This window comes from Erigeron canadensis, chromosome 4 (genome assembly GCF_010389155.1).
Source record: "Erigeron canadensis isolate Cc75 chromosome 4, C_canadensis_v1, whole genome shotgun sequence".
NCBI classification, from domain to species: domain Eukaryota; kingdom Viridiplantae; phylum Streptophyta; class Magnoliopsida; order Asterales; family Asteraceae; genus Erigeron; species Erigeron canadensis.
This window is the reverse complement of record NC_057764.1, coordinates 25,612,777-25,682,814: the sequence shown is the minus strand read 5'-3', so window position 1 is coordinate 25,682,814 and position 70,038 is coordinate 25,612,777. Positions and strand designations below refer to the sequence as shown.

General features: G+C 34.8%; 5 protein-coding genes and 1 non-coding gene across 6 annotated transcripts; 4 read left to right on the top strand and 2 right to left on the bottom strand.

Annotated features, from left to right (window-relative positions):
- The first annotated feature begins 14,039 nt into the window (after window positions 1–14,039).
- LOC122597237 lies at window positions 14,040–14,435 on the top strand. The gene has a single exon (XM_043769855.1). The coding sequence runs from the start codon at window positions 14,040–14,042 to the stop codon at window positions 14,433–14,435; it is 396 nt and encodes a 131-aa protein (XP_043625790.1).
- A 16,124-nt stretch (window positions 14,436–30,559) lies between these two features.
- Window positions 30,560–31,210, top strand: LOC122597236 (glutathione S-transferase T3-like). Its single transcript, XM_043769854.1, has one exon. It carries the CDS (start codon window positions 30,560–30,562, stop codon window positions 31,208–31,210), a length of 651 nt encoding a protein of 216 aa, XP_043625789.1.
- A 5,752-nt stretch (window positions 31,211–36,962) lies between these two features.
- LOC122595776 (ubiquitin-conjugating enzyme E2-23 kDa-like) lies at window positions 36,963–42,100 on the top strand. The gene is made up of 6 exons (XM_043768213.1): window positions 36,963–37,113; window positions 37,267–37,346; window positions 38,298–38,412; window positions 38,527–38,579; window positions 38,973–39,101; window positions 41,759–42,100. The coding sequence occupies exons 1-6, from the start codon at window positions 37,070–37,072 to the stop codon at window positions 41,890–41,892; spliced, it is 555 nt and encodes a 184-aa protein (XP_043624148.1). The 5' UTR covers window positions 36,963–37,069; the 3' UTR covers window positions 41,893–42,100.
- A 4,032-nt stretch (window positions 42,101–46,132) lies between these two features.
- On the bottom strand, window positions 46,133–58,045 carry LOC122598128 (ATP-dependent helicase BRM-like). Its single transcript, XM_043770727.1, has 14 exons — window positions 57,762–58,045; window positions 55,461–56,729; window positions 53,796–55,034; window positions 53,300–53,412; window positions 52,997–53,084; window positions 52,781–52,867; window positions 52,592–52,684; window positions 52,438–52,521; window positions 52,155–52,358; window positions 51,753–51,995; window positions 49,412–50,962; window positions 48,025–48,519; window positions 47,076–47,321; window positions 46,133–46,850 (listed from the first exon to the last, which is right to left on the bottom strand). The coding sequence occupies exons 1-14, from the start codon at window positions 57,918–57,920 to the stop codon at window positions 46,284–46,286; spliced, it is 6,438 nt and encodes a 2,145-aa protein (XP_043626662.1). The 5' UTR covers window positions 57,921–58,045; the 3' UTR covers window positions 46,133–46,283.
- Window positions 58,046–62,433: 4,388 nt separating this feature from the next.
- On the bottom strand, window positions 62,434–62,522 carry TRNAY-GUA. The gene is given in 2 exon segments: window positions 62,434–62,469; window positions 62,486–62,522. It is a non-coding gene; the product is annotated as a tRNA-Tyr (tRNA).
- Window positions 62,523–66,999: 4,477 nt separating this feature from the next.
- LOC122596805 lies at window positions 67,000–69,544 on the top strand. Its single transcript, XM_043769450.1, has 3 exons — window positions 67,000–67,389; window positions 68,240–68,368; window positions 69,234–69,544. Exons 1-3 carry the CDS (start codon window positions 67,087–67,089, stop codon window positions 69,411–69,413), a joined length of 612 nt encoding a protein of 203 aa, XP_043625385.1. The 5' UTR covers window positions 67,000–67,086; the 3' UTR covers window positions 69,414–69,544.
- Window positions 69,545–70,038: the final 494 nt, after the last annotated feature.

Genomic DNA, 70,038 nt, shown 5'->3' with positions numbered 1-70,038 from the left:
TGTTAGGTCCAGTTTTAACTAAACTGGAGCTCTCCAGTGACATCTGGAGAGCATGAGGAATTGTCCGAAATATTAGAAGTCCAGTTGCATTGTACAGGTTTAGCAACTGATGACTTCCTCCAGTTGAGATCAGACGACTAGAATCTGAAGACCTTCCAGTTGAAGTCAAAGACAACAAATGGAAGATAGAGATTGGCAATGGCAGCGAAGCCCAGTTGACAATCTACCAGATCAATCAACTGGAGAATCCTCCAGTGTAAATGCTCTTACAAAGCTTTACACTGATTACGAGGAGGACCTTTTTACTCTACATCCTTTTAACCGGACAATGATATTGTCTTTGGATAAAGATACAAAGATGTAGAGTGGTTGAATAAAGTAACCTTTTGTCTTACTTTATTTAACACACACAAAGGATTATTTAAACAATACTTTTGTGTGCTGTCAACCATATTTGTACATCGAAGTTGAGATCCCCATGCTCAATCTTCGACTATAAATAGAGGTCCTTGCACAAGCTGTTTCAATAACTTTGCAAATACATATATTCTGCAATATTGGTGAACTTGTGCAATATTCTCTCAATCGCAAAAAGAAACATTTCACAACTCTAAGTGTTTCGATTGTTTAGGAGAATTTCCAAGTTTAGATCAATTGTAATTCATGGGTTGTTAGGATATTTACATTCTTGTATTATCTTGGTTCCGCAACAACCTTGTATTTTATTTAAACAAGTAATAAATAAAATACACTTGAAAATTACATATTGTCTCACCAGTTTATATACTCGTCATTTATATTATTGCATGTATTAATATTCTGTCACTTTAATACTTAATTCCAGTTAACCTGGTACACGATCAAACTAAACTGGTCACATCCAGATTAATTGATCGTGTTGCAAAGTTCACTCACCATCGACATAGAGGTGTCTTCAGCACCCATCTAGTGATAGTTGGGACTAAAAGTGGTATCAGAGCAGGCAGGTTGAATTGTTTCAATTCTATAACCTAGGTCTGCTTCGATGGCTGCTGAAGGTGAGAATGGTTCTGGTCCAAATGAATCTAATCCTAATATTGCTACTCCTTTAAATACTAACCCTCCTCCTCCTCCTCCTACTCCTGGAGCTAACCACGTTCATGTACATTACTCCAACTCTCCTGTTCCCAAATTCGATGGGAATGGTGAGACATTTGGTACATGGAAGGCTAGAATGCTCTTGCATTTTGGTGGGATAGAGAGGTATATGTTGAAAATCCTTAAGGATGGGCCATATACACCCATGTCCAGTGGTGTTAGCCCTCTTCTCGACCCCACTGGGAGAAGAGGCACCAGGGAAAAATCTGAGGAACATTGGTCAGATGAGGATCGCAGATTGGTTGATCTTGATACCAAACTGAAAAACATGATTCTTTCTGCTATACCTGAGGAACTAATTCCTACTCTTGTGCTATTTCCAAGTGCAAAATCTATGTGGGATGAATTAGTTCTCCAGTTTGAAGGAGGAAATGACACCATTGTCACTAGAAAGGTTGCTCTCAACAAGAAGTATGAATCCTTCTTTGCTCTTCCCAATGAAAGTTTAACTGGTACTTATACCAGATTTACTGGCCTAATTAATCAACTTAGAGGCTTGGGAGTGGAGAAGGATAAGGATATTCTTCTTGAAAAATTCTGTGATGTTTTGCCATCCAAATGGGCACACATGGTTCTTGTCTTAAGACAAGGAAAGACCTTGCATAGCCATACTCTTGCCTCTCTTTATGGAGCCTTCAGATTTACTGAAGATAATGATGCAGCAAGATTACTCGCTGAACAAGATGCTTTAAACCATGCTCAGAGTTCCAAGGCTGCCAACTTTTCTGGGCAACCTTGTGCTGCTTTAATATCTACTGAGAATGTCCAGTCACATTCTATGAAGGAAATGTTAAACAACTTTTTGAACTCTGGTCTAACCACTAATCTCAGTGATGGTTGTGAGGAAACTGACGATGATGATCTGGTTGCCATGATTGCTAAAACCTTTAATAGGTTTAAGCATAAATCTAATCGATTTAATGGGTCCAATAATGCTTCCAATTCAATCTCAATGGATAAGGCTAATCTTACCTGCTATAAATGTGGTAAGAAAGGCCATTTCATGAAGGAATGCAGATCTAGTCAGATGAACTACCAAACTGGTCCTATTGTCCCAAACTTTGTTAAAACTGATGATTATAAGGCCAAATACAAGAAACTTAAGGCCCAGATTGCTCTCATGTCTCTTGAACAAAATAATGAGAAAGAAAAGAACAAGTGCATGATGGCTCAAACTGAAGGGAAATGGGAACTCTCTGATGATTCATCTGATGATGAAGAAGAGATTAGAGATATGTGTTTCATGGCATTGGAGAGTCAACAACCAGTGGTGAAGGATGATGTTGTATCTGGAAGATGGGTTGATATCATTTTAAAGAAGGTAAGGGATTATGATATCGAAATTGATTCAGAACTGAAATTGGATATTGCTGAATCATTGAATGATGACTTGTTATTTGTTGAAACCATGAGAACTGACTGTGAAAGATATTTAGAAACAGTTTTGGTTGAATTAAACAACATGAAAAGTCAAGTAAATGATTTGCAAAGTGTCCAGTTGGCTCTTAAAGAGTCAGATTTGAAAAACGAGGCATTGGAAAGAGATAACCAAAAACTGAAATTTGATCTTGAAAAAGAACATATGGTTATTAATTCTTGGGTTCAAGCATCTGGTAAAAATTATGACGCTTTTTCTAAAACCATTGATGCTCAAAAAACTGCCTGGAAATCTGGTGATCTTCAGATGGCAGCTGTTTTACCCACAATTCACCAATTGCCAGAATCTGTTAAAATTGAAACACCTTATGATTCCTCTGGCACAATCAAATCTGAATCCACTAAGACCAACCCTGTTGAGGTCAAAACTGGAGCCAAGAAGGCTAAAGCTCCAGTTAAAAAGGAATATGGTGACAATCCTTTACCTCATAAGTCAAGTGAGTCCTCAACTCTAAAGACTAAAACCCCCGCTGAGCCAAAGTCCAAAGGCCAGCAGCCTGAAGAAAAAAACATTTTGGTAAGAATGGAAAATCAAATCCAAAATTTGTCAAGGCAGGTACAAAGTTGTACTGCCAGAATTAAGAATTTGGAAGGAGGTGCATCCTCTTCTGTTGAAAAACAAATTGTCAAAACTCCTCCTCAAAAACAAAAGATAAAACAATCTGCTCAGAAAGGAGCATACATCGAAAAGAAAAAGGAGGTCAATGTTCCACTGAAACCAATTGTTTTTATTCCAGAAACTGGAGAGAACCCTCCAGTTTCCTCATCCAGTTCAACACCTAGTCAAGCACATGGGACTTCTCAGAAGAAGTCCAGTGGACCCATCAAGAAAAGATGGGTTCACAAAAATAACTGATCACTAACTTGGGTGTGCAGGGCGATCGAAACAAAAATATTTGGTATCTGGACAGCGCAGCTGGCCGGACTATGACCGGATGTAAGCCCCTGCTGGAAGAGTTCACTGCATGTGATGGACCTGCAGTGACATTTGGTAATGATGGAAGTGGGAAAACTGAAGGATATGGTGTTGTTGACAATGGGCAGATTCAATTCACTAAGGTTGCATTTGTAAATGGTTTGAAATATAACCTGATAAGTGTCAGTCAACTTTGTGATGATGGATATAGGGTACTGTTCGACATTGCTCAAGGCACTGTTTTTAACAAGGATTGGAAGGTAGTAATGATTGCACCAAGAAAAGGGAATGTGTACATCATGAACATGGAGCCTACTCCAAAAGAGCATTGTTTCTATGTCAAGGCTGATGAGGACACCAACTGGCTGTGGCATAAACGGTTATCCCATCTTAACTTCAAAAACATTAACAAGTTGTCAAGAAAGCAACTAGTTGATGGGATACCTTTGTTTTCCTTTAAAAGGGAGAAGCCATGTCCAGGGTGTGAAATGGGCAAAAAGAAAAGAGCCAGTTTCAAGACCAAACAGAATTTCAGCATCACTGAACCTCTTCACATGCTTCATATGGACCTTTTTGGTCCAGTGAATGTTCAAACTAAAGCTGGTAAAAGGTACACTTTGGTTGTGGTCGATGAATACACCAGATTTTGTTGGGTGATATTTATCAGATCAAAGAGTGATGCATCTGGTGAAATTATCTCTCTCATCAAGCGAATTGAGCTCAAGTTTACCAAGAAAGTTTGTCAGTTGCGAAGTGATAACGGTACAGAATTCATGAATAAAGAATTGGAGACATTTTGCACTGACACTGGCGTTTCTCAAAACTTCTCGTCAGCTCGTTCTCCAGAACAAAATGGTGTGGTTGAAAGGAAGAATCGCACATTGATTGAAGCTGCCAGAAGTATGTTATCTGAATCTGGTCTTCCCACCTGTTTTTGGGCTGAAGCTGTAGCAACTGCGTGTCACACCCAAAACCGGTCAGTTTATGTCAAGAGACATAGGAAGACTGCCTATGAAGTCCTCAGGAATCGTAAGCCAAATGTTGGATATTTCCATGTATTTGGCTGTCCAGTTTACATTTTAAACGATTCCAGTCAGTTGGGAAAATTTGATGCAAAAGCTGACGAAGGTGTCTTTGTGGGGTATTCAAATATTAGAAAAGCCTATAGAGTTTATAATTATAGACTCCAAAAGGTACATGAGACAATTCATGTCACGTTCGATGAATCAAATGAAGCAATCAACAAAAGACCAACCCTTGATTTATCTTCAGTTGTCCCAGTTGATTTTGGTGTATCTGATCAGGTTCATCAATCAGTTAGTACACCAGAAAATGTTTCCAAACACCAAGTCTTGGAACCAGTTAAGGTAAAGAAGAACTTCTGTGACACCTCATTCTATCCTTCTATCAGTTTTAACCTACCTGAAAAACTGGTAATTGGATCTGATGTGCGTGCCACAACAACATCAGAACCAGTTCAAGCTTCTCCAGTTCTTCAAGAGATACCTTTGTTTGAAGATAATCATGTTAACTCTTCAGTTGACAATAATGATGAAGTTGAAGTAGTTTGGACTGATTCTCCTCCTGTTGCTGCAACAGTTGGAGATCGTCAGGTGTCTTGCACTGATGTTGTATTACACCAACCTAGTCAATACACTAAATGGACTGCTGCTCATCCCATTGAGCAGATTATTGGCAATCCAGATAGTGGGGTTCAGACTAGAAGAGCCACAAGTGATCAATGCTTGAACGTCACCTTCTTATCACTAATTGAACCGAAGAAGATTGACGAGGCTATGGCAGATCCAAGCTGGGTTGAAGCTATGCAAGAAGAACTCAACCAGTTCGAAAGGAACAATGTTTGGGAGCTTGTTCCTTGTCCTCCAGGGTTAAAGAGAGAACCCATTGGAACGAGGTGGGTCTACCGGAACAAGATGGATGAAGATGGCAACGTTGTCAGAAACAAAGCTAGATTAGTTGCCAAGGGTTATTGTCAAGCAGAAGGTGTTGATTTCGATGAAACTTTTGCTCCAGTTGCAAGACTTGAAGCCATCAGAATTTTCTTGGCTTATGCTGCTCACTTACAATTCAAGGTTTTCCAGATGGATGTAAAAAGTGCGTTTCTGAATGGCACATTGGAAGAAGAAGTGTATGTTACGCAGACTCCAGGCTTCATAAATGAAAAGCATCCACATTGGGTATATAGACTGAACAAAGCTTTATATGGTCTTCGACAAGCCCCAAGAGCCTGGTATGATACTCTAACTAAACATCTTCTCAAAAATGGTTTTCAAAGAGGTGCAATAGATAATACCTTGTTCATCTTGAAAGAAAAAGGTGATATCTTGCTGGTACAAATTTATGTTGATGATATTATATTTGGGTCAACTGATGATGGAATGTGTAAAAGGTTTTCAAAAATTATGTCTCAAGAATATGAGATGAGTTTAATGGGTGAATTAACATTTTTCTTAGGTTTACAAATTAAACAAACCATGGATGGTATTTTTATTAACCAAGAAAAATATGTCAGAGATTTGTTGAGAAAATACAAATTTGATTCAATCCCATCAAAAACCACACCTATTTCAGCTCCATTAAATTTGGACTCTGACCCAAATGGAAAACCAGTGGACCAAAAAGAATATCGTGGAATGGTTGGTTCACTGATGTATCTAACTGCCAGTCGACCAGATATAATGTTTGCAACATGTTTATGTGCCAGATTTCAGGCAAATCCAAAAGAATCACACTTGCATGCTGTTAAACGCATTTTCAGGTACCTGAAAGGGTGCCCTAGCCTTGGTCTTTGGTATCCCAAAGGCTCAGGGTTAGATCTAATGGGTTATTCAGATTCAGATCATGCAGGTTGTAAGATTGATAGAAAATCCACAACTGGTGGATGTCATTTCCTAGGGGGAAAACTGGTGAGTTGGACAAGTAAGAAGCAGACTTCAGTCTCAATGTCTACTGCTGAGGCAGAATACATTTCTGCGGCCAGTTGCTGTGCCCAGATTCTCTGGATCAAAAACCAGTTACTTGATTATGGCATGAAATTTACAAGAACCCCAATCTTTTGTGACAACACCAGTGCTATTGCTATATCTCACAACCCAGTGATGCACTCAAAGACAAAGCATATTGATATCAGGTATCACTTCATTCGTGATCATGTTATGAAAGGAGATATTGAAATACATTTCATCCCCACTGATAAACAGTTAGCTGATGTTTTTACAAAACCTCTTGATGAAAAGACTTTTAAACATCTCATCAGTGAACTGGGTATGTTAAATCCTCATTAAACTGAAGAGGCCCTTCAGTTGAGGATGGTCCAGGTGATCCTTGATTGGTTGGAGATTGAACGCCTTGATGTACTCAAAGACTAGTCATTGATCAAATGGATCACATTTTTAGGGGGAAAAAGACTCAAAATATTTTTCAAATAAATTATTGAAAAATGCAACTGAAGGTCATCAGTTGAAACTGGCATCTAAATTTTCTTTTGGTTGCTAGTTTGGTCTTGTCTCAAAATGGTGGTCAGCCAGATTTCATAACGTTGTGTTTTACTTGGTGGATACTTGTGACACGTGATGTTACTCGAGTACTAACCTCGCACTCACGAACGTCACCTGACATGTCTTACGTGTCAAGACTTTTGCTGAAATGTACTGCACTTTTTATGGGTATTGGTGAAGTTAGTGGGTAAGTGGGAATACCAGCCGTCGTAGCATTAAATGCTTGATGGGAAGTATTAAATATTTTTGAATTCTCAAAATTTTGGAAAATAACTTTTTACAAATTATTTCAAACTTTTGGAGACTAAAATATCTTTTCGTATATATTTTGGCAATATTTTTACTGCCTATATATACCCCCCACCAATATATCCGTCTCATTTACTTCTCTCAAAATTCCTTCATTTACTCTTTCAATCATTCACAATTCGAGATCCTTTTCTCTCTTTCTTCTTTAAGTCCAAAACCCTAAATCTAAATTCACAAATGGCTCCTAAATCTTCTTCTTCTTCATCTCGTTCTCGTGATGTGAATCTACTCACTGCTGAGTACATTCCATCACAAAATGTTATTCGTGCCACTGGTGCTCCCATAAGCTCTAAGCTTATTAAACTAAATCCAAATAATCCAATGGCATCTCTTCAAGGGCTCCAGGCCGCTGACTCTCTTATCGGGAGAATCCAATCCTTTCTTCGGATTTCTCCCCTCAGCGATGCCTTCTCTTTGAATCCACACAAGCTATTCCATGATTACTTGTGTGAGTTCTGGTACACTGCCTCTCTTTCTGAGGACTGCTCATCCATCTCCTTTTCTCTAAAGGATGGGTCAGTCCCGTGTACCATCACCACTGGAACGTTGAGGGAAGCCCTTAACCTCAACTACTGGAGACATAATGAAACTCCAGTGGTGATTTCCTCCAATATCAATTTCCGCCAGGTCTTCCTTGATATGGGAAATAAGGAGATGGTGGAGGGGGATGTGTTGAAGACCAAGGGGTCCATTACAATGAAGGGGCTTTCACCATCCTGGAAGTTCTTTATGGTCCACTTGGTGGAAAGTTTGGGAGGGAGTTCTGGTGGATTGGACCAGATAAACTCCTTCCAGGCAGAAATGGCGTACTGCCTTTGGAATGGGCTGAGGGTGGATTTTGCAGGCATTTTGTTCAGAAGCCTGGTATTCAAGTTGAAGGGTAACAGGGGTCCTTGTGTTCCCTTTTCAAGGTTTCTGTCCCTTTGTTTTATTCAGATTCTGGGCAGAGACGAGTACAACAACACGCAATCCTCGTTCTCTGTGCCAGAACTGTTGAGGAATCTGGACAACCTGGTGTCCACTTCTGATGAAGTCCAGATGTCCCCGAGAATGATTTTTGCATTCTCTAAAACTGATGCACCACAATCTGGTGAATCAGAAAGGCAACTGGGCGGGCCTCAAAATAATGAGGGACCCACCGGTTCGTCTACTGAAGTAGTAACTGTGGCAGAAGCAGGAGTCCAGGCAGTTCCTAAAGCAAGAAGATCCTCTAAAAGCAGGAGATCAAGATCTGGACTTGCTGCACCTGACCAGTCACAATCTGTGATAGTGGTCTCTGAAGCCGCTGCCGATGATATTGCAACTGAGGATAGAGCAGTTGTGGTTGAGGCACCAGTCACCTCTGTCCAGGGAGAAGATGCTTCGGCAACGGATCCTCAAACTGATGATACCATTGAGGCAACTCAAACTGGTCATCAGGAGTCTGAACAACTTGTTCAGCCACCCCCAACATTTATGGATCTTGGCATAAATGAGGGTGTGTTTCAGCTTGAGTCTTCGGACTCATCTGAGACAGAATCTGACCAGGAGATGGCTGATGCGACTATACTTGATCAGCTCCCTTCTCTCCTTGGTCAACCCCAAGAACCACATGTTTCAGTTTCCCCAACTCATGTACAAAGCTTAGAAATACCTCCAATATTCACCTCTCGCCAATCACCTTCTTCTATGGGTGTGCCTAGAAATAGACACATCCTAACCCCACCGTCGCCGTCGTTCACACCTGAGCATTCTCAGCATGAACGACACATTGAATCTCTTCCTTTCATTTCTACAACCCCTCCTCTTCTATCTACTGATGCTACTGCAACTGGAGAACCAGATATTGTCATACCTCGTCCAGTTGCACCTGTAGCTTTTTCAGCTGGTCCAGTGACACCTTCTCCTCCGTCATTGGACAGCCAGTTCGTGTCTTTTCAAACCGATCTCTCGAACCTTCTTGCGAGGGTGGAAGAGATTCAAAAGACACTGGAGAAGAACACCAAGTCCCTCTCCAGGTACCACAAGGATCATCTGCAAAATATTAAAGTGGTTGACCTGGGGATTAACAAGTTCTCTGCTAATGAGGACTTGGTGTTTGGCAAGCTGAACGAGTTAGTGGAATCCTCCAATCAATTGGCAATATCTTTAAGGGAGGCATTCGCACTGACTCAATCTGGAGTCACATCCTCAATATCCAACCTGCTGAACAATACTGTCAGATCTTCAGAGGTTGATATTAAGAATCTGGAAAGGCAGGTGCAAGAGCTGTGTAGCAAACCTGGCCTAGATGTGACAGAGCTTGGGAGTCGGTTGGCCTCTTCAGTGGGTCTCAAGATCGAAGAAACTTTGGCTGCCAGTGAGAGTAACTTGATAGAAAAGGTGATATCTGAGATCACCAAGATTGCAGTGCCCCAGGTCGATCTCACTCCAATTACATCTGAGATTGATCGGTTGAGGTGCAGTCTGGATACGCTGGCTAGCAAAGTGTCTGAACATTCAACTGCCATATCTGATCTGACCACTGAAGTTGGCAAAGGAAGGGCGGTTGAGCCTGACAGTGCTCAGGAAGTCCCTGCAACTGGGCTCTCTTCAGATGATCTCTCCATTCTCAAACAAATTTTAAAGAGTCAAGAGCAGACAAGTGGAAATGTAATGACTCAGTCTCAAGAGATAAATCATCTTTGGAGGACAGTTCGCATGCTTTGTGGAGTCTTCAAAGAGTGTAAGACAATGCAATCATGGCAGCCTCTAGATCGCCTGCCCTCTAGTCATGCTGATTTTGAAGCCATCAGGCAGGGACTAGATGCTGCCAAGGGGGAAAGGTCGGTACATGCCCCTCACACTCTTGTGAAGACTTCAAGTAAAGGGAAGGAGATTGTGATGGCTACCAGTACTGAGGCTGGTGAGCAAGGGTTTGAGGTGTTTGATGATGTGGTGGTAGGGAGTGTTGACAAGGGAAAGGCCATTGCTGATGAATCTTTGGAACCAGCCACCGATGCACCAATGTTGGAAACTGGCAATGTCGATTTGTTGCCTCCAGTTACTGAAAGCGAGAGCCAGAAATTAGCAAGAGTGGGATACCTGGTCAAGGAAAGGAAGAAACAAATGAAGGCAAACCAGTTTGAATCAAGAAAAAATCTTCCAACCCCTCTTGTTGATATCACTGATGCTCAACTCCTTGGCTTGACACTTGTTGAATACAAGAAGATCAAAGAAGATCCAAGAATAGTCAATGCACTGAAGGAGATGCTTGAAGTGGAACTGGACAAACACTACCAGGATGATGAGGCTGAACTGGATGCAAAGTGTTTGAATGTATCGGTGGAAAAGGCCAGAGAGATCAGATCTGAAGGGATTCTCAAGAGAACTGAGCAGGTCAAGAAGGCGGTCACCAAAGTGTTGAATCCACCCAAGTCCAAAGGAAGAAAACAAAAGGCCTTACCAAGAGATGCAAATCTGAGGACTTGGGTAGAACCATCTGAACCCACAACAGATGATATTCGAGCTGCTACACAAAAGCTGAGCACGAGCAAAATCAAACTGACAAATGAATCTGAAGCTCGCACATATTTGTCAGATGTACAGCGTCGAAGGCACAATAGAGGCAGGATTACTGATGTTAAGGTTTCAATTAAGCCTGGTGCCAAGCATTTTGTTGTTGAGGTACAATACTTTGGTGGACCTAAAAGGACTACTGAGAACCCGGATGTCAATCAGTATGGTCATTCCGAGCATGTTGAGATGTTGAGGCTGTTGGAGGGGAGGCAGAGGAAGAATAAAGTTGAAAGAGGCTGGGAGTATGTATTGCAAAATCTCATCAAGTTCAAGGAAAACATTGAAGAAAGATTAGGCCTTGATCCTGAGGATACTCAGCCGATTTCATCAGTCTCAAAGAGAAGGAAAACTGGCGAAGGGCCATCTGTTTAAGTTTTCCTTCTAACTATTATCTGCTTGTAATTTTGTGTACTCTCTTGTAATTTATTTGAAATTGTATGTATATACAAGTTGCCAGATTGTAACCTACAAGTAAGATATCTGATAAGATCTACAAACACTTAAAACAAAATCCAAGACATTTGATGATCTATAAAAATGTCTTGGAAACTTAATAGGTTTTATCAAATTCAAGTATTTCAAACTTAAACTTGTATAGAAACAAGTTTGAAAATACTTGACAATATTTCAGGACAATTAGGGGGAATTTGTTAGGTCCAGTTTTAACTAAACTGGAGCTCTCCAGTGACATCTGGAGAGCATGAGGAATTGTCCGAAATATTAGAAGTCCAGTTGCATTGTACAGGTTTAGCAACTGATGACTTCCTCCAGTTGAGATCAGACGACTAGAATCTGAAGACCTTCCAGTTGAAGTCAAAGACAACAAATGGAAGATAGAGATTGGCAATGGCAGCGAAGCCCAGTTGACAATCTACCAGATCAATCAACTGGAGAATCCTCCAGTGTAAATGCTCTTACAAAGCTTTACACTGATTACGAGGAGGACCTTTTTACTCTACATCCTTTTAACCGGACAATGATATTGTCTTTGGATAAAGATACAAAGATGTAGAGTGGTTGAATAAAGTAACCTTTTGTCTTACTTTATTTAACACACACAAAGGATTATTTAAACAATACTTTTGTGTGCTGTCAACCATATTTGTACATCGAAGTTGAGATCCCCATGCTCAATCTTCGACTATAAATAGAGGTCCTTGCACAAGCTGTTTCAATAACTTTGCAAATACATATATTCTGCAATATTGGTGAACTTGTGCAATATTCTCTCAATCGCAAAAAGAAACATTTCACAACTCTAAGTGTTTCGATTGTTTAGGAGAATTTCCAAGTTTAGATCAATTGTAATTCATGGGTTGTTAGGATATTTACATTCTTGTATTATCTTGGTTCCGCAACAACCTTGTATTTTATTTAAACAAGTAATAAATAAAATACACTTGAAAATTACATATTGTCTCACCAGTTTATATATTCGTCATTTATATTATTGCATGTATTAATATTCTGTCACTTTAATACTTAATTCCAGTTAACCTGGTACACGATCAAACTAAACTGGTCACATCCAGATTAATCGATTGTGTTGCAAAGTTCACTCACCATCGACATAGAGGTGTCTTCAGCACCCATCTAGTGATAGTTGGGACTAAAAGGGCCAGACAAGCAATCAAGGGACAGATACTCGCAGACTTCATAACAGAAATAAGGGAAACAGGAGACACAACAACCCACTCCACGTCATTTGTAGTAACCAGAGAAGTGGATTCCAAAACTTGGGAGTTATATACAAATGGGGCATCAAGCTCAGAAGGTTACGGGGCAGGAATAAGGTTGGTCAGCCCAGACAACCAAGAATACACGTATGCCTTGAAATTCGAATTTGATACAACAAACAACGAAGCAGGGTACGAAGCATTGATTGCAGGAGAACCTGGCTAAAAGCAAGAAAAACAGAAGCATCAAGGCTTTTGTAGATTCCCATCTAGTAGCTAACCAGGTGAAAGGAGAGTATGAAGTCAAAGGAGAAGCGATAAAGTTATACTTGGGCAAAACAAAGGAATTAATTGAGCAATTTGGAAGTTTCAACATTGAGCACATACGAAGAAACCAAAATAAAAAAGCCGATGCCCTTAGCAAATTGGCTTCCTTAACATTCGCACATCTGGGGAAAAAGTATTAATAGAAGTCCTCAAAAAAAGATCTATACACGAAAAGAAAGTATAAGACCTAGTAAAGGAGGAGGGACAAAATTGGATGACTCCGATAATAGAATACCTAGTCAGCGGGATACTCCCAGAGGACGAAAATGAAGCAAGAAAAATCAGAATAAAAGCACCACAATACAAGCTGATGGAAGGCAATCTCTACAAGAAAGCATTTTTAAGCCCATGGCTCCGCTGTGTAGGACCTAAGCAAGCAGAGACAATTATCTTCGAAGTTCATGAAGGAACATGCAGGACCAAAATCAGTAGCAACAAAGGCATTATGCCTAGGATATTTCTTACCAACCATGCACAGAGTCGCAACCAAATTACTACAAAATTGTAAGGCATGTCAGCTGCACGCAAGCGTCCCCAGGTTACCAAAACATGACATGACATCAGTAACATCTGCGTGGCCTTTTCAGAAATGGGGAATTGCCAATAAAGGCTGGCAAATTGTGTCTTAACAGGTTCGCTGCGCACAAAATTCTCAGCTTTCAAACATGAAAACGACTCGTTTAACACTTACCTTTGATGATTTGAGTGTGACAGTTATTCGTTTTATGTATCAAAAAAGTTACATGTTGAACTTTAATATATTAAAAACAATTATTTTTAAAAATAGAAAAAAATGCATAGTACAATTTTTTGCTTAACAGTTACTTTAACAGGTCTTAATAGGTACCCAATTGCCAGCCTTTTGACATAGTAGGGCCACTACCCAAGGCGCCAGGAAAGGTAAAATTTCTAATCGTAGCGATTAATTATTTCACCAAATGGGCAGAAGCAAAACCAATGGCTACTATTGATGGAAAGGCAATCGAAAACTTTGTCTGGGAATACATAATATACCGATTTTAGCTACCACAACTAATCGTCTCGAACAACAGAAAGCAATTTGCAGAAGGTACCTTCCATGAAATGTGCAAAAGGCTGAACGTAAAACAATCCTTCACGTTTGTCTATCACCCCAAAGGCAACGGGCAAGTTGAAACATTTAACAAGCAAATCGTAAAGGAAATGGATAAGAGGCTAGGGCGCACACACAATGGCTGGGTAGACGAGTTACCATTGGTACTCTGGGCACACCGCACAACGCCCAAGCAAAGCAATGGTAAAACTCCATTTTCCCTTGCATTTGGATCAGAAGCTGTCCTACCAGCAGAAATACAGGTCTCCACATGCCGAATGGCAAACATTACGGAGGAGGACAACGACACAGAAATGCGTCTCAAACTTGATCTTCTAGAAGAAAGACGAGAAATTGCGTCAATAAGGGAGGCCACATATAAACAGAGAATTGAGAAATATTACAACAAAAGAGTCCACCCAGACAGCTTTAAGGCCGGTGACTTTGTCCTCAGGCTAAATAGCGCTAATCAAGTGGAGTATCAAGGAAAGATGGGGCTAACTTAGGAAGGACCATACAAGATTGATACAGTCATTGGAAACGGTGCCTACAAGCTCTCCACCACAGACGACAAACCCATGAGCAGAACATGGAACGCGACAAATCTGCATAAGTTCTATTGCTAGAGTAAATATATATATATATATATATATATAGATAGATAGATAAAGAAACAAAGTCAATTTTCATTCTTTTATGAACAAATACATAAACGTTCTTTTACAATCAAAGTCCACTACTTGAATAAACATGCATGTTACAAGTTAAAAACAACAAATCGGTAGGGACGCCTACCTAAATAAAACAAAAGAGAAAAAATGGGTCCCAAACCCTCTATCACATATAACTTAAGAACGGCCAAAAAAGTCGTCACTATGTGCTGGATAAAGAATCCGAGCACAAGTTATACACATCGAAATCTACACGGGCAACTAGGTCAACAAGAGATTTATCGGGATGAGGATTCATCTTGGTCAGATGATGAACGAACGGGATGACGTTAGTCAACACCTTCCTATATTTAGCTTGAAAAGAAGATAACTCTGACTGCAATACCTGCAGACGATTCTCCCTCTCCAACATCCCTTCACGATCGATCTGCAATTGAAGATCTTTCATATCCAGTGTACGCTTCAATTACTGAAGACCAACCGATTTATCATCCTCAGCAACTGGAACTGACACCTGGTTCACATTACAAAAGCGTTGCCTTAAAAGCTTCAGATCTGACTCCAAACGAAGAATCTTTATCATATCAACAGCTAGCACTGATCTTAATTTTTTGACCGATGGTTTTTATCCGGCCATGTTTACAAAAAACGATCCTCTTTTTCCGATAACCCCACTTCATCATAATACGGATAGATCACAATGAAAAGGTAGCTGCCCACAGGGTAAATAAACCAACAAAAGGGAATATGATAAGATCCACCGTTCAATTTATATCGAGATGCGCACCGCACTATCATCAATTCAAGAAATAGGTCCTCAAAGATTGGTAGTTATGCATAATCACCCCCTCTGAGACTGCGGACATGGACAGCTACACACCCAGGAATGCAGGGTAATTTTTGAGCAAGACACTAATAACATGATCTTGGCATATCATATTATTAGTCTGCGGGCTTGATGCCGTACCCGCCACCACATAGGATAATCTCAACCTAGAGTAACACGTAAGGAGGCTACGGAATAGGACATCACCCAGAGCTTCGCGTAGACAACATGTAGCCTGGGTTAAAAAGGATAAGCACAAAGGAGATATCACCATATCATTTCCTTAAATAGTAGAAATCGTTACTAAAGACAGAACACGCATAGAGAGACTTCTTCTCCACAAAAATTACTATAAAACGGGGGAAAACCCTAAAGTTAGGATCATGTTCACAATAGTGAAAAACTCAAAAAATACCAAAAGCATACTTCGATCGGCGTACACGGGAGAAATACTCCTACCAACTGGGAATCGCCAACAAATCACATAACCCAATCGTCTGTACAAACTATTTGTTTGAACATGACACATTCATCCGTTGCCTCTCTGGACCCACTCGGCCGTGTCCCTCAACTTCTTTGTGAAGAAGTTTTAGCAAGACGTAGACCTCTATATACTCGCTCACGATAGCGTCTAACTTTTTGGATCTCTGGGACGCACCCAGGACTCCATAGAGAAAAAGATAAATGTTTATCTACTTGTGTGATTGATTGTACACCAAACCGCGTTGTGTGTTTTGTAAATAAAGGGGATGATTTAGGGATGTGATGGAAAATGTTTTAGGTTTTGTTGGCGATTCCCCAAATGTAAGGCAATGCCTCTTTACGCAAATTGTGATTGTTTTAGGGTTTTCGGCTGTTTTAGGGCAATCCCTCACATATTCTCAACAAAAAAAAAAACTTACGGCAAAAAAAAACACCTATGATCGACTACCAAACAGATTTTTTTTATTATATACTTTGTTCATATTTAGTCATTATTATTATTTAACATTAAATTCTTATGTTATTGTTATCATTATCTTTTTTAATTTAGTTTGTTGGCCGTTATAGGTTCATTATGACTTCTTCTTCAACAACAAAAAATAAGACCACATTAGTTCATTTTGAGATCTTAAACAACACATGTTAACCATCATCTACGACTTCATGTTGTGCATGTATGGACTGTTTCAGAGTGGAACAACCCGAAGAAAATCAAAACGTTCGAGATAGTCTTTGTTGATGACTTGGTATGTATTTTTCAAATTATATACCGTACACTTTTTGTTTCTCTTTTTTTAAAAAAAAAAACTAAAGATGAAAAAAAAAGTGGTAAACTGGAATCAATATTTATATGGAGTTAATTTTCATATGTTTATTCTTTAGCCTTCGTATTGATTAAGTTGTGATATTAGTCATATTGATGATTGCTCGAATCATACTGTTAATTACTGTGTAAATTTTTAATTCGTCTATAATCAAAAGTTATCATCAAGAATCAATTTACTAAGAATATATATAAAGATTTATTAAGCAGAAACTTACCCATCAAGAATTAGTATTTGATCTTCGTACGTAATGCAACTTTTTTTATTTTTTTTAATTATTAATATATGTTTATGTTTTGATAATGAGTATGATTCCGATATGTATGATAGGTCTTCCTAGAAAGATTAGTTTATTACACATTACTTCTTCAACCTTCTACCTTATTTGATCGTTTTATGTTTTATATTTAGGTATTTTAATTTTACTCGATATCTATTTAATATACTTGAATTAAAATTTTTTAGCTTTAATTAATATATTTCTAGACTACCAATCCATTGGACCCTTTAGCCTAATCTTCCATCCTTATTAATCATCTAATTTTTTAATATTAATCTAAGTTAATTTACACTTTTTGGTTTTTCATCACTAATTTACACTTTAACCCCAATCTAAAATAATTAATTTACACTTTTTGATTTTCCATCACCAATTTACTTAAAAATAATTAATTTACACTTTTTGATTTTCCATCACCAATTTACTTAAAAATAATTAACTTACACTTTTTGATTTTCCATTACCAATTTACACTTTAACCCAATTTAAAAAATAATTAATTATATTTTTAATTTTTTCTATTACCAATCTACATAGGAATCGGATTTGGTAATGATATTTATTTATCTTTGTAGTGCTTCGTATTGCGTGTCCTTCGTATAATGAATTGGATTGGTACACCATTAGTGATGATGTATCAAACATCTTTAAGTCGCTTAGAAAACGAAAACATGAAAATCTAACTATATGTTTGTCTTCAATAGCTCCTAAAAACTACATGCTTTTTCGAAGGAAACTTGAGATAATGATTAATTTGTGTCATCCACAAGAATCATAAATGTAACTTGATAATCACAAAGCTTTTTATAATAATATAAGTGATTTCTTTTATCAACCATTGTTTTTCGAACGGTCACATGAGATAACAACATTAGGAACCCTGTCAATTCCATTCTTTCTAAGTTCAAAAGATGGACAGATCGACATTTTAATAAAATAAAAACAGAGGTTAAATATGTAATTTGTAGAAGATTTTCTTAGATAATATCAAATATGTATTTTATTCAACTACTATATCTCTAATTAATCAATGGTAATGTACAACTCATCAGTATATCTGTATATGGAAAGTTATTTATGAGATGGCTGGAGGATATGTTATGATAATAGATTCAAATCATGATGCTTTTAGTTATAAGTTTATTTCTATTTGTTCTTTTGTATCGATCCGTTCGTCTATGTTCGTTAATGAACTGAAATAACAAACATCAATAAGCCAATTTTATTAATAAACGAATATAAACACAAATTTTTGTTTGTTTATTAGTTCATGAACTGTTTGTTAGTAAAACATACAAACATGAACAAGACCTTATCCACATTCATTTCGTTTGTTTAAAGCACCTAAGTACATGCTTAATTACCTTCATTGCCGAATATCAAGCACCGATATTTATAGCAATATTATTAATTAAATAAATAAATAAGGTTCTAGGCGCTTAACATCAAAACTTTTACTATATAGAAAAAAGTAAGTAACTGCTCAATACCGCCTTCTGCGGATTTTAAGCCCCAATACCTCGACGGTGTATGGGGGAGGTTAAGATGTAGGCAGACCTTACCTCTACCTAAGTAGAGAGGCTGCTTCCAGTTTCTACCTAAATGGTAGAAAAGACCCTCCAACCTTTACACGGGATGGGGATCGAACTCATAACCTCTATCTCCAAAGGCAAGGGTGTTTAGGAAAATGCATTTAGCATGCTTAGAATGCAAACAAGGTGCAAATTATAATACACCAAGTGAACAAGAAATTTAGAATCAATATAAAATGCAAACCCGCAAAAAAATGCATGTTCTGATTAAAAGATAAAAATAAAAACAATGGAGTGGGTAGGCCATATGCCATCAAAATCAGTTATTTTTCCGAAAGTCTTTATCCCAATATAGTTATTTTTCCGAAAGTCTTTATCCCAATATAGAGAACGACTATTAAAAAAAGATCCACCACCCAAGGCCCCGGCCAACTAAGTTTCTCACGCGCAAGAACCTTTATTTTTCTAGTTAGTATTCCGTGGCGTCTCAAGGAGAAAGTCGTAAAAAAAACAAGTCAATATTCTGATACAGAGCCAGAAAATCTATTATGAAAAAGTAAATTTTGTAATTATATGTACAATTTATTTGTAAGGTCGGTTATCAATTTTTTGATGCTAAAGACTAATTCATTTACCGTATAAATAATCTCTTAGTAGCAAAATAAAAAGTTTGATTAAACTAGGTATGATTTGGATGTAATGTGTTTGTGTGAGTTTGTTTGTAAAATGTTTGTCCTAACATCTCTCACAGTCTTATGCTTACCTAAAATTTTTTCTTTTAAATGACTTCCAGTCATTCTTATAAAAAACTAATGATCAAATCTTTGCCTTCTGGCTTAAAAAGTAAAACCTTATTAACACATACAAGTTAATTACCCTTGGTTAATTGTTTTATTTGATACATCTATGAACTAAGTTAATTGACTTTTGGTTAACTGTAATTTAATACATCAAATGTTATTATTAAGTTAATTGATCGTTTTTTTAATAACATTTGTACGTATTAAATTACAACATTTAACTTAGCTTATAAATGTAATAAATTAAAACTATTACGTTTTATAGCGTTGTAGGTTTACTTTTTAACGAGACATATCATTTTAAAAAATCGAACCCAAACCTAAGTAAAAACTGTTTTATGCATCAACTAGTTAGACATCATTTACAACTAACAATTATACTATCACTTTGATTATCTTATCCATTAACTTAGATTTGTCACATACATTAACTTAATTGATTTCTCTATCTATAAAATCATATCGAATCAAATCTAGTTCGCTTTAATCATTTAAATAAGGGGTAATTAAGTTTTCGGATCGGTCAACTACTTATCCTGATGTTTAAATTATATATTGCTCGATATTATTAAAAAGTTTATGCTAACACATGACTTTTTATAATTAATTCCATAGTTTATAGAAAGTATTAGAGTTTAAGCCCGTTTAATGGACAGGTAGTCTCAAAATATATTAATCAAAGCTAAAAAATTAGAATTCAAATATATTAAATCTTTATGATCAATATCCCAATTTAATCAATACGAAAACTAAAGAATGAAAAATATGAAAATTAACTCCATATAAATATTGATTCCAGTTTACCCTTTATTTTTCAATATAATTTTTTGAAGACTTTTAAGGATAGAAAGTTTTTTAATTAATAATAAGATCTGCCTATCTTGATTTAATTATTTAAAAAAAAATTAGAAAAACATAGGATTAATTAGACTAGAGAATTAGGTTCAAGGAGGAGAATTAGGGGTGTTAAGTGTACCTCAACCTCATCTTTTAGTTATATTATAGATTGGCGATCTATGTGAAAGCATTACCATGTCAATTTTCCAAATTTCTGGTGAATCCTGATCTAAGAATTTACATTCTTTTCGTCCCAAAATAATATTTACTGGTTTATTATAAATTTTCAAAAATAATTGTTCACTTCTCAAGAATAGAATGTTAAATTTATTACTTTCAACTAGGTCTGTAAACGGTTAGGTTCGGTTCGGTTAGCTAGAAATTTTGAACCGTTTTTCGGGTTTTGGTTCGGTTCGGTTAGTTAGAAATTTTGAACCGTTAAGTTCGGTTACCCACAAATTGGTTACCCAAAAAAGTCGGTTAATTTCGGTTTTATTTGCGGTTAACCATTTATTAAAGTTATGCTAATATAAAGTTTAAGTATTCAATTATAATAGTCAATTTACATTGCATTAATTAATTCTTCTATATATAATAGTTATTTAACTACATTAATATTTTGTTTTTTAAATAAATATACATTACATCTAATTGTGATTTACTTTTCTATAGCGTTATATTTATTCAATGCAAGTTTCTATTTAAGAGTATCATGATTTATTACTTAAAATGTTATTTATATGCTATTACTAATATTTTGATAAATATCTTAAGCAAAGTTAAAAACTTTATATCTAAGAAAATTACTTAGAATATCCCAAATTAATCATAGATTGTGAAAGAAAGTTAGTAAAATTGTTAATATTTTAGACAACATATACAAAAAATTAGTTAAAGAGATATGTAAATGATGTATTCATGTAATACATATGTGTAAATAACTAAATATACGTATATATGATTATATGTGGGTATATATCAAAATTCGGTTCGGTTCGGTTAACCGCGGGTAATGAATATTGAAAACCGTAACCGAACCGTTACACTTCGGTTTTTATGTTTTCGGTTTTTTCGGGTTTTGGATTTTTTCAGTTTCGGTTTTTTCGGTTTCAGATCACGCAGTTCGGACCGGTTTTTCAATTTTCCGGTTCATTTCTTACACCCCTACTTTCAACCATTAATACAACTTTCGAAAAATGTTATTTCTGACCCTTCGTGGATAATATGTAATCATGTCTCACAATATACAATTATTAACATTTCTTAAAATTATCTGATGGCCTATTTGTAAGGTCTTTGACCTCATGATGATCCATCTGGATTCGAATCCTACTTCACACATTTGTGAGGGTGAATTAATATGGGTTTTTGAAAATCCTGGTTTACAAACATACTTGTAATTTAGGACTAGAAGTAGAATAAAATGTCGTTAAAAAAAAAACTATCTTTTCAAGTGAATACTTACTTTACCACGGTCTCAAATTTATTGTACTAGTACCTTTCTTTCTAAATATGGTAGTTAAGGTGCAATTCACCCTCATAATATTTTTTGGGGTTTTGCTAAACGAAGTCCTAAGGGCTTTTGTTAAGTTGTATTAAATAGTTGTACACTTAGTATAAATTTCACGATGTGTGCTTTTGATATGGAAAGATATAACTTTTTTATGCACATTAAGTAAAGCCTAAGGGCTTCATTTAGCATTTTCTTATTTTTTTTTATTTTTATGAACAACAAATTGTTAGCCTCCTAATAATGTCAATAAATACACCAAATGTTACTCCATGGGATCGACACATTCGCCCACCCAATGGGAGCCCATGTGACCAATCCACCAAAATGGAGTTGACTATAGCCTCATAATAATAACATTATTATTTGGTAACATGTTACATTATATATAGGTCCTAGCTAAAATAAAACTTATAAAACAATAGGTTTCTCTTTACTGAAAATCACCGTTCATCATGAAATCATCGTGAATCAATATATATACTTGTGCTTCATGAATCTTCACGTATCAATTTTACCATGATCTAAGATCTTGTTCTATTTATTTTACTTTAATACTTATTTTACAATCACAAACCCAATATATATATGGGGAAATGTTAGGTAAAGCATGCAGTATCTATCTTAGGTAAAGCAGGGAAATTATGTAAAACTTAAGGGGGATTTGTATGTTTATCAAATTCAAAGGTTTAATTTGTAACTTTTTTAACATGACAATACCTTTTTGCGGTGCAGTACAGATTATTTTCCTTATATATATATATATATATATATATTATTTTATAAAGGAGAAGCACCTTTTTTTTAAAGAAAATATAATTTGAACCGACAAAAATACTCATTTTCTTTATTCACTAACTTAAGCATCTCTACCTAATATACGTATAATACCCTTAAATCTCAACCACTCATTTTTCTCTTTCCTCAAATCTCAACCACTCATTTTTTCTCCCTCTTTTATAAATCATTTTATTTATCTAATTCATTCAAAATCTTTTATCTCAAAAACCATATATCGATAAATTATAAAAATTGTACAGGTGTTCTTAAAATTTTATGTTTTTTTATTAAAGATGTCATTCGATATACGTTCAATGAACTTTTAAATCCGATGGCGGAGCCTATACGGCTAAGGCATTTGGCTATCACACTCTATGACTTATCACTTTCTATGACCTATTACCGCCACCACCTCACCACCGCAACTCACGAGTACCATCTCTCGTGTACTAAAATACAAAAAAATATGTACACGTTTTTATGCATGAATGAAGTACAACTAATTTTATTTTTCAAATTTTCATTTTCACCCCTAAATTTTTTTTACCTTTTTAACTTTCATCCCATTGTAGTACAACTTTATGGTGAAAGGTTAGCTAAAGCATGCAGTACCTATCTTAGATAAAGCATGAGAGATTATGTAAAATTCAGCAGAGGTTATGTAAGATTCGGGGGGGGGGGGGGGCTATGTATGTTTATCAAATTCAAAGGTTTAATTTGTAACATTTTTAAAGTGACAGTACCTAAGCTTAGGTAAAGTCTGCAGTACGGATCATTTTCCCCAACTTTATATACATGATATACAACACATTTTAACTTTTTGTCTTTTTTTCATTCTTACTCTCTAAAGTTTATCTCTTTTAACTTTTGCCCCCAATCAAATTTTTTGTTTGTAGTTTTTTGACACCAAATTATTGGGTCATTAAACAACTTTCACACATTTATGTTAATGTAAAATTTAAAGCAAAACACACATCCCCATCGTTGGGGTGTTATTTTTTGTATTGATAGTTATTGTGGTGTTCTATGTTTTTCATATTTCTTATTCGTATTGTTTCTGCAAGTTATTGTTATTATTGTTATATGTTTTCTTTGTTTTATAATATGGTTCGAATTTTTAACATATATTGAAAACTTTATTGTGTAAATCAAAAACATGTGCCGCAAACAACATGTGAGTATAATTAGTAGTACGGCTCTAAATATGAATATAAGTTTGTGTTATGAAATACTAACATTTCATTTTTTATATGTTTATATATGTATTATACTATTATGTATAGGTCAATAATTTAGTCATATAATACGGTATTTTTTTATTTTGAAAGGTGTGGATCATTTGCTCGCAATAGGGGATCTAGCTTACGTTGTCTTAACCGGATCCGCGCTAAAAAGCCTCTTCACCCTCAATACCTAGTAGGAGGAGAAACTCCCAACTAAACTGCTCGAAGACACGACATTTAATTGGGATAAAACTTTGCCCCCTCTGCAGGTTTCGGCAAGTCGAGTTCATTGACCGGTCATTAGTAGTCCATTCGATCATCTTTACCCCACAAATGAAATTGATTATAAATGAGAAAAAAGTAGAAAACCTTTTGTCACAACATAGAACCCAAAATTTTGTCGCATAAAGTCAATGGGTACTTCATTTTAACTACTTTAATGGAAAGTCATTAGTTTGTAAACTATTGTTAGACCACGAAATTAAACTGCGCGTCTTTTCTGCTTTCGCTTATGAATAGTGACATTGATAACTTGATATATTGCTTAAACATGTGACCCTTGATATCGAGGTTGGTTCAATAATAGATATTAAACGAAGCACGACAACAATATTTAACGAACTAAATAAATATTAGAAAAAATGGTACAATAACAAAGTGAGGATTGACTCCAGAGTGTGACATTAAAATTTTTAAAAGGAAAAAATATATGTAGTTATATAAAAGGTCTCATGTTACCTGATTAATAAAGGAAGGTGATAAAGGCATTTTACTTTTTAATGTGTCAAAAAGCCTTGATACATATATAACTTTGACCACGTGTACTTGGCGCAGTTGACATGCCCGTCTTGCAATGAAGTTTGGGCCTTGAGAGACCAAGGTTTGAATCCGAGCAAGCATGGATTTTCCCGAATTTAGTGTCGTGCATTCTGTAGCGGCTAAATTGGCGTGGTTTTCCCTCCCCTGTGGTTCCCTGACTTCGTGGATCGGTCGCTAATGATTGTCTACCTAATTGAATGTAACGGCTAACCGTCCCGTAACGTAAACAAACGTTAAAAAAACAAACTAACTTTGACCACGTGAACGGTTTATTTGTCACTTATATATAATTTTTATTTTTGGTTTTCAATTTCTTTGACTTTAGTTATATATATATTGAAAAGTTATTTTGAGAATTTTATTTTTGCGATAACTTTTGAGAACTTTTCAAATCAAGCCCAACCGATGATTATTCTTTACATGAAAATTGTTTTTTGATTGTTTTCTGTAACTTATGTGTAATTTTGAAGTTTATAATTGTGTGGAAGCATGGATTATCATCTGTTATACAATTATGTGGAGATTTGGATTTTTGATCACATGTGCACGAATATTGCTATGATTACATGTGATCGACTTGCATACATGTTATCATAGCAATATTCGTGCACATGTGATCAAGAATCCAAAAATCTCCACATAATTATATAACGAATGATAATCAATGCTCCACACAATTATAAACTTCAAAATTACACATAAGTTATTCATAAAACAATCAGAAAACAATTTTCGTGTAAAGAACAGTCATCGATTGGGCTTGATTTGAAAAGTTCTCAAAGATTCTCTCAAAAAAACGGGTTCTCAAAATAACTTTACCAAAACCAAGATGGCCAAAATGGTCCAGGAAAAATAGCAGGCCCAGGATACAAAGCCCAACACTTTTTTTTCTTTTGCATGTTAAAGAAGGCCCAGGATACAACTATTAGTTTTTTAGTCGCTGATACCTTTTTATTAAGTTATACATTTGTCAAACTTGATCTAATTTTTTTGCAAGGACGAAATGATTAATGGACTTTTTTTTTATTTGTCAATTTCTTTGAGATGATATTTCAAAATCACATTTAAGATTGTTTACTTATCACTTAATGAATCTAAGGCAAGTTGGCGCTCTAAGTTTCTCCTTTGTAGGCAATTTGTTGTTGACCTATCGAAATCCAAATACTTCCTTAAATCTATAGCTTTTATATATAGCATCCATGCAATTAAAAAGCTTCAATTGCTATATATTACAATATACTGATACTGCTAAATATATTAGTACCAAAATAACCAGAAATATTGGTTACAAAAACCTTAATTTAAAAAGTCATTGTGATAACCGATTGAGAATGAACAAAGCAAAACATTAAATTGCAAGATAGGGACGGACCTAATGGATACCTAGCGTCTATATGAACCACATAGTGTGAAATTCGTATTCATATTATCAATTTATCATATATACAATACTAACATTTATAAAATACAACCAAGTTTATTTATAATGTGTTACAATTAATGCCATCGAGTGACATGCATAATTCTAATAAGAATATTATGGGTGTTTCAGTTGGATCCCATCGTGGATTCGTGGAGTCTGATCCGCTTCAACATAAGCGTTGATTGCTCGATCGTCTCCATTACGCAAATAATGGCCCTACATATTTTTAATATATATACGATGGATCCAGGAATTTTAAAGAATAGGGGCCAAATTATTTTTTTGTAACTGACTATAGGTTTCCGAGAGGATTTTCTTTTGTTTTTTGAGTTTTTATGTAGGGACATAAGATATAGTGTCAAATAAAAAAGGTATATATATATATATATATATATATTATATATATATATATATATCAAATAAAAAAAGTATATATATATATATATATAGAGAGAGAGGTAACTTTCCGGTGAGAACAGATTGAAAATAAGAACAGTAAGAACAGTTTATAACCGTTGGATGAAAAAATTGAAGGGCTAAGATGGATGTGGGTATTTTTGAGATATTAAATAGAATTAATGGTAATTAAGTCTTTTTACCAAAAATTTTAAGGACATGAAAGTAATTAAAAAAAAGAAAAAAAAAGAAGCAGGCGAAATATACATGTGCATAGCAGTTTTAAAAAACAAAAAGAAGTTAGACAATGAAATAACTTCTATATCCACGTTCAATATTTCTTGAAAACTAAAGTTGAATTACTATATTTATATAAAACAAATCATTATTATTGTATATCAAGGGATAAGCAGCCAATTTGTGAGAATAAAAATGATAGCAACCTATTTTTCCAAAATTCCGATATTGAAAGTTAACTCTGGTTTAACGGCATGTGCATCCGCTTTGCAAAATTCAAAATGCAGCCTCATTAACCCTGTTTATATGTAATTAATGAAGTAAAATAGATGCATCCAGTTGTTTCGTAGTTATGCATCCACTATTTTCAGATGATTTGTGCATCCAATTCGAGTTATGCATCCACATTTAAGAGTTATTCAACCACCTTATATAAGATTTGTGAATCAATTTATAAGAGTTACGCATCCATTTATGTACGACCTATGCATCCTGTTTAAATAACATTCTGTATCCAGTATATAAAAAACTAATGCATCCATTTGGTTACTATTATTTGGACAACAAATGAACAATGCATCCATGATATAGAGTAATAATTGAATTTGAATTGAAGCACTGAAAATAGACATATTATGTTGGAAAAATATAACGGTACATGTGATACAGGTATGGTATGTGCATAACACGACAAACACATTCAAAAGGCTAAGTGATTTGCAACTCCCAGTATTGTGTTGGACATCCCAAAAATTAAAAAAACAACAAGACGAGGAATTGAAGAAAATAATAATAATCTATAAGTGATATGGAAATCGTTCTAAAATTAATTTAAATTTGAATTGGCAGTTAGATTTATATAATCAAAAACTGCTTGGACAATAATATAAATTAATTGTATTTTGTTAATGTCTTAAGTACCCTTTTTAATGTTCGCTGATTTGTAATTTTCCTATTGGTTCTTATTAGTTTTTATTTTTATAGTGTTCTCATTGGATGGGCCTCCTATATATTACATTTTGATGCATTAAAAGTCCATAAAACTGACATAGTGCATAACTAATTATCATTACTTAAGTGTTTAACAACACATCGATCCGTCAAAATCGAAAAAATCACGTTTTTTGTTAGATGCATCAATTTGATGAATATGCATCCAAGATGGATGCACACAAAAAAACATGATTTTTTCAATTTTGACGGATCAATGTGTTGTTAAACACTTAAATAATGATAATTAGTTATGCACTATGTTAGTTTTATGGACTTTTAATGCATCAAAATGATATTTTTAAACGTTCTCACCGTTTTTATTTTAAAAGTGTTCTCACCGAAGTGTTACCCTATATATATATATATATATATATTTCATTTTGGGCTTTGATAAAAAATATTTCATTTCGGACTTTGATTGACCTAATAAGCTTGTGGTTCCGCCAATGTTAACTACATACATACACAACATTATAAAGAGGTATTGATTGGTGTTATACAGTTTTTTTTTTTTTAAATTTTAATTTTATACTTTAAAATTAATTTATTAAATGTGTATAATAAATCTCTCATCTATTAGATTGTATATCTATTGAAACTTTTGTCACGTATGTATGTATGCAACAGAGCAATCAATCAAATTGGATGAGTTCATCAATAATATTATTGTCTATCCAATTAAAATACATTAGCCTTTAAATCACATCACCCTCAAATGGTCGAAAGTCCACGTCAAAATGTGATTTTTAATGGAAACAACTGAAACCCACTTTAAAAAAGAAGTTGTGTTCCTTCAACTATTTACATGTTAAATGACAAAAATATTAGAATACATCCAATATAAGTGTTATGTTGGTAAAAGAGTACGAAATTAGATAAGCGTGCATTATTAGAATAAAAACGTTCATTATTCAAATGATATTTCTTTTCTTGATTTTTCTTCATATATTAATGATCGCAATAATTGGTTTGTGACAAAATATTACATACAATAATTGCAAGACATATTGTTTATAAAAATATTTAACGAATGCCTTATGATATAAACAAATGTCTAAATATATGTGGTATTTGATATAACGAGAGTAAGTATCCGTGCGTTGCTGCAGTGAGATGGTGGGGGTAATAGCTAGGTCATAGAGTGTGACATGTCGTAGAGTGTGATAGGTCATTAGAGTTGATATGTCATAGAGTATGATAGTCAAATGGCTTAGCCGTACGGGCTCTGCCTCGGATTTAAAAATTCGTCGAAAGTATATCGAATAACATCTCTAATGAAAGAGAATGAAAATTTAAGAACACTCATATAATTTTTATAATTTATCGATGTACGGTTTTTGAGATAAAAGATTTTGAATGAATTGAAGTAATAAATGATTTACGCAGGAGAAAAACAAAAAATGAGTGGTTGAGATTTAAGGAAAGAGTAAGGGTATTATAGTTATTTTAGGTAAATATAAAATAGATAGGAGTAACATTTTGGGGAAGTACTTAAAATCAATATTGAAAATTTAAGTTCAATGTTGAAAATCTAAAAGCCTTTTGCTTTATAATATGACGAAAGCAAGTACCCGCGTGTAGCGGCGGTGAGATGGTGGGGCCTTAACCATACGGGCCCCGCCCTCGAACTTAAAAATTCGTCGAAAGTATATCGAATGACATTTTTAATGAAAGAACATGAAATTTTAAGAACACCCATATAATTTTTATAATTTATCGATGTACGGTTTTTGAGATGAAAAAATTTGAATGAATTAGAGAAATAAATGATTTATAGAGGAGAAAGAAAAAATGATTGGTTGAGATTTGTAGAGAGAGAAATGATAATATAGTTATGTTAGGTAAATATTGAATAGATAAGGGACATGAAATTTTGAAAAAGTAAATATTAAAACTTAAAATTTAGACATGAGAATTTGTTTTATAATATAGTATAGATATAGATAATATAGATAATAGTTCTAAGGAATAAATATATATGGACAACGAATCAGATATCTCGTTATCTTCTTTGTTTCTAATCCATAGTTTTACCATAAAAGTTACTAAAATACTTCACTTGGGGCATATTTTTGTAAGAATCATTTCACCCTCTAAAAGTCTAAAGCTATAATAATATAAGAATACCGAATTAGGATAACATTTTAAACTAAAAGATAAACGATGATAGTTGCCTAGTTGGTTTCCACGGTGAACCCATTTATGAATTTGAACGTTGTTGTTTCAAACACACTTTCAACTCAAAAATATGGGAAGTGATATTTGTATCAAAACAATTGATTTATTTATCATATATGTATTTTACTGACTTGTATAGTATGTTATAAACGTTATACAATGTAGTAAATTAATCACTATATGTGGTATTAATATCACTTCCCAAAAATATCGGGTTGAAGTTATCTATGTTTTAAATACATCTAGCAATTTACTTCATTGACACCCACCTTTATTGTGACCATTGTGCCAGTTTGGTTGCCGCTCCTTTTGACCGTTAGATGAATAAAAAAAAAAAAAAAAACCACATGGTCCTACAAACGGCTATCTCTATCTTCTTCTTCTTTTTCTTTCCCTTGTTCTAGCTTCTCTTCTGCCGTTTCCTTTTCATTTTTTCCTTTCATTTTTTTTTTCAATCAAATAACACAAAAATGAATAGAGGGGAGAAACAAAAAGAACCCACTTTTTCCAATCTACAAAAAAAATAAAAACGCCGAAACCCACCACCTCCTCCTTCACAAAGAAACACCACCGAAAATTCGTATACGCCACAGTCCGTTGATGATTTCTTGACTGGAATGGATCGATCCCTTGTTTTTCGAAATCAACCCGTCAAGTGTGCAACAAATTAATTCGCGAGTGAAAGTCAACCCGGGTTTTCGCAATTCACGGGTGCTTCATCAACAAAACATTATGAACAGGTTCAAGAAGAAGAAGAAGAAACCCAAGTCTCGATTAAAGGTAAAAAAGAGTGTCGTAGATGGGGGAAGGATGAAGAAATGTGTTTGGCAAAAGCTTGGTTAAACATTTCCGAGGATCCATACACCGGAAACGCCCAAACGGACGGATCGTTTTGGAAGAAGGTGAAGTATGAGATGGATAAACACTTGAACCGTGATTCGGGACGTAGCATGGAAATGTGTCGGTCAAAATGGAAGGATTTGAAGCATAAGATGTCGGGTTTTTGTGGTATCTACAATGTCAAGAAAAGTAAGATGCTGAGTGGCCAAAGTGAGGCGGATGTGTTTAAGGCGGCTGTGGCATTGTATATGCGGAAATACAATAACAAGTCAGGGTTTCCGCATGTAGAGGCGTGGCAAATTTTGAGGAAAAGGCCGAAATGGGAGGAGGTTCTTACCTTGGAGGGGATTTGTGAGGAGTCGGGTAGCAAAAGGGCAAGAACGGGAGGGTCAAATGTCAATGTCCGTTCATCGGGGGAGGTATCGGTCCATATTGACTTGAATGAGGACCAGTTGGAACAAGAAGATGAGGGTGGGAACGACATCGATGCACCATTACATCCTGCTAGACCCGTGCCACCCCGTCGTAGAGCTAAGGGTAAGCAGCCATCTACATCCGCCTCCACCACATCTGAAGAATTCTTAAAGATGGTCGCCAGGTTGAAATGCGACAATGAGGATAAAAAGTGAATTCGGAAGTAGAAGATTCAGATGCAGAAGGTGATAATGGATAGATATATGGCGGCGGAGGAGGCTAGGAAAAAACGGGATGAGGAAATGACACGGATGGTCCAGAGTCAGCAGCGACAGAACGATATGGACTTCGTGATCAAGCCACACGATCACCTCAGCGGGCCGATGTTGGAGATGGTTTTGACGCAGAAACGCGTCCTTTGTGAGCAGTACGGATGGTCGTTGCCTTAGTTTATGTTGTTTAAGTTGTATGTTTTACTTGTTTTACGTGTTTGAATAAAAGATTATGTGTTGATGTTGTGTTTTAAGATGTAATTTTAATTAATTAATTAAATAAAATGTTTTAGTTATTATTTTAAATAAAAAAAAGTAGAAATTAAATTAAATAGAAAGGGGTGGGGAGGGGAGGGGAAGGGTGGTAAGGCATTCCCAGCTTTAGGCAGCGAGCGGGGAGGAGAAGCAAAATCTGAGAGGGGAGGTGAGGGGTGGCGAGGCGCTTTCCCACCATAATGAGTGTCATTTTTGAATGTATTCTTGCAATAATACAATATTTGTATGATTGTATAAGACAATGGAAACATAAAATTAAAAAAGATCCTTGGAGCTAGGATTCTGATCAATAACACATAAAGTTTCATATATAAACCCACATATTAATTAAAGATTTAAAGTGGTTGGGAAAAAAACATGCTTATCATAGCACGTTTAATCACGAGCTTTGGGAACGACTCTAAGCACGATGGACACTTCACTTTTGCTTGATACAAGAAATCTCATGTAATTTCCTTGAGGAAGCTCTCAAGAGATATCATTATTTCAAACTAAAAAGCAAAGAGATGAAAAAACCAATAATAGTTCATTTAGGCTAACGAGTATTTTATCCCACGTTATTCTAGAATGAATAACCATTAGACTATAAAGAGTTGGGCTACTCCACAAGGAAGGGACTTGCGTCATGTGACGTCCTATCACCATAGGTAATTTGTTAGAAAAAAAGGTGAGTGGGCCTACTTGCTATGTTAAGGGGACTTATGGCACTTGTCACATCTCAATCGTTGTTATTTTTATTTTATTTTTCTTTTCACCTCTATTTTTTTTTTATAAAAATATATCCTTTTTACTATAAATAAAATATAAAATAGCTAAAAATCTATTACATAATTACTAAAGTTCAAATACATAATTATTAAAGTTCATTACACATTATACAACAAAATAAAATATAAAATACGACATAAACTAGTCGTTATCGCTAAAGTAGGACTCAACGGTAGGCGACATGTATTCTTCCTCATTTGCCCTCACCACTCACCAAATCAACCAATAACATGTTATGTGTTTCACTGCTCTTAACCGCATTTGAGTTCTCTATCCGCTGCTCCATTGGAGTTTCTTGCCTCCAATAATCCTAGTCCAAAGTCGGGTCATGCTCGTAGAAGTCTTGACAATAAGCTTTGTTTTCATCCTGCAAAATCATATTATGTAAAATAATACATGTATATAACACGTCATGCATTCTCTCCTTGCTCCAAAACCGTGATGAAACTAATAATTTTCCAATGCTTCTTCAACACGCCGAAAGCTCGCTCAATATCCTTTCGCGCCGACTCTTGTGTTTTCTTGAAGTATTGCTTTTGTAATTGGGTCGGTAAATGACTTCACGAAAGTAGCATACTCTGGATAGATGCCATCACTCAAATAATATTCTACTTTATAATAATTGTCGTTTGCATAAAAAGGAGCCGCAATTTTGAACTTTAACACGTTAGTTACTATATAATAAGTGTAATGTTGAAGTTTATACTAATTATAATGTCAAATTTTGTAAGTCTAATCTGTAGGTGCAAAACCAGATATAATTTCTTCAAGAATGGGTGACGACTCAAATACATTGATGTCATTGTATGAACCTTGTTGCCCAAAATAAGCGTTTCAAATCCAAAGATTAGTCGATACGACCGCCTGAAGTATCATGGACGGCCACCCAATATCCCCTCATGTATGCGTACCGTGCCATGCGGTAAGACACATCTCCCACGCCCAATACATGCAATCAATACTACTTATTATGCTCGGGAAACCATGTCGCTGCTCATGCACATCATAAAGCCGTTGTATATCGCTAGAAGTAGGTCTACGTAGAAAAGTAGGCCCATATATAACTATATAAAAATGTAAATAATATAACTATATAACTAAAATTATGTAAATAAAATATAAAACTACATAACTAAATTATACTTCTACCCTCCCATTAAATGTGTCTAGTTTTAAATTTTCTAAGTCAAATTTTTATAATTTTGATCATGAATATCTTTATTTGAGTTATATAATACTTGATCAAAGTTATATGGATTAATTGAGTCTTACATATGTTTACATTGGTATAACTTTTACGAAATATTATATAACACAAATAAAAAATTTCGAGATCAAAGTTGTAAAATTTTGATTTTGAAAATTTAAAAGTGGACACATTGAGTGGGACGGAGGGAGTAATAACTTTATAAAATATAAAACTACGTACCTAAATTATAATAACTATGACATAATAAAATGTAAAAAAAAAATAAGTCTTAGGTTGATACCTTTACAAAAGTTGCTAGTTGGCGAAGCACGGTAGTACACTTTTGTATCGCGGTGAAACCTAACTTCCCACGACAATCATATCTTTGTTGGAAATTGGAAATACGTATACTCATCTTCCAAATCTCTTGTTATTTGAAAAAATAAACGTTTACTCATACGATAGCGCCTCCTAAACTCTCTCGAGGGATAATCCCGGTTGTCAACAAAGTAAAAATGCATCAACCGTTCGTTTGCCTCATGCCGTCTACGATCTAGGACCGCCCTTCACCTAAAACCGGGAACACGCGGTATCGGTGCGCCCCCTCCTATTCTTCTTCCCTTGCGGCTTCTAACATTGTGTTAATGGTCAAAACGATCGTACTCTCAATAGCCTCGTCTAGATCGGTCGAACCACCACTTGATTCGGAACCAGAAGATGAAAACTAATCGATATCTTCCATAACTTTTAAAAAATGTAGTGTATGTTTTATATAAATTTGGGATGTATGTTGGTTTTGTTTTGGTTTTGTGTTGGTTTAACGTAAAAAAGAGGTGTTGGTTGTGTATATATAGAAAGAGAAAAAAAGTTTTTTTTGAAAACTAGCCGTTTGATGGCCACGCATGGAAAAAAAGGCACGGTCAAAGAGGAGTAGGGGCGGACCAAAATCAATCGCCTGAAGCTTTTTTTTTTTTTGCCTAAGTCGCCTGGGCGGGGCGGTGTGGAGGGCGATAGGGGGCGACTTAAAGGGGGGAAAACGCCCCACTCTGTTTAGCCTTAGAAACTTATAAGAGAGTACACATACACAAACAAACATTAAAGCTTGAAACAATTATGTGACTAGATTAAAGCATTGAACACCATAGATTATTTAGTTATCACTTTTACGTACAGTATGGACCATCTATGAACTCTGACTGATTATATCATTAAGGCCAAATTTACTATAGTAAGTTGTGTTGCAAATAGATGAAAGGTAGAACTCTTAAATGTACAACCAATAGAAACAGTTAAAAATACATTCATCCCTATTACATTAAGCACTTGCTTAAAAATGTTATGTTGCTTGTTAAGGTGGTGGGTGTTCTATCGGTGAGGAATTGGCACCTAAGACCGACATGTGGTATTGCCACACCCTCTAAATTCGCAAACATTGACTCCGGCATGTAGTATGTAAAATTGGTGTGGCCACATCGATGGAAAAAGACGTTGGGGAACTCTACTCATCACTCTCTCTCACCTCACTATTTATATTTTTTCTCTTTTTCTTGCAATACCCATGACACCTTTCAGTTTGGTATGAACTTTAAATCGGTAAACTTTTTTTTTTTAAACAGCTAATTTTATTGATAAAATTTGTCAAGATATCAGAAAAATAAGTAAGGTTACATCAAATAAAGCAAACTATTACACCATGATGACCAGGGCATATTAACATTCTTACTACGAGACGATAGTCACAAAAAAACATTGAGACAATAGAGTTATAAACCTCTTATGTCGTTTCTACCTCTTTCATCAGCATCGTATGATTTTGATGTTTCCATAAGTAGCAGTATTAGATGGGATCCATTCTAACAATTCAAAAGATTGAAGGTCGAGTTGTTACCAAATTTTCATATTCCTCCATATTTTTGTCACTAACTTACAAGATCGGAATAAGTGTGAGATTGTTTTATTAACGAACATTTGATTGTATAGTAGAGACATCAAATTTTGGGTCAAAAAGATTCATTATTGTTGGTATTGTGTCTCTTAATATTCGCCACACAAAACATTAATTTTCTTAGGAAACATGAATTCCATTTTGGATTCTGATAATGTCGATATATTGATGAATTGGTAAACTCTTGGCATCAAATTATTTTAGCTATATGGCAAGTCCTCATTGGTTGGGGCCACACCAATTTTTGATAAATTGGTAACACAACCTTCACCCAGTTTAAAGTATAAACAATCTCGTAAAAGCTTTGAAAAATGATTCTCTCGTAATTAGCTTTGAAAAAATGATTCTCTTGCTATTGATATTTAAGATTTAATGCCAAATTGCAATATGGGGAGAGATTGTGTATCTTTTGAAGTTCTAAGCATCGGATTTATATTTGTACCTAATCCCATCTTCTTTCACATAGATTTAAGAGTGGTGATATTATTACCACACTTTTTTATTCATTTACCACAACGTACAACTTTTAATGCAAATTGTACGAGTTAACACTGCATGATTGTGGTGTATTAATCAAATGTTGTGGTACTAATATCACCTCCCTAGATTTAAACAAGAAAACATGTAAAATTAATAATAATCGTACTAAAGCTAAGAGAAAATTATCGCTTAGGTAAAAAAAAAGTTAAAATCATCTGGCATTTTTAGTTGCGATTTTGACATTTTTTGTTGTGATTTTGGGTTTTTGTTGACTATTTTGTGAGAATTCGAAAAAGTTTGGCAATTTTGATACAATCGCAATGAAATCTGGCTATTGGAGTAATTTTCTCTATAATTAATCTGGATACTTTTAAAGATAATAGCATGCTAACCGTACAATGTCACAGGATTAAATACATTTGTATGTGTTGTTTCTTTGCTGCTCAAAAAAAAAAACGTTGTTTGGTTCGTTGTAACCTTGTAAAGGGGTTTAATAATATAAAAAAAATAATATGATAGATGTATCCTTTTAATCTTTTTACGAATTAAAACTTATTAATCAATCACAACTTTTGATTTTTTTAAATTGACTTTTATTTTAATTTTGACCCTAATTTATATTTTTATGTTTTCTATCGATAATTTATATGTTTTTAATCAATAATTTAATATTATTATTATTTTTGAATAACAAAATAATTTAATTATTTTAAATCAAAATATTTGACTTACTGTTAAAAAAAAAGAAATAATAAAAGGGAATATAGAAGCATATAACTTAAGTACTTTCAAAGACAAATGAGGGATCATTTAAAATGGAAGGTGATCTGTACGCCACTAATTTTTGACGATACACCATTAAATATGCATTATTGTGTTGTACAGTACAACACACTTAATGGTGTATTGTCAAAATTGGTGGTGTACACATCCCTTAAAATAGTTAAGGGTCCAAAAATAAGCACCTGGTTATATTCTACTGGAAGCATTCGACACCGGGCTAGTCAGTACAGATAAAAATCCCATTTGTTTTTCCATTTGTGAGTTAGCTTAATTTAATTTTCATCTATCTTTCTCTTATCTCTCTATCTCTGTCTCTCACCGAATAACTTATTTTTAGCTCAAATTTCTCTTTTTATCAAAAATGTCATCTCCAAGCAAACGCAGAGAAATGGACTTAATGAAGTTGTAAGTTATTTATTCCTTCAAATTTCATCTATCTACTAAACAAATTCAACTTTCCTATTTTATAATAATAATCTTATCTAAGCTATATATATTTATATAATATGTTATAGAGATTAATAATTTAAGTGGTTTTTTTTTTGTACAATGAACCAGGATGATGAGTGATTACAAAGTGGAGATGATCAATGATGGGATGCAAGAGTTTTATGTGCATTTTCATGGACCTGCTGACAGTATATAACCTTCTATTAACTTTTTAATTTTTCTTATAACATCAAGTTTGCTACTTTTATATAAAGTTCTTGTTTTTATGATCTTAGATTTTGTGGGTATTCTTTAATTTACCAAGATTTAACCATATGAACATGATTATATGAAATTTTTGTAATTTTTAGGGGTAAACAGACAAGGTTTTCTCTGTTAAGTTATTCAATTAAGGCGAGTCTTTGACAAGTCTTCTAAGTCTTTTTACTAAAAGAATTCAGTCTTTGCTTCTTTATTCATCTGCTTTTTGCTTTTTATGATGCTATTTTTATTGTTTTGTTCATCAAGTTTGTCTTTCTATATAAAAGTTATTGCTTTTATGATCATACGTTTTGTGTGTCTTTTTAAAATTTGACAAGATTCAATTGTATGAGATTTTATGCTTTGCTTTTTGTAAATTTTAAATGGGTCTTTTTTCTTTTATCTGCTTTTTGCTTTTTTACATGATAAGTTTTGTGGGTAGTTCTTGAATTCAGCTAGAATCATTCTGTGAATATATGAACAGTGTTAAAATAAATGTTTGATCTGTATTTCCCTTTTCGTTTTTCTAAAACCTACTGGGTTAGATCGGTGGTTGGATCCCTCATGCCCAGCAAGGCTGGAAGTTCTTTACTTCTTTTCTACCTTTGGTAGAACCTGAAAGCAGTCTCTCTACCTTTGGTAAGGGTAAGTATGTCTACATCTCAACCTCCCCCATACACCGTTGAAGACGACATTGGGAGTTACTTTACTTTTTTATGATGTTAACAAATTGTTTTTTTTTTCCGTTAAGTTATTAAAGTATATACATGTAACACGTTTATGCATTTTTTGCTTTTTCTTGTCGGTTTCTGTTTGATTTCTCATAATCAGACCAGGATGCATATAGTTTTAATCTTTTTGTTTATTTTCCTTAAAACTTTGTTTCGCGAAATACACAGGTCCGTACCATGGCGGTGTATGGAAGTTAAGGGTTGAGCTTCCAGATGCTTATCCTTACAAATCGCCATCCATTGGCTTCGTTAACAAAATCTACCATCCAAATGTAGATGAAATGTAAGTTTGTGTGATCATGAACTTGTTGGGTTATAAGAAGCATGATCTTGTTCTGGAGACAATATAATTGGTTTAAAAGTCGTCTTCTTTTGCTTATATAATTCGATTTTTCAGGTCTGGTTCAGTTTGCTTGGATGTGATTAATCAGACGTGGAGCCCCATGTTCGGTAATGTTAACACGCTCTTTCAGATCCATGATATTTGCAACAGTTTTCATTTTATGATTCCTCGTGAAAATTGTAACATTGCCAATTCCGGAAGTTTTCAAGTCACAATTAAATGGTCATTATCTTGATAAAAGTAATCAGTGACTCTTATTGGATGTGCAAGGTTCTCTTGTTTTGATGTTATTGGAGACTTTTGAGTATTAGTTAAACATTTCCGTAAAACTATATCTGATCAAGTGTTAATACATTGTAATGTAATCCTCATATGGGATTGAGTGTAAAAGTTTTAACTTAGGGTTAACACTTAACAGTATGTCAATATTCTTGATTTTTTGTTGTTGTTGGTGTAATAGATATCCAGGTATTCTCTAATGTTGATGTATCTTTTGATAGACTTGGTGAACGTGTTTGAAGTGTTCCTTCCACAACTTTTGCTGTACCCAAATGCTTCGGATCCATTAAACGGAGAGGCTGCAGCTCTTTTGATGCGTGATAAGGTTTCTTATGAACAACGAGTGAAAGGTATGTGACACTCCCTCAAGTATGACGGCTTAGCTCTTTTAATGTGTTTTTGTCTTTAGGCTCATTTTACAATTAAGTATGTATATATAGAAATGAAGCTTCAAAGATGACAATAAAGCTTCACATGGAGTATACATGGTCATCACACTAATGTGAAAGAACCGATTGTCTTCTACCTTTTCTAACTTAACTGGTGGTATCATGTGACTGAGTTAACCAGGATTTGTCCGCATTTGGGGCAGTCCTAAGGTCCACAATTCGTCAGTTCATGCCTGCAGAATTTCATGGTATTTTGTACTAGTGACCCTTCCTGTCAATCAATCGGTGTATACAATTGAACCTATGATTCATATTTAGACAAAAGGATGAAACTGTCAAACATGAGGATTCTAGAAAAAAAAATTCGTAATTGATTAGCGGATCTGTGTAGTGTGTACAGCTAGTCTATGCTTATACTTCCCTTTAGTTTGAATTCTTGATAGCTGTATACTTGAAAAGAAGCAAAACCTTGAAGTTATTGAAAAGGTCAAATGATCCTTAGTTTAATGAAAAGGGAAAAACATGGCTTCTGCATATTGTAACTTTAATGGCTGTTATCACTCACAACACGCCTATTTCACCTTTCTCTGGAAATATGATATTCTTTTCGCTGTGGGCAGCGGGGAAATTGATTCCACAAAAAGGAGCAACCTTAGTGGTTTTTGCAAAATTAAAATTATAGTGACCGTTCGTCTCTTGCATTTTGAGAGAGTATGTTAGGGATCGAAACCATTGCAAGGCATGGGACTTGTCCCACATTGGTTGTATGGGAGACCAATGTGGGGTTTATATACCAAATGGGCTCTTTCACCCATTAGGCTAGTCTTTTGGGTTATGTTCTCCCATTTGCTATGTAACAGAGTACTCTATTAATAACCAAGACTTGAACCGAATATCAAATCAAGAGAATGTAACCTTAGTAGTTTTTGCAAGGTCATTTGCTGTAATATTAGAAATGGTGGAAGTAGCTGCATACTGGCAAGAGTTGCTTGTACAATTGGTAATTTGGTATATGTGGATTGTTGTGGTCAAACAAGCTACTTTTAAGATTTATGTTAGGTATGAAACTATGAATCGTATTACAAATTTAGCACAAATACAATACTACCGATTTTCAAGTTAGATATGAAAGTTATCACAAATTGAACACAAACAGAACAAAAAGTGTCCAAGACTTCATCCACTATAATTGTTGAATACTTGTATTTGCATGTGCAATTCCGAAAATTGTAGAACACCTATAAGAACTAGAATCAGAGATTTTTATTGTTGAGTCGATAATAGATTATTTTACATTACATATATTTTCAATAATTGGTTTCTTTGTACCAAACTACCAACTCATTATGTGCAGCCTCAAATATGATTATATTGATAGTAAAAATAATTTTCATAATTAGTGTTCTTTACCACTCCCAAAATGAATCACTTTTTTGCTCGTTCAAACACCCTCATAATTTATTTGTTTTTGGAACAACAAGCTTACAAAGGGTTCAACATCTTGGTTAGGAAGCACCTAAAATACACCTGGAAACCACTAGGCCAAAACTCTTGTTATTTGTTTTTAGGTCTTCAACTCAAGTTTGACTTACGCAGACGATAAAAGCTTAACTATATCTGTGACTGCAATAGCATTAGTTATGAGCCTCAAAATAGATAATGAGGCAGTTATATGTTTAAAGTTTGAGATTGTTACTTTCTTTTCCCTCTAAAATCAACAGTTTCTGTTGCAGAAACTTCTTTGCTTTACCAAATCTGATCCTTTAGCCCCAAAAATATCCCAAAATCATCGACACTACTGTTTTTAGGTTGTACAAAACTGATGATTTGATGATTCCAACTTCCAATATAACAATTATTTGTACTGCACATCCAGACACCTCCTTGGTTTTCTGAAGGTACCTAGGTGAAACGATGGAAATGATCACAAATGGACAAGTGTATTGTGGTATTTTTTTATATAGACTCTGAATAAGACCATTTTTCTCTAATCACTTGGGATTTGGGAAGACTCAGCATTTTTGAAGTTAAAGTATGTGAGCTATTGAAATGTAGTCTATAATAGTTACTGATGTTTTCGATCACCTGTTTACTCCGTTTACCACTAACATTGCATTTAGTATGACTAGATAGACTGATAGACACTTTTCAAAAAAAAAAGATAGACTGATAGACACAAGTACACATATATGCTCCAAAGGAAATCTGGGCTTTCCATTTTGTAACAAGTTGCTAGCAGCAATAGTTGGAAAGAGGACAAAATTGTGAATTACAACCTGTAACCCATGTATTGTAAGTTGTTTTCTGGTCCAGAGACAAATGACTTGACCCATGTATTGCAAGATGTTGATTGGGTCCAGTGACATATGACTTGACTCATGTACATTGGTCCGCCAAGATTCTTTGGTCTTGCATAATTTATAGAAGTATAGACACCAGAGAGTATGATGACCTCTACCCGTGAAGTGGAAGTTGTACATAAGTACGAAGTCGTCTTTTTTGCACAATTTAGCTCAATGAATGTCATATAGAGCAGAATATAGCTTGTACAGTTGTACGCCTTGGTATAACAAGTTGTATCCTTGCATTGAAAGTTATTCATTTGGCTTGTTCAACAGAGTACTGTGAAAAATATGCCAAAGCAGAAGATGTTGGTGCTCTTCCAGAGGAGAAATCGAGTGACGAGGAACTAAGTGAAGATGAGTATGACTCTGGAGACGATGACATGGCAGCAGGCCCCGTGGACCCTTAGTCTACTCAAATGACTGTTTTAGCTTCTATTCTCAGTGTTTGTACATTATGTATTAGCTGTTAAAATTGTGGTGTTAACTTTGTATTAAGAAAGACCATTTATATGGGAAGGGATGAAAAAAGAATAATCCTAATCCCACTGTTAATTTCATCTGTTGTAAATAAACCGATTTGGTTCTGTTTGTGTAAGTTGTTTGTAATTTGCTTTATATGTGTATCAAACTGCTAAAACCGTATGTACATTTCCAAACCGGCCACCTAGTCACTGCATCCTGATATAGTCTGATATGCTTTAAATTCATTAGTTTCTATAATATTTTATGAGCTGAAGTTACCAAATATAATGCAATATTGTCATATGGAGCTACAGGTAGGGTTTCTTAATGATTGTCGATTTACGGTAGTTACATGATTTTTCTTGGCACTAATCTCATTACATGGACTCTAGCATTTTTTATCATCTACAGAGTTCGATTCCTGCAGATATTGTACTAGAACTCATTTTGGTCAGGCTTCTATCTGTGAGTTAGAAGCTCCACATTGCAAAGTTCTCAACCATCGGTATCAGTGTATGACAATCTGGTGCTACTTATGTATCCGTGATATACAGTGCTTTAGGAGCGAGCAAACATGAAACATCTTGAGGTAGACTTTCCTGGCTTTTAAGGGAAAATGATACTCAGATCTGCGAGTCAATTTTATCTAGGCGTGACCAAGTGACCATCTTTGTCTTAATTAAGCCTCATTCTACTTGAATAGTTTTGTCTCTGCAAACTATGATCCATATTCCATACTCCATAATGTTTACTTGGCCTCGGCTTATGGGGTATCTAATAAAGTATACAGATATTAGATACGACCATCTCAACTCAGTGTATTCTAATTGCGGAATTTTAAAGCACGTTTTAAAATGCATGTATCTGGCTCAGTGTATAGTAATGGGGTAAGCCTCGAAATCACTACGTGTGCACACCTTCGAAATCTTATTTGTTAAGATTCAGATTCAGATTCGCGAAAAACATGTTACCCTTCATAGACCTTCCAACACAATTGTAGATTTCTTCGCATCTGATCTAAAATCTCTGCCGATAAAAGAGACCATATGTCCGGAATTTGTTGCTGTATCTTTTTGGACGTTCTGATCATTGTACTGTAGGCCTGAACTAGTGAAAAACCCATAAATAAATAGTTCATCTTTTGACATTGACTTTTTTTATCAACATATCGAGCACATATATACTACAACCTCTATAAATTAATAATGTTGGGACCGGAATCTTTTATTAAATTATCGAGATATTATTATATCAATAAATTAATAAATTATTAATTTAAAGAGATTCATGTATCACTTTTAAAATTTTCATATCCAATGTACATTTACACATTAAATAACATAAGAGTCCAAAGCAAATTGTTTTCAACACGATAAATTTTGTTCCATGAATTTAATCGGCTCAAGTAATTTCAACGATGTAAACTATGGAGAAGACATTCGTGAGCTTAAGAACTTGATTCAGGGTATGCATTATTAGCAAAAAACCGGATGTGAATGAGTTGCGGGATTATCCTTGTTAAAAGAATGAATGTTATGAGATTCAAAGCATTGAAGAATTTGTGATGGATACTGTTCAAAATTAAGTTGAGGATGATACAGTAGTTTTTGAAAATTATAAGCCGCCAACAACTCTTCACAACTTTTTATTGCGACAATGTCTCAACTCTTAAGTGCAATGTAGAAATTTAAAAATATATTTACAATAGATATAAAGTTAAAAAAAAAACAAGTGAATATAGATTCATTTTTTACTAAACAATATTAAAATTTTGAAATATTTAAGGAATTATTAATTTATAGTTTTGATGGGACCTATATTTTTACCTTAGGGTTTCAAAAAAATTATTATCTTATTATTTTATTGATTGGTGTCCAATTTTGTACTGATCCCAAGTTGGGACCAGACAAATTATTAGTTTTATCGAGGTTATTAATTTATCGAGTATCAATTTATAGAGGTTCTACTTTACATGATAAATATATTCCCTATAACCAACATTTACACAATTAATATTTTCATCTAAATTTTCTAACCAACGTATATGTTAGCTTGTGAAAACGATAAATTATTTTCTTTGTATTGATAAAACAAAGTTGTATCATTTCGCCTAAGTATTTGGTCGCATTTTATCATCAACTCTACTGATTTTAGAGGGGTGTTTGTGATTGCGTAACGCAAATAATGAAAATTTTGTGTTTGAACAGGACCCTAGCTTTATTGCGAGCCAAAATCTTGATAAATTTCCCTGGCAAACTAAGTGTTACCAGCATTTTCATATAGAGCAAATGCAACAGGTTGAGACACGATTTTTTAAAACGCAGTTTTTAAATGCAAAATCTATTCTATAAAGGCAATCTCAAACACCCATTTTAACCTTTATGATTTTAGTGTTATATCTTTTTCCATTGTTAACGCGCTAAATCATGTCATTGTTATCAAATATCGTTATTTGCACTGACATTAATTTTTTTTTTTCCAGCACATTAAAATCATTCACTAAAACACGTGCAAACTATTTGTTATCCGTTATTTGGTAATTTCGGTTTCAGAAATGACAACTTTTCTATCAAGATTTTAGAAGCAGGTGATATTGGTCCAAAATTCCCAAAGTAACACGGGTTTTTTAAAGGGATTAGTTTCCTAAAATGTAACTATCTTTGACCAAATGTCTATAATAGGAAAAAACTAAAGTTATGTGTATTGTATGTAAGCAACTTGAAAAAATGTTTACTGTATGTAAGAAAATATACGTGGCAACCATATACAGGTGCCACTTGTCAGGTTGTAATTGGTTAAAACGAAATTCTTACATACAATAAACATTATTTCAAAGTTGTTTACATACAATACACACAACTTTAGTATTTCCTACTATAGACATTCGTTTAAAGTTTCTTACATTTGAGGGAACTAATCCCTTTTTTAAACGAACAATAAGATAACTATCAAACAATTTCACATACAAGTTTGCGGGTTGTAAAGAGGGAAAAAAACGCCATTTATTTACTTTTGGGGTCCCGGTGGGAGACAACATGTCCAGATTGTCGCTTGGACCCCGATTCTGGATAAACTTGATAAAAGGCTCTCTAATGGAAGGCGAAGCTTCTTTCCATTGGTGGCATGGCGGTGTTCGTCTCATCGGTTCTTGGTTCTTTACCAATTTATTATCACTCATTGTTTGTCATGCCTACTAAGATAAGAGAAAAACTAGAATCGAGATGAGCCAAGGAGACTCACAAGATGTGCCGGGTAAAGTGACTGCTAGTAAACAAAAGGAAGTGATATCCCTAAAGAAAAAGGTAGCTTGCACCTTCTAAAGTTAACACCTTTGCTTTACTTGACCGCCTGTGTCTCGTTTTAACCCGGGTAACAAAGGTATTGATGTCCCTTGCATTCTTTGACTTCTCTGTGATAGAGTTTGAACCAGCATCTCATGTTTTGGGGAGTGTCATATTGCTAAAAGTGTGTGCTAATTCGATCTCTAAATGGCTTGACCATTTGCTTCCATCTGATCTAGACCCTGCTAGTTTATTGTTTCACATTGACTCCCTGCCTAAACTGGAAAAGATTAAGGATGTTTTGGAAACGATTTTTAACGTGGCATGGTTGGGTATTTGTAGATTCCGGACTGACAAGATCTTTGCTCCGACTTAGAAACGTGACATTGTTCTTTTTGCTTCTACTGTTGTGTAATCTTTTTTGTAGTATTAATATAGAAATAGGAAGCATAAGGTTTAGTTGGAGTGGTCAAAAAACCCACTATATGTTATGTAAATCTCATTTTCGTTTGGTTAATGTTCGGCATTGATTATATTTTAATTAAATTCTTCTACTGTAATAAAAAAAAAAAAAGTTTAGAAAGGAAAATAGCGGATAACACAAACACTCGAGTATTTCATAATCAAGTAAAGAAGCTTTCACATTTTAAAAGGACCTTATTCCCTTAGTTTTAGAGACTCACGGGCTTTAAGCTCCTAAAAGCCCTTGCTAAACAAACCCAACGAAATAAAAAGTTAAAATCTATACATTTAATAATACTCCAGTATTATTCTTATTATATTATTGTATCTGTAATGCACCTTGAAGATTGATCTTTATTGTATACCTCCATAGATAAAATACTTTAAAAATGCAATTACTTAATAACAGAAAAGTTGATTGAGACTGGAAATGAACGCATACTGGTTACAATTTTCAATTTTCATTAATAATGAAATTCTATCCAAGGGCAAAACAAATAGTTTTGCTATCCACATTAAGCGTCAAAGAGATATAACCTAAGCTTTCAATAATAGTACTTCAGGCACAAATCTATATGCTAACCTACAAACTGTCATAGTTGACTAGGCCGCCTTTTACCTGCATCTGTCCTCATTCTCTTGACGGGGTTCGCCCAACCGATGCTAGCTCCACCCCCATTTCCCTGCGGACCAACACTTTGACTCTGACTCGATCTTGTTTGACCCGGGCTCTTATTTACTCTACCAATAGGCGAAACGGGACCAGCTGCCGTGCTCCCAGGTCTCACCACCCCAGACTTTTCTCTGTCCTTTCTCTTCTTCTTGCAGATGACAAGCTCACCTGGATGGGCGAACGGTTTAGATTCTTCCGGAGCATGGGCTCCACTACCCTTGGTGCTGCTGTTTCCAAAGCGTGTTTCTCTAGCAGGGACGGACCCACGAGAAATCAGTCTTGAAGGAGTACTTGGTTCAGGCTCCGGGTCAATAATCTGTTTTGCTCGTTTGGTCTGACCAACCGGTAGTGATCCTCTAGGCGATGAAAAAGCCAAGGAGCGAGAAAAAGTGAGTGCACTCCTGGCTTCTCGGAAGTCTTTGTCAGGAAAGCCCATCTTCATCACGTCAAAAAACAAATCATGCACCTTCCTTGCTTCAGATCTCACCTGTTTAACAACAAATACTTTTTCCATCAGCGCAACAAGACCCTTCCCATTAAAGGGTATTTTAGGTGTTAAATACTTCAATTTTAATAAATTCCTCTCATGTGGTGAGTCAAATGCTCCAACTTTCAGATTACGGAATACGGATGGTACACATATTAAACATCTAGACAAAGACACATTATTGTTCAAACATGCATCATATAAGCACACAAAATTAAACAATACCTCATGCGAAAATCCAAAGTATTGCATTCCCCCTTTTAACATAGCCTGCACATCAGTTATCAAATCCGCAATTCCCTTGCACTCCACCCGCTCAACACGTGCCTCGATCTTCCTTAGGTCAAGAAGATTATTCCCACCACTGCTCCCTGGACTTCCTGTTCTCTTCCACAAATCACTTAGCAAAGGAATAATTTGTTGGCCCTCAATGTCTATTCTACGCTGAATCTTGTTGATTACATGTTTACACTGCAGTAAGCAAGTATAAGACTCAAGGACAACCAAGCAGAAAGATATAAAACTACAAAATTGCACAATTAATAGTACACCAGAATCATATTTACGACCTTTTTAGGTAATAATGACTACTGCAAATTGACAGAAAGGGATTAAAGATCATGTTCAGTAACAAGAGAAACTTAACCAATAGCTGATGGGGAACAGGAAACAGAAAATGATCAACTAAAATAAAAGTGGGTAGATTTTACAAAATTAGTAGTTGTAACCCGACTGTTCCAAACAAAATGTAATTGGGCAAATAAGCACTATATTTTACAAGAAGGAGCGACTTCTAAAAGCCCATGAAGAAAAATGAGTATTTTGGCATTTAAATTCCACAACCAGTAACTAAGTGACCCATTAGCATCGAACTAGTGCTGAAATAAGAAAACTCATAATGGCTTTCTGAAAGGATCAAGGATATCAAACTCTATGATTGTTTGAAGGTCATCAAACTTTTTGAATGTTTAATGGTTTACTCTGGGGCAAATACATGGTTACCTAAGATTGAAATTCGACCAATCTCAGTTACGTTTTTATGTCATTAACCCTCCTAGAAGTGCACAATGTATTTATTTGTTAATTTTGCACGCAGAGAGTTAAGTATATAGATAAAAAAAAAAAATCAGCACAAGATAGTTGGAGATTTACTCCTATTAACTATAACACATACCCTTCTTTGGATATACTCGTTAACTGTAGTTCCACCAAGTGACCCACTTCCATTCTTCACTTTATCTGAGCCTTTGGAGTGTTTTTCTGAAGGAGCAGATATAGGATTTGCTCTGGTTGGTTTCCCTGCAAATTTCTGGGTGGGAGGGGTCACTTTAGCCTTCAACGAATGGCTGATCTGCTCATGCTTATAAGAGTTGTTCTCTTGAACCAACTTCCGCTCAGGCCGAGTCTTGGCATGTGGTCTATGGTCAGCTTGAATTGGTAGCTTAGAGGACTCGCCATGGAGAAGAGAAGGCCGATCACCAGACTTGTCATGCAGCCTCTCTGCAGCATGCTTTGGCCGAACTCGAATACTACGTTTGCGTTTTATTTTCGGTTGCAAAACTTGTTCATCTTCAGCTTCATCACGGTCCTGGTTCAAACTACCAGATTGTTGAAGATCCAAAGGTGAACCTCCAGACATGGCAATCTCCCCTTCTTCTAGATCATCATGCTAGTTGAGTACATAAAGTTAGATACATGCAAGATTAGGGTTAGAAAAATGTGCAAACTGATAAAGAGATAAAAGAGTAAGTTTTTAATACATATCCAAACAGGCTGGGAATTTATGTGATGATCTCTAGTTAAGAAAACTGAAAGGGTATAAAAAATTAGTATATTATCTACCGAAAGGGTTGCTTTTTTAAAAAACCATGACCCGGGGTTCATTTGGAACCCACACAACCCTTCCCTGAAACTCGATGCACAAGCAATGAGCAACTGGTGAAGCTACCCATGAAGGGAGGTGGGCGTGAACCTAAGACCATCAAAGTCCCCCATACTGGGACCACAGCACTATGCTGGGGATGCCACCACCCACCAGGACAACATGATCCTTCCCATATTATAATATATGTCAACAAATATTCGATAATTAACTGATAGTGAGATTTCATATTAAAACAGAAAGTGATTATTTGTTACAGAATGTTTAGAATACTGTACGCTTAATCATTACCAAGGGCCATGATTACAAAACCTGTTTACAATAGCGATTTAGGAAGTTTCGAGTCTTTCACAATACTTTGGGCGACTAATGGGCATTTAGCCTAGCGATACTAGAGGGATCCATCAAACTACATGTTGTGAGTTAAGTTCACATTGTACACAATTGACGTAGATATTAGGTGGTTGTAGGTGTAAGTCTTGTGCCTTCCAAATAAAAATATAGAATGGGTGATCTAACCAACCGATTTCCTTATTAGGCAAGTTTCAAACTTTGACTGATTTGTTCCACTGGAAATAAAACCAAATCAACCCATTATTCTTTAAACAGATTGACACAGCCAACACCATATAGCATGAAATTTGATAAGCTTTGAGCAAAGGGAATAAGGGATACATACCAGCCTTTTCGAGCGAGAACCACGCCGCCCATCTAATGCAGAAAGTGACCCAAATTTTTGGGAGGAATTTGAAGGAACCGCTATCGGCATTAATCGTCGGCTGCCTGAAGATGATCCTGAAGAAGCTGCTTCTTGAAGCATTTGATTATGTCTAGTAGAACCAGATGGCTCACGATGATACTCGTACCTATTAACAGAAGCAGGAACATCAACTTCTGATTGGAATTTATCTACTGCAGGTGTTTCAATAAGACCAACAGTTTCATCGTCCCCGGAAACTTCTTCCGCGACCTTTGCATTCTCTTCAGAGGTGGCTTCAAAGAACTCTTCTATGTCATCATCCAGTTCAACATAATTTGGAAACTTCTTCCCTTTGAACCGTCCCCTTCTTTTATCAGTAACATCAGAACCCATTTCACTTGATTCCACACCGATATTATCTGTAAAAAGAATATTATCCGAGGGCTTCTTTGACATTCTAGCAATAGTAGCATTCACTTCTTGAGTACTAGCCCGAAGCCACTCAGGAACTTGATCATGCCGTGTCATTTCATCTGCCCAATCAAATTCTTCATCCATCTGGTCAAAAATCTCCACTTCTTCTTCACTTCTAGCAATCATTCGGTTAACTTCTTGAAGTGAAGGGACATCATGAACAGTTTCTTGATATCTATCTTCATCTCGTAACAATGACTCCAAAGTTGATCGTCTTTCTTCGTGTGTTGTTCTCTGGTCAAACCTTCCAGCATTGATGACTTCATCAGCCATATCAATCTTATACTGTTGAATATTGTTTCTTATGAGACTCTCAACAGATCCTATGTATCGATCCTTACCGGCCAGGTCATCGTCTGAGTCAACACTACAACCATTCCTAAAATTATCCTCTTTTTCATGACTTGAAACCTTGTCAACCACAGCTTCCATGTAAATGACTTTGACTTCTCGTGTTTGACCGATACGATGTGCTCTAGCTACTGCTTGCTCCTCATTTTTAGGGTTTGGATCGGGATCGTATATGATAACAGTGTCCGCTGTTTGAAGGTTTAAACCTCGCCCAGCTGCACGAATACTGAGCAAAAATATAAAACAATCTGTATCAAGGCTATTGAAGTCGGTGATAGCTGACTCACGGTCCTCCAAGCTGGTTGTACCATCAATTCTTCTGTAGACAAGTCGACGCCACTGCATATATTCCTCCAAAATATCTAAAAGCTTAGTCATTGTGCTAAACAGAAGTACTCGATGGCCAGTTCTTTGAAGTTTTATTAGGATTCTATCTAGAACCCACAATTTTCCACATGATTTAACAAGAAAGTCTTTGGATGGATCATTGAAATACGGGTAGTTGAGCAAAGGGTGGTTGCAAGTTTTCCTGAGCTCCATTGATTTATTGGTCACTGGCTTAAATGCCCTGGCTTGGTACAATGAACTCTTTTGAATCTTGCGCGTTTCATCTTCTGGGTCAACTCGAATTGTGCCAGTGTATTTTATCCAGTCATACACTGCACCTTGGATGGCTGACATTTTACATCTTAAAATGATCGAGATCTGCAAAAGTCAGAATGAAGTTAGCTTCAGGGTAAAAAATAAAAAGTCCACACATTGATTATTAAAGGCAGAAAATGGAATGAACGGGTCTGGTTGGGTAGCAGTACAGTTCATTTCAGCTTGGGTTGACCGTAGTTTGTCGAAAAATAATCATCTAAAATTTGAACAAAATGACTCAAAGAGGTTTATGCTATGCATCAAAACTGAACTTTGGACAGTTTTCCCATTGTTTACCTTGTAGGTTTAATCTTTTAGGGTATAAACTCTACACCATTGATAATATACTAGCATGGTACCCGCGCAATGCGGCGGCGGTGACGACGACGGCGGTTTAGTGATGTCGGTGATGAGTGATGATGACATCGACAATTGGTGTCGAGTGGTGTAACCGTGTAAGTTGATGTAATGGTGATAGTAGAGATATTTTAAAAGATAAGGACTAAGAGTGTAAATTAGCAAGATAAGATTCTAAACTGTAAATTAATTCATTAAGAGCAAATTTGGTAATCTCTAATAACCCTTTCCATAGAGGGTGTTTATGAAGGGTAATTTAGTACTTTTGCATCTAACCATTTTCCAATACTTTCCTAAAATAGGGGGTATATAATTATTCTAAAGGAGTATAGATATGTCTCATTTCACAGCATGAGTAAGTTAAAAACCTTCTTTCTTTTCTTTATTTAATTTAACTGTTTGAAATAAGAGATAACTCGAATCAAAGCCTTCATAAGTAAAAGAGGTCAAGTTTTCCACCTCTAACTGATGATTAAAACTAAAAATCAAATATTACCTTTGGAGGAAGTGAACCTTCCACATCTTCAACACGGCGTCTAAGCATGAAAGGCTCCAAGATCTGATGAAGTCTGTGTATGATGATAACTTTTTTCTCTGTTTCTAGCCAATCATCTTCATCAGCATTGTGTGAGACTTCTTTTTGAAAGGGCTGTGAAAACCAGTCATGAAATACTCTACGATTGTCAAACACTTCAGGAAGTAATAGATTCAATAATGACCAGAGCTCTTTCAGATCATTCTGCAGAGTTAAAGAAAAAGGATATAAGACTCTTCGACTCAAGCTACTCATTCAAAAACTATAAACTGTAAAAAAGCTATTCAACTAGGTATAAATAGATAATTACATCCCCAGAAATGTAACCCTTATAAGACTATGGCTCTGAAGGCCTCAACAAACCTGTAACGGGGTGCCCGTGAGAAGAAGGCGTCTCTGACAGCGATATTTGTCAAGAACACGAGCTAAAACCGACTCTCTGTCCTTCATTCTTTGTGCTTCATCAATAACTATATACTTCCAATCAACTCTCGAGAGTTTTGATTTATCAAACATGATAAACTCGTAGGTTGTCACAAGGATATTGAATTTCATATTGCAAACATCCTAACACGGAAAAAAAATGTGAGCCATTGACACACACTTACTAAAATGCTATAAACAAAAACTTTGAAGCAACTCTCACTTGAGAAAACAATTTTGCCCGTTGATCTTTATTACCAACATAGTAAATACAAGACGCGCCCGGCAACCAACTACGTAACTCACTCTGCAGAGAAGCAAGTTAGACATGCATTTGAAGGCAAATACTAACAGGAACACAATCAAGGTTAACCAACCTTCCAGTTAACTAGAACAGCATTTGGCACAATTATAAGATGTGGACCATAATTGCTTTTGAACTCCATCAGATAAGCAATCAAAGCCATAACCTGTGCAAAGAAGATGGTATAACTTTGTTGCAATAGACATAAGATAATAAGATTCAATTTCTTGGTGTACAGAAGAAAACACAGACAAGTAGCTACCTGGACAGTTTTCCCAAGACCCATTTCATCAGCTAATATACCGTTCAACTTATTGTTATACAACGAAAGCATCCATTGCAATCCAACCTGGAATACAAATAAATTAACAAGAGCGCAAAACAGATTAGCAGGAACCATGACAACAAAAGAATTTGCATGCCAAATTAACCCATAGTCATTTAATTTGTGCATTTTATCAAGAATCGAGTAACATACAAGCTGATAATCCCGCAAAGTTCCTTTCCGTAGCATTGACGGTTGCCGTATGACCCTTTCACTGACCGCGTGTGCAAGAGTATAATATCTGTTGACACCCAGTACAAGAGAAACATGAATAGGAAAAAACCTAATAATCTTATGATCTCAATACTCTCCTAAAGGGGATATTACACACGAACATTCCAAAATGGGTACTTGGTGGAGCTATGAAACAAAACAATTCTATGGAGGAAAAAATACTCAGTTTTTGTATGGTATAATTATCTTGTTACACGTTAGCAGTAAGAATTAGGAGCTTACTTGCTGACCGATGAACTGTCCTTGGGTGCGTTCATTTCGGAGAAACGATTTCTTATTAGAACTTCTTCCCGAGCACAAGATGCTGCAGCTCTCGCTTCTTCCTCAGAAAGACCCTTTAGCATCAAATTGACAATCATATTAAAAAAGAATCGAATATCAGATAAAGAACCATTTTCATGCTTACATACATAACAAATTAACAATATTATGAACTCCATGATCCATTGACCATCCACCACCGAATGAGATCATAGAGGTGGCAAATGGGCAGATTATGAGCATTTATATACATTTTGTAAAACTTTCACCCAATTTGACTCACTTCCTTTCTTTTCTTTTCTCCCAAACCTCAATCTGTTTCATTTTTAGATTTAAACTTTGGAAATCAAAGATAATTCAAATTGCTCCATCTGTGTATAAATGGATCATAAAGATAATTCAAATTGCCCCATTTGTGTATAAATGAATCAAAAATGCCACCTTTAGGAGATAGTACCTGAGCTCTCGCAGCTGCGTATGCAGCATTTGCTGCGTCCTCAACCTCCTGCTGGTTCTTGGAAGCTGTTATTTTGCCTCCAAGTCTGGAGAGATATTCCTCTGTTTGAGATAAAAATGAGGTGAGAACCTCGTACCTCTCGGCAGCCTCACTTGGTAAGCTATTTTGTTGCTCCATAAGAATCTCTCTATACCTCTCCACATCATTATTTTTCAAAGCCTCCATTCTTTTACTCCTATCATCTTTTTGCTTTGAGAACTCCCTTAGTATCTTCTCGTGATATTTAGCAACACCTCTGTTACGGGAAGTCCGTGCATCACGGAGATCCCAATGAGTTTCTAAAAGCTTCTTACGCCACTGGAAAACTGATTTCAGTTGTTTCTCTCTAAGGGCTCTCCGTGCAGCCCGAACTTGTCTATTGAGATCCATGCGTTGGCGCTCACACAGTCTAACAAATTTCCTATATGGTCTGTCAGGCATGGCCATTATATCCTGTTGCTGCTGATCGACTTCTTCCCTCACACGTCTCTGTACATCTCGTAGTCGGAGTTTCTTTTCTTCAATTTGCAACCTCAAAACAAGATCTGGCCTTATTCTTTTTCTGTCCAAATTCACAGCCAGTAGACCACCAATCTGTTTTAACCTCTTGTTTCTCTTTTGATTAATCACTTCAACTCGTTCCTCAACAAGGAGATCCTTCACATCATATGCTAGTGTTAGATTGTTATTGTTGTTGAGCATCATGCTTGATCCAAAAGCATCATGTTTCCGAGTGAAGAAGGGAAAGTCAAACAGTGGACCGTGGTACTTTCTAGAAGGGACTGGATCTTTTGAGTGAGTTGAACTTCCTGATTGTGCAGTCATTCTACCTTGAACAGTCTCAGATACAACAGCAGGTCCTGGTGCAACTGTTTTACCCTTTTCTGTAACCACCTCTACTTCCTGTTTAGTAGAGAATCCAATATTTCTCTGCTCTTCTTTTGCAGGGAGAGAGACTGATGGAGTCTCGTTTACTATAGTTGTACCTTGGGCATTAGCTGGTGAGCTTTCAGATGTTTTCTCATCATACACATCTCTTTTCAAAATATTCATCCCAGTAGACAATCCCACAGCTTGAAGATCCTTGTTTGACTCCACAGGACTTCTACCAGCAGGGGTAGTGATCTGCTGTGACAGAACTTCAAGGGGAGGTGGGGCAATAGCTTGAAGTAATTCACGAGGTAGAGTTTTATCTCCTTTCTGCCATCAAGTCGAATTTAGAGATAAAAAATAAACATACAAAAAGCAGTCTGAAAGATACAACAAACATACACGCAGGCAATAACTTAGAGGTGGTAAAAAGGGTGACGACTGAGTCGGTGACGGGTCAGAATGAGTTGAGATCAAAACTCATAATGTTTCGTAGGGGGGCCATGTTTGTCCCAATTTCCTGTTTTTCAATAATGCAGTTTGCCATATATGAAAAGAAAATCTAGTTCATGAATAAAATAAGTTTATGAGGTTTTATGCATTAAAAAGATACTTTCCAACTTTGAACCCCCGTTACCTAATAAGCTACGAGTATTTCTTAATTTACCTGTTAGAAATAAATATAACCTGCACCAGCCCAGTTATAAGTCAATTGATTAAAACTGCCACATCTTAGATATATACAGTTTTGCAAACCTTTATACGCCTAAAAGCCAGAATTTGTGCTTTAAGAACATGTTGTTGCTGTTTTGTAAAGCCTGGTATTGCTTTTCCTTTTTGAGAAGATAAAGGGTTTTCCAGTCCACCATCATTTGATGAAGCTGCAGACCGTGGAGAAGACATGTTCATCTGCTGCCTAGAATGTGGTACTTGCAGTGACTCTGAACCATTTAGCATGTTTTTGCTAAAATAATCTGCACCCGGGCTCATGGTAGCAGGTGACTGTGGTGGAGGCATAGTAGACATCCCCCCATTATTCCCAGTGGGTTGCCTAGGTGGCAACTGGGTCTCACGCCCATGATTGAGAAACTGGTGACCTTGGCTAGAACTAGGATTGACTATCATGGTATTTGAGATTGACCCTAGATGTCCAGGTGAGATTGTCTGCCTTCCTTTGGTAGAGCCTGAATGGGCAGACACATCACTACGAGGCGAACTTTCACTTGCAAGTTGTGGAGAAGTCACCTGCTGCTTTGACTGTGGGACCATGTTACTTTCATTGGCTTTTTGTGGACCAAGCATCCTTGACTGCATGCCTGGCATCAGTTGTGCCATCAAATTAGCATTTTGAGGAAGTGAAAGATCGATGTTACGTTCAAGAGCCAAAGCCTGGATTGCCTGCAGCTGGGCAGCCATCACCACCTGGTTGTTTGCAATAGTATGAATACCCTGCTGGGCTTGTGGAGTGCTATGCATGGGTCTTGCACTATTCCCTGGCATCAATTGACCAACCGATGTTGAAACGGCAAAATGCTTCTGAATCTGACTATGATGATTACTTTGATCGGAAACAGCCTGGTGGCTTTCCTCCACTATCTGCTTCCCTCCATGGCCAAATTGTTCAAGTGGTTTCTTGGACATCGATATTTGCGCTTGATTACCAGCCTGAAACGAAAGAATATCTTGCAATTTTGCATTTCCCATATGCAACTCTTGATCTTTCCCTATCACTCCCAAATTCGTTTGCTGTTCTGCTTGCATGCCATGAGATGACTTTGGTAGAGCTTGCTGGGATTGAAGAGCATATTGCATGTACGCTTGTTGCATAGGGTTCATCATGTGTTTATCAAAACCCGGTCTCATATTTTGTCCTTCCTCTTGAACATGCTGCAGGACTCGCGGAAGTTGCATAGTGCCAGGACTTGAGGCTGAAGCACCTCCTAATGCTCCTTGCTGTATTCCAGCTTGATAGGCTAATATAGCTTCTCTCACTTCAGGGTTTCGCATCAATTGTTGTTGCAAGGACTGCACGCATGATTTACACAAAATATATTTTTTAAATAATAAATAATAACAGGCCAACAAGACCAAACCAACTTCTTTAGACATTTATCCCCAATTCCAAACATGTCACATTAAGATAACTGTTTAAGAAGACATCCACACACAACCTTAAAATGTCAGTACATGTCATCAGAAAGCCTTGTATCCATATAAAGCCATAAAGGAAAATACTGATCCGGTCCTGATACGATTATAGAACATCTTTTGCGTTGCTTCTAAATTCTAAGTTTTCAAGAAATTCAGCAGTCCTATTTAGATTACACTTAACCCTTCAAAATGATCTTCTGTCAAGTTTTCTAACTCACAGTTCCAACTTCCAAGTTCTTAAGATGTCATTGTATACCATAATGTTGGTTCCAGCTAAATACCGTTATCCATTTAAGTGATGCTCATTCCATTCTATATAAAGATTTAGAATAAAAGAGTGCTCTATATAATGACCATCATACAATACCACAGAAAACAATTCAAAATCCATATACTGCACCCTAGTTAAAAGGCAATAAATAATTCTGGTTTGATTAGACTTGCAACTCTGAGCTCTTTCAAACAGTACCATAATGCGATTAATGTCAACCTCGCGAAATGTGGCACGCAATACAGATAGTGGCAAACTCAAACATAGAGGACTTATATATACACCAAATCTGCTTATCTAAAAAGTATAAATAAATTGCAGATTATTTACACAACTAACTAACTCTATACAAACTGCAGAACGTAATTAGGGGGTGTTTGAAACAGATTTTGCGTTTTCTTAAAAAAAAAAAAAAATTACATTTCGTTTCCAAAACTGCGTTTTCAAGGCAAATAATCACTTTCTCATCCAAACACTTTTTTAGATTATTTGCGTTTTGCAAACGTAATAATCAAATAATCACTTCAAAACGTAATCCCAAACACCGTCTTACTACACTTCCAATAATATTAATATATATATACATACACAGTCAAATATATATATATATATATATATATTGGAAAAAGCCTAACCTGCCTTTGCAGCTGTTGCTGCTGTTGAAGCTTCAGCTGATCAAAACCTAAATGAGGCTGCGAAACCGGCGAGGAAGAAGACGACGGCGAACCGGCAGCAGACGGTGGTCCGGCCATCATGTTCCGCCCATGGCCACTACCTCCGCCACCAGATTGCATACAAAAACACTATATTTCTATCTATTAATATTATATCTAAAAAAAATTAATTATAAAAAAAAGTTAAAAAAAAAAAATCGAATCAACAGTAATTAAACCGAAATTCGTTGTAAATTATTTTAGTAACTAACGATCCACGTAACTGACACTTATTTATTAGAAAAATAATAACTATTTTTTTTTTTTGGTAAGATATTGAGAAATTGATTTTCTTTTTTAATTAAAAAAAAAAGGAATAAGGATGGGTTGTGGGTGTGTGGGCCAGTAAGTGGTGCGATGGATCTAGAAGACGGTGAGATACACCGAAGTTACCGGAAGAATCAAATATATATCTGATTTCACAGGCTTTTCTCTTTCACCTACTTTGTGTGAGTGTGTAAGGATTTCACGCACAATCAGATGGGAAAAAAATATAGTATTTTTTATTAGTCGAACAAGCCCTAGAATATGTTCTGTGATATTTTACGCCCAAATTTATATTGTATTTTTATTTTATTAAAATATTCAAAAAAGTTAACTTTTATATAAAAAGTACTCATGGTTTTAATGCAATGTTTGTCATCGGAAAATCTTTGTATTTTTTTTATTTTATAATCCACTTGTCCCATTAAAAGTGTTTTATTTTAAATATTTAAAGTTTTTATTTTTAATCTTTAATTTTTAATATATTTTTTTATGTTATATAAACTTTAATTAAATTTATACGAAATAAAAAATATTTCTAAAACATATACAAATTATATAACTTTTTTCAAATATTATATAACACAATAAAATTATTTACAGGCAAAATCAAAAAAACATAAATTTTAAAAATTTAATACATGACACTTTTATTATGACAGATTAAGTATATTTTTGTTTTTACGTGTGGAAAGTGTGAACATATTACACATGATGATGATGATCCCATATGTATCAAGTATTATGCCTTTTTTACGAGACAAAACGAAAGATTTTCCGTTCAAATCTTATAAATTTATGTTTATATATTCTAAGTAAAAGTTTTCTCGCATCATATGAAAGTTTTGTAAGTTTAGATCTTATGATCTTGTATTTAAATAGAAAAGGAGATGATCTATTATACTAGTGACTTGTTAAAAATCCAACTTACTCTTAAAAACTAGAATAATGTTTATATGATTTCAGTGACAATGATGGTAGCGACGGTGGGTGTTAGGGCGGCGACTAGTGGTGGCCGTGAGAAATATATAATATTTTTATAAAGATAATTGATATAAAAAAAAGGTTAATTTTGTTATTTTAGCAATTGACAAGTAAATATTTTAAATTATTTTATTAAAAGTATTTATGTTAAACCATATATGTTTATCAATAGGTGTATTGATCGAGTAGTTACATACATTTTTAGGTATATCAATCGTGTAATTAACAAAATAGTAAGGAGTGACTCTTTATATAGTAGTTTAGACATATACATATCATACATCTTCTACATTAGATAGCTTCAACTGTATTTGGTTACTTGAGATAATTTTATACGTCAACTATGGTTATATTAGCTGTGACCAACTAGTATATCACATTTTTCTAAAAATAAAAGGGTATTTAATTATTATATATAATAATCGGTATCTAACATGTCTCTTCTAGTCATCATACATAAAAGTGCAATTAATGTATCAAAAATTCTTCTGGAAATATAATTTTTACTTTTCAAAAGTATAACATATTTTTTTATTTAGAAAAATTTAATTTTACTATGACTTTCTAACCATAACTTTTTATAACTTGTATGGACTATTTTATTATGGATTCATTTAACTTATTCAAATAATTTTTTGACCTACGAAACACACAAGTCCAATTTTTCACAGATGGGCTGTAAATAAGATGCAACTCGCGAGTGGGTTGTATGCGGATATGAAATTGTCATGGACGAAATTGATGAGTTACAGGTGGTTGCAAAAGTTGTTGACTTGACAAAGATGACACTCAAACACATCATTTCACATTAGACAAATGTTAGCACGATGTGACGGTTGCGGCAACTGGTTGGTAAAAATAATTAATGTAAAAAGGATAATGTAGTTATTTTAAGAGTTGATGGATGTATGTTGTAAATAATTTTATTAATGGTGTTATAGTTTTATTTGATGAAAATGTTTAAATTAATGAACAAAAGAGAGAGACATTTTAAGATTATCAAAAACTTAGTTGAAAAAAAAAAAGAATATATACTTTAGGGTAAATTACACTTTTCGTCCTTGAAGTTAGCGGCTTTTACACTTTTCGTTCCTAACGTTTTTTTATTATAATTATAACCTTAAAGTTGGTAGAATTTTTCAATTGACGTCCTTTTGGGGCAAAAGGTGTTAAGTTTCAGCCGTTAAGTCCCACACGTGCAAAACACGTGAGGGACTGAAAATGAAAAACATGAAAAGTTCAGGGACGAAAACTGGAATTTATTTTATCATATGTCATCATCTTTATCTTTTCCGGCTGAGTGGCCGGAAAATTCGCCAAAAAACTTAAAATGTCGATATCTAACTCGTTTCTTCGAATTAGACCATGAAACAACCACCAAACTTCTCAAAATTAATTTCCGCACGAATCCTAACCAAAAGATTTCAGATTCAACACTTTCCGGAAAACTCAAAAAATTAAACCGTATTCGGCTTGTCATTAGCCCATGCTGAAAAAGCTAAATATGTAACTTACTAGTGTGGCAATGGACAGCCCCATGCTCGCATAACTAGTCATGTGATAAGCAGGTACATAATGGAAAAACATTAGTTTACAAAATTCTCTGTATCGTTGCAACATTTTCTTTTTATAGAAATCCTTATGTTTACATGTTTGCATCTTTTTGCAAATTAAAAATTTGAGATTCTGGTAAATTTCTTATATATCTTAGATGCATCTTTGCCTCTTTTGTGATTGGTGAAGTGGAGGGAGTTTTCTTTATCAAATTTTTTCTTACAAACTGTAGGTTTTATGTTCCAGTAAAGTCTTTGGTAATTTGCTATTTATCAATGTGTATCCAATTTTATTCCTTGCATGTAGGCACACATATATCAAGAGTAAAAGAATATTATAGATTTGTATGTTATGCTTCTAAGATTTTCAAGGTAATTTTAGATGGTCACTTTGCAACTTCATGCCAATGCTGTTTACTAATTGCTGTTATGATTACTATTAATTTTTGTTTAAATTTTCAGCTTGGTAATGGATACTATAAGATTTCATCGTGCCTACCTAGTTTTATGTTTAAAGGAACGAACATATAGCAAAAAGATGAATATGGTTCATTAGTTTTTAGCTGTGTCTTGTGATATACATTTTCAGTTTTCCGGCAAGTGTTGAATCTAAAATCTTTTGGTCAGGATTGATGCGGAAAATAATTTTGAGAAGTTTGGTGGTGGTTTCGTGATCTAATTCAAAGAAACAAGTGAGATATCGACATTTTAAGTTTTTCGGCGAATTTTCTGGCCACTCAGCCGGAGAAGATGAAGATGATGACAATTGATAAAGAAAATTTCAGTTTTCGTTCCTGAACTTTTCACGTTTGCACTTTCAGTCCATCACGTGTTTTGCACGTGTCAGACTTAACGGCTGAAACTTAACACTGTTTGGTCAAAGGACGTCAATTGAAAAATTATGCCAACTTTAAGGTTAAAATTGTAATAAAAAAACGTTAGGGACGAAAAGTGCAAAAACTGTCAACTTCAGGGACGAAAAGTGTAATTTACCCTATACTTTATAATGTAATATAGATATAAATATATGATAGGGAGGGAGGTCACAAATGCAAAAAAAAGTTTCCGAACATTCAATCAGAACACGATATAACCTCAGCGTATAATGGTAAAATCTTGCACATAACTTATGATGGGGAGGGAGGTCACAAATGAAATTTTGCTTAAAACATATTGATACAAAATCTTGGTACGTAGCAATAAAAAATTTAAGAATCATAAAGAACTTAATCATATATATCAACATATTCGGATGACCATTAATTTACTTCAATCATGTGTCTGAAACTCGAAATGGTTTAGAAGTGATCTTTCGTCCTACTTTGTGTTTGAACAACATTATTATCGTAAATTAATTAATTAAAAAAAAACAAGTGCATATTTTAGTTTTTTTTTTTTAAAGTTAGTTTCGATTAAGATGTGTTGGAGACAACTTTAGAAACCTAAGACTCAAACCCAAGACCTTAGAAAAAACTCACCTTCAAAGTCCACATAGTGGATTTAGAAGATTCCATTGGTCAACCCACCTACGTAGAGTTGGTTAAGTGCATACTTTAGTTGATTTCATGATAAACGTCTAAATTTAATTAAACACTTCATAAAATTAGAAAAGGCATTATTATTTCGGTTAAAAAAGATAGTTGGTCCTTTTATTATAAATTGTTAGATGTAACAACTGCATAAACCTTTTAAAAAGTTTACTATCGGGAATGCAATTTTAGAAAAATAACACTAGATATTGTTAAAGCGTTAAAGGCTTGTTTATTTGTATTGTAAAAAATAAAATTTAAAAATCCGACCTGCCGGATTCGAACCAGCGACCTAAGGATATCTGCTTTTTGACAACTACAGTCCTCCGCTCTACCAACTGAGCTAAGGTCGGTTTGTATTATAATTGCTGAAAAAAATCTTAATATCTAGTGCTCCAACATGAGCATGCATTATTGAAGAAACCTCTCGACTCAACTATTTGGTCTTTCAACAATAAATTTTACTGGATTTAGTGTGAATTGTGTAAGTATTTATGTATTTCTATAGTTCTAGTCATTATTCGATTATTCGATATATACGTTTACTATACTTTTAAAAATCTGGTCATTCATAACTAGGTGTTTAACACTTTACATTAAGTGCTATATGATAAAATTTTAAAAGTTATAGCAAAATATTTGTAAGGCCATAATATAAATAACTTTACAAGAATTATCATATTATGTATTTAACTTCAAATTTATGCATTGTATGTAATAAACTTTCAAATCTCAGTTATTGAACGTACCAGGGTAAATGTGGCAACCCTATAAGTATCACGTCAAATGTCACATTGTCAATTGAAAGTTTTTGATTGGTCAGATACATTCAATAACCAAAATTTGAAAAGTCATTACATACAATATACATGATTGAAGTTTGGTACACAATATAACATTTCGTATAAAGTTATTTACATTCTAAGCTACTAAACTAAAATTTCTATGTATGAAGGATTATGTCAAACGAATTAATCATATCAACTGTTTATTTTTCTTCTTCGTTGTTTCCAGGAAAAAGCTATTGAGAAAGTAAATAACTATTTTTAAAAAAATCTCTCTTATATTTGTATTTTTAGTATTACTTTTCCACAAACGAAAACTAATATTGAAACCTACAATAGGTTTTTCTTTTACCAAAAGTAGAGTTAATCAGATAAATTGATAGCCAATCAATAATCCTGATAAGAGTTCCCTAAAGTTGGATCAACTTCATAATTAAAGTTTGAAGGATTGTAATCCTTTGATATAATCAAAGTTAACTTGATTTTTAAAACTTGACCCTTGAATTAAAGTCAAAGGTTAAGAGTTATTCAACTTTATTTTTAAAGTTTATCTCAACTATAAATGATCTCGATCCCAATAATCCCGATTAAAAAAAAATATTCAAAGAAATGACCATTAATAAAGTGTCATCTATATTTCATTGAAGAACATTTTTTTTAAAGAGGATAGTTATCACCAACACAAAAGTTAAATACATCACATAACCACCAGCTAATGCTTACTATTAGTCTATTACCACACCAAAACTATTGAAAGCACCTAATAATTAGGCAAAACTCTCAAGCTCAAAATGTCTTCAGTGGTAAGCACTTAGACTAACTGTCTGTGACCTGTTTCATATTCACATAGGAGTAGTTCCTTTGCTTCCTCAACTATGCTAGTTATCGTTGGTTGAATGTTGCTAAAATCTGACTCATTTGCTTGCTCTCTAATCCCTCCCAGATGCAGAGCCGGTGGGGGACTAGGGATGCTCCCCCCCCCCCCCACACACACACACAATGAATAATATTTTTCAATACAACTTTAGTCTATGGCCCTGAGATGCAAATTAATTTGCAATAGAGCATCTCCCATCTTGGTCGATCTTGAAGAGAAAGTTATCCTGAGTAAGAAATGCATCCGTTATAAGTCAATAGATGTGTTTTTTCTGGTTGCATCATTTTTCTTGTGTGTTTGTGTTTGTATAAAACTTACAGTTAGAGCCGTGAGGGAGGGAGAGAATATGAGAAAGAACAAAATACAAAGATGCCCTAATTGACTAGTTGTGGACTTTTAAGGATTTTTGGGCTGGAATGTGTTTTTTGTTAATGGACCATAATTGAAATTAGAATTACCCAATCATTAAAATAGTTTTTAGTTATATATATTATATACGGTTTCCCTAGTTATATTATACGAATATTAGTGTAAGCTTTTAGACAAAACATGTCACATTGTTCAAGTAATATGTTAAATTTTATATTTGTATTCTATTCAATGTATGATTATTTTTACTGTATTTATGACATTACTCGACTTTTAAAACCGGTCAGACCAATGGATCGGTGAAGAGGCCACTTAAACATTTGGTCCAGTGACCAATATTATACCATTTCTCACATATTTTTAGTACCAATTATTCATAATTTTTATAGTTTTATATCCAACTTTCGATACTTTGAGGTAGTGTTGAGTGTTTTCAGGTTGGAGAACGATTATACGGATGAATTGGTTGTTTTCGATGATCCATGGAAGTAACGAGAGAAAGGTTCGGTTGGAATCAAATGAAAGACGAAGAAAACAAAGTCTGGAGCTTGTAACACCCGTTAGCCATGTAACACACATTACGTGTGTCTCCACTGTCACGGGTTGCATAACTGCCGTGACATTTCCTAAAGCTTGTAACGGGCGTTACATTTGTAACGGGTGTTACATGCGAATTCTTGTAACGAGAGTTACATTTGTAACGGGTGTTACACGGATTTTTCATATATATACTGGATTAGGGTTCTGAATTAGGGACAAATTTTTGAGAGATTTTTCTTAGCAATACTCATAGCCTTTAGTATTTTGGAGCAAAGATTTGGATTACCAATCATTGTTGCTACCGGATTTTGTTCATTTCATTGGTATACCATGATTTCTTCTATTATTGTTAGTTTTATTTATTTCAATATGAATAGCTAAATACTTAATCATCCATCTTGATGGAGTGAGACAACATGTAAGGATTGCACTACTTTATTAATTCAAAGCTGATTTTGATTATCGTTGTGTCGTGATCTTGATCATTTAATTCTTTATGAATTATTTTTATGATGTTGGTGATATGTATATTCTTCGTTAGTGGTACTCGTTGAACATATATATGATTTCAATTAATTAACTTTAATAAATTGTCACTAGTTCATGGTATGTTGAACATCATTTTTATAAAAAGAATTATCCTATCAACGTGTTGAATAACGGTTGGTGGTACCACGTTTTCCTCACATAGATACAATTGTTAATTTGATAATTAAATAAACTAGTTGGTTAGAGAAATTGTTTTAAGCATTGGTGAAACCGGCTTTTACAAAGGAACTGATTAATTAAGTGATTTAAATGACTTTACAAACGTTGGTGGTACCAGTTTGTGTCTTTATTTTGTCACGATTATCGTTATCAACTTAACTAGATTTGAACTTCATTTATGTGGAATCTAAACATGTTGTTAAGCGAATTCAAGATGGATGACCTTTAAATTTCTATTGTGATAAAAACATTTTCACTATCGTTTGAGGACGATCACTGCCCAGTCATACCGGATTTCTTTCGATTAATCTTTCGGAATTATTAATTATTTTTTAACTTTTGCAACGTGAAAATTCGGTCACAAAACCCCCTTCTTTCTGAATTACTTTATTTTCAACAATTGCTTAAATAAGTCCTTGTGTTCAAACTCGTATTTACCAAGTAAACTATACTGCATACGATCGGGTACACTGCCCGCAAGTGTGTAGTAGACAGTAGCTAGGTAGTTCGTGTTATAAATTTTAAAACTCGGAATTACACATCAGTGCCCTTGGATATCTTTTGCCGTTGAAGCTTGTTCAAAACTGAAGATTTTTTTGAAGGATGCCTAAGGGCATCCCTTACATGTCCTTACCTAATATATTTGTTTTTTGTGGAGGTAAAAGTATTTGTAAGGATGTTTGTATGGTTGAAGATAAAATTATAAGATTTGAATGATTTGTAAGGATGTATAAGAATTTATAAGAATATATAAGTATTTGTAAGGATATGGTGTGACAGCTCAAGAACGCCTAAAAACGTCCTTAGCATTTGAGATAACCTAAAATTTGAATACATGCCTATTAAAAAAAACACAACATAAGACCAAATTACACTAATGAGTCACCATTGAAGACCATTTAAAACTCAGTCAAAATTTTGTACTCCCACCTAAGACTATCTGCACAACCTACATCAACCCAACCTTTAATAAAAAATTAATTTCACTCTCTTCCACCTAAACAACTCAACTTTTTACCCACATTCACAACTCAACTTATATTATTTTTTTTAACTAAATTAATATGATATGGTTTTTGTTAATTCAATAAAATTTATATCTATACACTATTTATAGACTAAAATTGACTTATTTAAAAAAAAATAGATAACAAAATTTCTTTGTCATAAAAATATATTTTAATATAAGGTTTTGTATCCAAAAATATATATTTTTCAAAATTTCTCCGTTTTTAACAAAATTTATGTCAAAATGTTCGTAAAGAAAAATAGGAAATACCATATTTTTATATTCTTATAAAGCAGTATAAAATGAAAAATATAAAAGAAAAACCAATAAGATTTATAAATAAATGTTAACTAATTATAAACTGACAAGTGGAAAAAAAAATAAGGTAAGTTTTATTTTATGTGACTTTTTTTTTTATATAATTTTTTCACTTACTTCCTACCTAAAAGGTTAAGGTGGTCTAAAGCTAAAATCCTGTTGGTTGCTAATATGCGCCAAATTAAAGTGAAGTGCCCCATGTGAAAGAATGTTTACAGTTATTAAAAAAAAAAAGAAGAAGCTGTTATACAAATCTTCTGTATCTATATATATATATATATCATCACACACATATCACATAGCCGAAATCAATGGCGATATTATATTCTCAAATCAAGCTCCGTCTCCTATTAATCCTTGTAACTCTAACCATATTCCAATACGGCTCAGCCGCCAAAATTCACATACCTGATGAGCTAGATGACGTGGCAGACGATGAAGAAGACGAAGCATGGAAAGAATGGGGACAGAAAAAGAAGAAAGTTACTTTTGATCCGCCGCCAGATTATTTTTCCGATATGGATTTTAACAAGATGCAAGATGAGATGATGAAACGACAGACTGGTCCGTCGTTTGGGTTCGTTAAGCTTCGGTTAGGCGTTCGTCGAACTCCGGTGAGTTTTTTTTTTTGTTTCTGTTTGTTGGATTTTGAGTTGTCGGTCAAAGTCAAAATGCAATTTTGTATGTATGTTGGTTTTAGATCTTTAATGACACAATGTTATATAGGGAAATTTAACTCGATTTTCTTTAGAATGTTTTAGTTTTTTGCTTTTTATGTATTTACTATATTTACTTTTTCCTTTTCCTGGCAAAAATTCCAGGAAATATGTTTATTTATACTATAATGTTAGTTTTTTGCGTTTTATGTATTTATACTATATATTTACTTTTTCCTTTTCCTGGCAAAATTCTAAATACTTCCAAATATATGTATTTAGGCAGAGGTTTGTTGTGATTTAATCAAGTGATTATCTAGTTCTGAGCGTTCTATTCATTATATGTATTTAAAGTAGTCAAAGGGTTACGTAATATGACTTGAGATGGACTTTAAGTATGATTTTGGATTGCATTTTACATAATAATAGCACCATTTTTAGTACATTGCTTATTCTGAACAGGGCTGTGATCATAGAGGAACAAATGTAGCGGAATTGACCAAGTTCCAGTAGGTATTAGCTATTGGGATGAGGGAGTTATAACATTTTCTCATGTTCCTATTAATAGACCGTAGATTCGTTAAAAGATCAACATGATTGTGTTTTGCCATCCTATGTTAATCAAATTCTTCTTTTGCTTATTCATTAGTTGTTCAAGAAATAGTTTTGACTTTGGACTGATATGGCTGCTCACATATAACTCGACTCTTTTAATGTCAAATGGTAATCGTGGTGAGGGATTTTACAACAAAGTACGTCAGTTTGGCAAACTTAACTGAAGACGGATCTTGATTATCATGTTTTGCAGGATATGATAACAGAGATTGCTATGAAATGGAGCAAAATTGCAAGAACAGGAGCCATAGAGGTCAAATTTATGGGTGTTGATGTGAGCACAATCATGTTTACTTTGGAAAAGGGCCAAGACACTCTAGAGGTTCGTTATCATTACCCAAATTGCCTCATAATCTTTTGTCATACATAATAGCTATCTAAACCACTGCCGAAAGGTTAGACCTTGAATATACAAACTCCTTGAGGAAGCAACAAAAACCTCTAATCATCATGTCAATAACAATAGAAATTCTGGTGTAAACCTACAGTTGAACCCTGTCTGATACCAAATGGGTAATTGAGTATTTCAGATGTAGTGCTTAAATTATTTTTATGAACAGACATACTTGTGGAAAACTAGTAGTCACTTTGCAATAACGAGCGATTGTATATAAACAAACAGGAATTGATATAAAACAAATTTCCTTCGTCATGTTGCTTTTCCATGGTTTCTTCAAAATTGCTTTTACAAGATTGCTGATCTGAAAGTATGATGACTCAAAAAGTCAATCAATGGATCTATATGCAATGTATAACGATATAATACATGTACTATCATGTCAATATTAATATTCTTTGTATTTACAATTCGTTCCAAACCATTCACATTACAAATTATTTCGTCCTTTTCATTAGCCCTTTACATAAAAAAGTCAATCCAATGATTAAAAAAAGTCAAACACTATCAAATGATTATTTGGCCTAATGAACATGTACAACCATGTTGATATGACAATATTAAAGAGTAACTTAAATTGACATGATCCAAACATGAGGCCATTGAGGGGGCCTTTGCCCTTCAAGTCACATGGGTAACACTTTATGGTAATGACAAATGAATGAAACACCAAATCAATCACTTCACTAAAATCATAGAATCGTATCCATAGTATTCATTTGATATTCAATTTTATATCACGTCTTTCGCACCTGTCTTCATAAGTTAACCTGCGGTTTGATTGTTTCAGCTAAAAGAATTTATACTAAGCCAACCAGAAGCATATGAGATTAAGATTGGGGATCGGCTTTTCAGAAGACCAGGAGATCCTCCATTCGACGATGTTTTTGCTGAACTCCATGCCAAAAACAACAATGAAGAAGGTCATGCTCACCCTTCAGTTGAAGATCACGAGAAAGATGAGTTATAATCAAATGTTACGAAAATTTATTTTTTCCTCCTCTGGACATGAATGCTAGATATCTTTGCAAACAACTAAAATTACTTGAGTTATTCACATTCATGACTTCTCATGATCCCAAAAAGCATTACTTATAGTTACTTGAAAAACATGAATTTAAACATCAAATTCATGCATTTTCCATAGTAAGAATTAGTTGATGGATAAAGTATTATAATAACTTAGTGTCATAGTGTGGTTTCCTACGGTGGAACAAAATAATGGATCTGGACATCTGGTTTGTGCTTTAGGTCGTTTTGGTTATGGAAATGTAATCTAAAAAAGTTATTGTTTTTAAGTTTCATTTAACCATTAAAAAACCTTTTCTATATAGTGAATAACTATTAAGTCAATGTGGGAACCTTTAGCCATTGCGGCGTAACTTTAACCATTGAGTTGTTGAAGTCCGTTAAAGAAAATTGTAAGAATACGAGATCTTCATATCTGAGAAAATCATAAAAAATAATATATACGTCGTGAACAAGAAAAAAAGTTGAAAGAATGAATATAATCTCTAAATATATATAAAAGAGAAACCTTAATTCATAATTGAAAAAGTATAGACTCTTATATGAATGTCAACTTTTAATTTGAG

Coding starts and splice junctions, on each gene's coding strand:
- LOC122597236 (XM_043769854.1), top strand. CDS start 30,560: ATGTGTTTGGCAAAAGCTTGGTTAAACATTTCCGAGGATCCATACACC.
- LOC122595776 (XM_043768213.1), top strand. CDS start 37,070: ATGTCATCTCCAAGCAAACGCAGAGAAATGGACTTAATGAAGTT. Junction 37,114..37,266: donor GAAATGGACTTAATGAAGTT/GTAAGTTATTTA, acceptor ACAATGAACCAG/GATGATGAGTGATTACAAAG. Junction 38,413..38,526: donor CATCCAAATGTAGATGAAAT/GTAAGTTTGTGT, acceptor TCGATTTTTCAG/GTCTGGTTCAGTTTGCTTGG.
- LOC122597237 (XM_043769855.1), top strand. CDS start 14,040: ATGGATAAGAGGCTAGGGCGCACACACAATGGCTGGGTAGACGAGTTA.
- LOC122598128 (XM_043770727.1), bottom strand. CDS start 57,920: ATGCAATCTGGTGGCGGAGGTAGTGGCCATGGGCGGAACATGATGGCC. Junction 51,996..52,154: donor TCACGGGCACCCCGTTACAG/GTTTGTTGAGGC, acceptor TTAACTCTGCAG/AATGATCTGAAAGAGCTCTG. Junction 46,851..47,075: donor ACTTTGGATTTTCGCATGAG/GTATTGTTTAAT, acceptor GTTGTTAAACAG/GTGAGATCTGAAGCAAGGAA.
- LOC122596805 (XM_043769450.1), top strand. CDS start 67,087: ATGGCGATATTATATTCTCAAATCAAGCTCCGTCTCCTATTAATCCTT. Junction 67,390..68,239: donor TAGGCGTTCGTCGAACTCCG/GTGAGTTTTTTT, acceptor CATGTTTTGCAG/GATATGATAACAGAGATTGC. Junction 68,369..69,233: donor AGGGCCAAGACACTCTAGAG/GTTCGTTATCAT, acceptor TGATTGTTTCAG/CTAAAAGAATTTATACTAAG.